Below are 72089 nucleotides of genomic sequence, written 5' to 3'. Positions count from 1 at the left end.
CTCAGTGCTTAAGAGCCCTGGCTGCTCTTCCTAGAGATCCTGAGTTTGATTCCCAGCAGTGCAAGGTGGCTCACAACCATCTAAAATAGTGGGATCTGATACCCTCTTCTGGAATAAAGGCATAGATGCAGATAGACAACTCGTTTACATAAAATAAACAAATAAAATATTTTTTTAAAAAAGCATAGTAAAATAAATCAAGGTGTGATTACGTACTACTAGGAAAGCATGTTTCTTTGCTTTTAATCTAGTTTTTATTATTTCCCTGCGACCTGCACATATATAGTGTCACTTCTTGGAAAAAGAAATTATTAGAACATTTTAAAAAAAGCTTTTTAGAAATAAATGGGTGGAGCAAAGAGAGAAGATGAAAGATTTCAACCCATTTCAGATGAGGTCAAGAATGACAACAGATACTGCTGGGTAAGAAGACAAGCTTAAAGCACCCAGCACCTGTGTGTACTGGTGGGTTTTCCTTTCCTGCTGGGTGCAGATGTCTACAATTAGAAACGCAGAAATTATCAGTAAACCAAGATTATATCTGAGAACAGAAGGTCAACGGGGTGACTAATAGGGCTACAGGGTCATGCTTAACAGAAATATAGATTGTATCAATCATTATTTTGAGACCTCACCATATGACAGGATGTCTGGCTGGGTGTCTGAAGTGAACACTCACAGCACCACCACCCCACACCCCCCAGCCCACTTTAGACTGAACCTTCTTGTTTCCCAGGGCCACTGCCTTGACTGTTTGTGGATGCATCCTTCCAAGGCTCTGCCTTTGGCTGAAAGGAGCTGCCCCCACCCAGAGCTGTGTTCTCACTGACTGGGGGATGCCAGGTCACCCCCTCAGCCTCTGGGATCAATTGGAACACCTCCGAAGGACCCATCCTGCCAGAGATCCAACACCTGCCGTGGGATTGGGCCTAACTTCTGCCGGGCCTCACCGTTCAGCCTCCCTACTAAAGTGACTTCCTTGTCCTGTTGCTGCTGTTGCCTGCAGGGCTCTTAGCAGTTAGCTGAATAAGCCCATAAGTCTCCCTGTCAGAACTGTTTCAGGGGAAGACACCTGGCTTCAGAAATGGCCCTACAGGTAATGTTTACTGGAATTCTACAGATAAGATTCTTTGCTGGCCGGTTGGCAATGAAGACCCCCCCCCCCAAAGAGGAGACGTGAGAAGTGAGGGCAGTATGTTCCAGGGGTCACGCGTCAAACTCCTCTAGCCGTGGGACAGTGTTGGGTTCAGGGGGGTCCCGCAAAGATGGGGACAGACCACCAACGTCTAATAAACCAGAAGCAAGCTTTATTCCAGAAACCAGAATCCAGAAAAAAACAAAAAAGTAAAATAAAAAATCTCCATGGGGCACAAAAATCTTATCGGCTAGCTGAGACCACAGCCAGAGATGGTTTCTGTAAGGCTGTGGCAGAGGCTGGTTTCTGAACCCATCTTTTTATAGTACGGGCACCAAGCATTAGGTCTGAACAAAGGAATTTTTACAATCTCAAGGTAAAACTCAGATACAAATTGCCTTATTTTAAAATCTCCATTAGCAGAGTTTTTTAGTTAAATTAGTGTTTGTACTTAATCTATTGTCATCCCTGGTACTTTTAGGGACTCTGTGGTCTCTCCTTCGATGCTGCCAGTTTCACATAGCAGGGATACGGCATAACCCAGAGGTCATATATCTGTGTGCTAAAAGTTGACTCAGCTCATATCTGTAGGCTAGCTCTCAGTTTGCAGAGAGATGCTTCGGCCGAGTAACCCACTGTTAATATTAATCCTCAAGCTGCTGAGAAAGCTGCGGACAGTCTGTTCTCATTCTCCGAGGCTTACGACTTTATATTTCTTTATTTCCACATTCCTATTTCTGGAATCTACATTTGTATTTTCTTATTCTTGGACTCTTCAATAGCAACAAAAAGGGCCATGCTGCTGGGGGCCAGTGTCATGGGCACAAGGGTCATAAGAACTATAGAATGCGGGAAACCTGGTTAACTCAAGGCTCTGACTTCACTGTAGAAGCAGAGTTCAAGCTGATACTTGCGTGCGCATGTGGCGGAGAGGAAGTGAGAGAGAGGTTACAAAAGAATTTTCCAGTCAGAGGAAGCTTCGCTTACCAAAGCCCTGAAGTAGAAAACTGCCTGACAGCAAGAGGAAGTGCGAACAGGCTAGCAAAATCTCCTGAGAGTAGAAGCAAAGTAAATGGCGCCTAATGATACTGTAAAAGCAGGCAGCATCCAAGTCGCAGCTGTGAGAGGATTGGGGGGAGGGGAGCAACCCTAAGAGCAACCATACACCACTGAAGCTTGCCAAGAAAAAAAAGCTCCGAAGAGTAACTTGTCTAAACAAAACTAACGCTATTTGGTTTTTTTGCGAGCAGCCTTCATCCCTCTACCTCAGGGCAATTGCAGGATTCAATTCAGAGGTGGGCCATTCTCCCGAAGCTGCCTGTGTAGACAGTGTGGCTAAGTCAGCCACTCTTTGGACAATGGGAAAGTCAAGCCACCTCCACACACTGACTGATAGCTACAAATCTGTGTCCTTTGGTTTGTGAGCTCAACTAGGAAGTACTTCAATTCCACAGTAACAGATACTGCGTGTACTGGGTTCTTGCTCAACCCTAGCCCTACCAGTGCCTGGAACTCAGAGAACAGCATCCAATAAATGCATGATTTCATGTTGAGTAATAGAGTAAGTACACTCTCAAGGAAGGGCCCCACAGGGAAGGTAGCGAGTTGCTTCAGGCTTATTCACGCCTTGACGTGAAGGATGAACTATGTGGACAGTAAATAAAGACTCCAAAGCCATTTGTGTTGTTATGGTAGGTAAGGTAGGAAGGGGGCAATCTCAGGCCGTGCCTGTAGGTGGAAACATTCCTGGAACTGGTGCTGAGGCCACATCCGGTTCAAGCTGTACCTTTCCTCTTAAAACGTTCTTCTCAAGGGAAAGCAGCTGTCCCAATATCACACTGGCCACTGACGCCCGTTTTGCACGTCCTGTTTTATTTTGGAATGAAAGGATTTTGGTGTTTATTTACGTGCAACCTGTGCCAGCTGTAAAACTAAAACAAGTTGCAATCCTTGGTTCTAGCCGGAAATCTGTAGGTGAACCCGCCTCCTCTTGACTGGCAGGTGTCCAGACAACCAGAACCCTCTGAGCACCACTTACGTGCTGAGCCTGAATGCCAAAGCCCCACTGGGGCTTACTCATCTCTTCTCAACTGAGAATACTGCTGAGAATCAAACTTCAGTTTAAGAAAAAAAAGGAAAGAAAAGGAGAAAAGTTTATGTAGGAAGTGCAAGCGCTCCGGGATTGAGGGGGACTGCACAGGTGAGCCTGCGCCCTCTGTCAGGGTTTCCTACGAGGACGTTCGATATTGCGGATTCATATGCAGAAACCTGGAAGGACAACTAGACTTGGGAGCATGAGAGAAGAGTGACATCCAGTGGCCAGTGGGTCACATTTCTGCTGTGCTAGACACTCAGATTCTGAGAATGATTGCTGTCTTTGACCTTCAAGTTCCGGAAAGAGATGTTCCAGGAAGATTATGATTTCAAAAGAGATTCGACCAATGACGCTCCCCTGCCCACATTCCTGAGCGGTCTGTTCGCTTCCAGCGTAAGCACTTTGTTCTCTCTAGAGTTATCAGGCTAAATCGCATCACACAGTGTAATAAATGGAGACTAGAGAAAGATGATTAAGAACACTCGCTGCTCTTGCAGGGAATCTGAGCACCCACATCCAAAGCTCCTTGCTGACTTCTTCAGGCACCAGGCACACATGCGGTTCACACATGTACATGCAACAATCTACATATAAATATTTTTTATGGGCTAGAGAGGTGGCTCAGTGGTAAAGAGTACTGCCTGATCTTCCTGAAGACCCACACTGCATAAAAAACGGTTCATAACTCCATTTCCAGGGCATCCAGCGCCCTCTTCTGGCCTTTACAGACAATGTACACACATGGTGACCAGACATAAATGCTGGCAAAATACCCATATACATAAAATGAAAACAAATGAGTATTCTAAAATAAATAAAAATAAACTTCTAAAAAAAGTAATGAAGGTTGATATTTAACGGTTAAGAAATATAAAGCCCCCAAATTACATTTTTTACAATTTTCAAAATAAGAACTGTTATTCAACAAATGTTTACTGAACGCCTACAAAAAGTGTAGGGACGGTTACGGCATTACAGGCTACATTCTTATGGAAAAGACAGGCTGCAGTGTACACAGGCAAGTACACATACATGCACGCATGCACTGACAAGCTGTGGCAAGTGCTAAGAAGAAAAATGAGGTCAGGTAAGGTCACAGAGTCTGAGCAGAAAACTGGCGCTGGTTTGAGTTCACATGGCCAGGCAAACTCTAAGGAAACTTCAACAGAAACCAGAATCAAGCAAGGGCCAGCGTAGGGGAAGCCTTCCCAAAGGCAATCGAAACAGATGACTACAGGGCAGAGGGGAGACCCTGGGGAAAACTGAAAGGCTGGCTGTCAGTGTTGACAATAATTCTGCTTTGAGTTAAAGGGGAAACCTGTGACAGGAATTATGATTGTCAGCGAGGGTCAGTCTTCGGATTAGGAGTCCAACTCAAGAGTCATAGAGTGTGGTCTAATAACCAAGAGCTTGCCACAAGACCAGAGACTCCTAACCAGAAGTGCGAAGCGGGCTTTACTCAGCATCCCACTCCCAGCACAGTTCACGGGATCGAGGCTGGCACCCAATCCTTTCTGCTTTGTCGGGTACACATTGTACACACACATGCTTATGCAAACAGGGACTCATGCACACACGTGTATATATGCATGCATGCACACATTTGTCATACATCAGTATTTGGTTACAGAAAAGGGTGAAGCATTCTTGCTTGCTTTCTTCTTGATTGATGCGCAGCTTACACACAGTAAATTCCACATACCTTAAGGGTACACTGTGTTCAGTTTTTGCAATACCAGCATCCACTATCACCCCAGATCAAAATGTCCCATCTTCACAGGAGCCTCTTTCAGACTCCCTCTCCCTTTCCCCCTAAGGTGACCACTATCCTGACCTCTGTCATTGTCAACATGTACTCTGAACTTCTTACACATTATCTCATGCCATATATATATACACATATATATACTTATGTCTGAGCTCTTTTTCTTTTTCTTTTTTTTTTTTTTTTTGGTTTTTCGAGACAGGGTTTCTCTGTGGTTTTGGAGCCTGTCCTGGAACTAGCTCTTGTAGACCAGGCTGGTCTCGAACTCACAGAGATCCGCCTGCCTCTGCCTCCCAAGTGCTGGGATTAAAGGCGTGCGCCACCACCGCCTAGCTGAGCTCTTTTGCTTAATATTCCATCTGTGAAATGTCTTAATGGTGCTATGTGTAGTAAGAATTTGCTTTTTTTTTTTGCTATTTGGGGCTTCACAATATGAATGTGCCACAGTTTATTCCATTCACAGGCTTTGTTTCTTGCTTTGGATTAAGAAAAATGTTACCAACATTTTTACAATGTCTTATGATAAAGATAAACACTTACTTTTATTGAGTATACACTCATGGTTAAAAGTACTGATTTAAAAGCTGAACCAGATACACAATTGTAAGGCTCAGCGCAAACTGAAAATCCAAAGGAACTTGATCAAAAACCTGTAAAAGTAATGCCAAAGCATGAGGATACATTGTTTTGTTTTTTTGGGGTTTTTTTTTTGCCTCTCTCTCTCTCTCTCTCTCTCTCTCTCTCTCTCTCTCTCTCTCTCTCTCTCTCTCTTTCTCTCTCTCTCTCCCTCTTCTTCTCCCTCTCCCTCTCCCTCTCTCTCCTCTCTCTCCCTCTCCCTCTCCCTCTCCCCCCCTCTCTCTCCCTTCCTCATGCTTGTGGATCAAGATGTGAGCTCTCAGCTCCTGTGCCCACGCCATGCCTGTCTGCTTGCTGCCATGCTCCTCACCATAATGATCATGGACTCCAACCCTCCGAGACTGTGAGCCCCGAATTAAATGCTTTCTTTCAGAAGTTGTCTTTGTCATGAGTTTTGTCACAGCAATAGAAAGTTACCAAGACTGCTGCTTCTCTTTTTCTGGATTATTTGTGGAACCATTGCATTCTCTACATGCATTTGCAAATACCTTCTCCTGACCTTAGCTTGTGTTGTCTGAGGTTTTCTGTTCTTCCCTGGTTTCCATAGTCATTAAGTCCCAAAGAAATCACACAGAGGTCTACATTAGTTATAAACTGATTGGCCCATTAGCTCAGGCTTCTTATTAACTCCTACAATTTATATTAGCCCATTATTCTTATCTGTGTTAGCCACATGGCTCAGTACCTTTTTCAGCGAGGCAGTCACATCTGGCTTCTTCTGTGGCAGGGTCAGAACTGAGTCCTCTTCCCAGAATTCTCCTGTTCTCATCGACCCACCTCTACTTCCTGTCTGGTTGTTTCACCTATACTTCCTGCCTGGCTACTGACCAATCAGCATTTATTTAAAATATAATTGACAGAATACAGATAATTGCCCCACACCATGCTTGACCCTCTACTCCTTTAGCAATCTTTTTCTAGAATTGTATCAGTTTTTAATTTTAATGAAATCGAATTCGCCAACCTATAGCTTGATAGTAAGCTGTGCTAGCCTGATGTTAGTCAACCAATTTTATTCTTCCTCAATGTTATTTTGGAGATTGTAGGCTTGTTTTGAAATCAAAAGTTCCAAAATTATTTATGAACCAACCAGCCATTTTTAAAACTCTCCTAATAGTAACTCCTTAAATTCCTTGGATGACGAAGTAGTGGTGCATCTGAGGGAAAGCCTAGCTATGCCTGGATTTGGACCAAAGTAGATAGTTTATGTTGTGCTCTGTTTTGCCAAAGTAGAACAGAAGAATCTTTAGGGGCCACCCCCACACACAGGCCCACCCCACCCCCACCCCCACAACCCACACACACACACACACTGGCTCATTGGTTAATTAGTATACCTGGCAAACACAAGCACCAGCTAAATTACGACCAACAATAGTTATACTGAAGGATTCTCTCTTTTTCCCTTTCTTCCTTCCTCCCTCCCTCTCTCCCTTCTTTCTCTCTCTCCTTCCCTTCTCCTTTCTTCCTTCTTTCTTCTCTCCCTCCTTCTTCCCTCATTCTTTCCTTCTTGCTACAACGCGATTGGTGTTGACTGAAGTACCTCCTGAAGCTATTTACAAACCCTTTCACAGCTGTTCTCAGAGCAGTTCTCAACCTCAGCATGGAAAGGAAATGACCAAAACAGCATCGAAAAACAGCCGTTTCAAAAAGAGCAAAATATGTGTTGAAAATATCTTTGTAGTTAAGTTATTAATAACCTTTTGCAAAGTCTAGGATATTAATAATCTTTTCATGTTCTTATTCCCCATTTATTTATCTTCCTTATGTGTAAACTGTCCTCAGACTTTACAATTTTTATTGATTTATCTTTTTATTATTGAACTCTAAGATATTAATATTAGTGCTATATTTTAGATACAAGTTTGCAAATATTTTCTTCTATTCTTAGTGTCTTTTCACTGTTTTGATGGGCTTTGAACCAAAAATAAATTTTAATTTGATAATATATAGTTTATTCATCCTTTCCTTTGTTGTTTGTGCTTTGATATCATATCAAGAAACCATTCTCAGATGGGCAGTAGTGGCACATACCTTTAATCCCTTGGGAGGCAGAGGTAGGCAGTGCTCTGTGAGTTCAAGGCCAGCCTGGTCTACAACAGCTACTTCCATGACAGGCTTGAAACCATTCTCAAATCCAAAGTTGTATGATCTACTATGTTTCCTTATCAAAGTTTCCTCTCACTGCTCAGAGTAAGTCTCCAATCCATTTGGTCTCTATGTGTGCTAAGGGGGAGTATAGCTCTATCCCTTGATTTCTAGGTTTACAGTGGTCCCACACCATTGTCGGGAACTCTTCCAACTCTGAATTGTCATCGATGATAAAAGCTATGGACCATTGATTGCTATTATTAGACTCTCATAAATACATCCGGTGTGCACACCATGCAAGCCATCACATCTTGACTACTGCCACTTTTCAGTAAATTTTGCAATCAGGAACTATATATGTTCTCTTTGTGTTGGGGCCAGGCGAGAGGAAGAGCAAGCTGCTTTGGAGCTCATAGAAAATGGTTCACAATTAGCATAATCACAGTGGGTGTGTCTCAGAGAGGCAGAGGCCCTGTGCCTACTTTTCCTGTTAACCCCATGCTGTTGCTGAGGATAGCTCTGCTTATTGCCTTTGAGGTCACCGTGTCCCTCTTAATCTACGGGTTATATGAAAACTCTAAGGAAGTTTCTAGTCCCTCACCGGGCATTGTTTCTGATACTTACAATGATGCTGACTGACTTTCTCCAAGCACTGTTCCTGGAGCAGATTAATAATTCAATCACCACCCTTAGAATTTAGAGATGTAGATTATTAGTGAAGTTAGGTTAAGATACTTTTGCTAAATGGAGGGGAGCAGAGAAAAAATATATAACTCAATAAAAACAATAAAAAAATTTATGCTAAGAAAAGGTATTTTTGCTACTGGCTTTGATGTGGAAAACCTTTGGGAACAATTTGAAATTTAGAAAGACACACGTTTAATAGTTGAGCAAGAGAATCATTGAGGTCAGGGAACAAGAACAAAGGCAGCCCGTTTATCACTAGCTGATGGATCTTTCTTGTTAAAGATGGGTTGGCGACCCAAGGTGATGATGAATTTCTTGCACCCATTTTTGCCCTCAGCTTCTTCCTGGTTGATGGGTAGATGTGCACTCTGGGGACTAAAAATAGAAATGACTGGTTTCTTTTTATAGATAAAAGTTTGGATTTGTTATTCTTTTAAGTGTTTTTCTCTAAGGTTACCTTTGAGATACATAATAAAATGATTGATCTTTTCCTTGTAACTGCAAAATGTAACCTGCCAGTTAAAGAGAGAGAGAGAGAGAGAGAGAGAGAGAGAGAGAGAGAGAGAGAGGGAGAGAGAATCCCACTGAGAAGAATACCTTGAATACCTTGCTTGCTTACATTTTGTTAATCTGTAATGAGTTGCTTAGACTTGAATGTATGTGAGTCCTTAGGAATACTTGGTTTTTCACCTGTATTACATAAAATGTTTAAACACAAAAGGGTAGTAGAGAACCTGCTGTTTTTTACTTGTATTCATTGTAATCATTCACTTGAAGAGAAGGAGAATGTAACCACATTGTAATTTCCATATTGCTTCAAAGATTTTGCTGGGGTATATAAATGATGGAGAAAAAATAAAGCAAGACAGACCCTGACATGTTGAAGGTGTGTGTGTGTGTGTGTGTGTGTGTGTGTGTGTGTGTGTGTGTGATGTTTAAAATGTCCTTACCTGTCAAAGGGAGAAGGATCAGAGGGAGGCACTGAGCTGTGTCTGCACCACTGTAGTAAACTGCTCTAAATAGCAGCACTTGGTTATTATCCCACCCTGTTTCACTCTGAGTCTGAACTCCTCATCCAAAGACTGACCGTCACTCACTTTCCTGCCTCCTGCCACAACTTTTTTCCGTTGACTAAAACTCGAGTTGAAATTGTAAAGGAGCCAAGAAACATTGTACTGCCTTCCCAACTTTTCTGTACACAAGGTACAAACCTCAAACCAACCACAGCAGAAGGCCAGATGTACACCTCAGTAGCAGTGTCCCTGAGTTTGACCCCAGCACCATAGACAAGGAAAAGGTTTCTTTAAAACAAAAGTGGTATTGGTGCAAAAATATGAAAATAGACCAGAAAGGAGAATATAAACCCAGAACTTTAAGTTTTCATGTATCATTAGTAGGTATGTATAATATGTATCAGTTTGCTTGTATCTTTAGTAGGTAAGTATCATATGTATCAGTTTGCATATATTATTAGTAGCTATGTATCATATGTATCAGTTTGCTTCTATCATTAGTAGATAAGTATCATGTGTATCAGTTTGCATATATCATCCATACACGATGAAGCCATAAATGATGAGCAAACTCGAAGAGAATTCTGGTAGCTACATGCTGTTTGCTATTACTCTCCTGAGAGAGGGAGGGAACCTTGTTTAATGTGAACGAATTTTCTAGAATCTCAATTAATTCTGCCAGGAAGGAGAAGCGGAAAGTGCCTCAATGCACTCAATGGATGAAGCAATTAAAAGTGGAAAAGTCTTTTTTAAGCAATGGAACAGAAACAATAAGACATAGGTCCAAAAATCTAAACTCTTTCTTCACATATACTCAGAAGAACTCGCCAAATATTATAGATCAGATTTGTAAAAACTAAAAATAATGCATGACAAAATGCTCTTTAATCTCGAGAAATTCACAAATTCCTCATATGGGATACCAAAACACAAGGATAGAGTAACAAAAATTGAACATTTTTAAAATTAAAAACTTTTGTTCTTGCAGATGTTGGTGTAAAAATGGAAATGAACCATAAACTGGTAAAACCACTGTAACATACACCTGGCAAAGGATCTGAATGTGGGATATACAAAGACCGATAATGAGAAGGAATCCCAGTGCTGTTTGGCAGGAAATGGACACAGTTGAGCATCCAGAAACAGTGTCAGGGAATCAATGCTCCATGTTTTCATGACCCTGGACAGTCTGTCTTTCTGAATCAAGGAAATCTGTCTGCTACAGATTATCTGCTTAGCAGCAGACTCCTTTCCTTCTCATGTCTTAAGGGTGATAGACTTGGCACCAACTGTTTTCACGATGAGGGTAATAAAAATCATCTCCTCCACAGCCAACTGTTATATTCCAGGGGGACACTCTGGCCTTTGACTTCTAGGGGGAAATAATTGAATTTCTAAAGAATTTATCCCCATTGAATGGGGGTGGGGGGTTCTTTCTTTCCCTGAGAAGTAAAGAGTAGCAGCTCAGCAGTGTGTGAATCCTCCACCCACCCCCAAGCTTGCTCAACAGTTGTGGTTTCTTCTCCCATGCTCTGTGCATGTAATTCCCACAGCTCATCTCATTATCTCAGAGGAGGAAGAACTGGGTGGATCTGAGAATGAATGCCGTCATTGCTGTTAAGAATAACATTGAATCTTATACAGAAAACTCACATTTGCCTTTAAGCTAAAAGAAGAATAAATATAGATATCACATTTTATAGACTGCTGGGCACGGTTGCATACACTTGTAATCCCAGCACTTGGAAGACTGAGGTAGAGCATCCAGAGTTTAAGACAAGCATAGAACACTGCAAGTTCAAGGCTAGCCTGGTTATACAGTGAGACCCTGACTCAGAGAAGAAAAGAAAATTGTGGAAGCTGACAAGGGAGACCCATGTCTGTAATCCAAATACGTAAGAAGCTGAGACAGGAGGACCATACATCAGAGACTAGTCTTGAAAATAGCAAGACACACTCTATTATAAAAAGAAAAAAAAAGCTTATGAAACACACTCACAATAAAAAGACGATAAAAGTGTGAATGAATCACAAAGACATTCTAATTAATGGATAGGTTAGTTTATGGGCAATATTCTGTCCCATTAATCTATTTGTCTACTATTATGTTAATATGCAATATACTAATAAATATAATACTTTGTCTTTTTGCCAACAGAACAATTGCTTCCACCTTATTCTCATTTAAGTACTTTAGTGATTTTTTTACTCTTTTCTTTTTCATTTAAATTTTAGGATCCTTTTTCAGTTCTTAAAAAACAACCAGCTAAAATTAGTTTTTTATTTTAAATTAAGATATAAGATAGGTAATAATTATATTATCTATCTGAAAGTATACTAATTTCAATATTATAAATATTGTATGTATATATATACATATACATACATACATATATATATATGTATACAAACATGTTGCCAATCTTAGATCAAAGTGCAGGCTGTTCCCAGATTCCAGAAAGTTCCTCATAATTCATGTATAGCCCCATCACACCAGAAGTCACTATTTCAACTTTTATTACCACTTGATCTGTTTCAGCTGTTCTGGACTTTCCTATGAACAGGATCATATGGTGGTCAGTGTTCTTTCATGTCTGCCTTTTCCATTCAATAGAATCTTTGCACATCTGTGTACACTCCCCCGCCCCCACATCCACTTATACAATAAATAAATAGAAATACAATAAGACGATCTAACTGAAAAAAAGAAGCCAAGCGAATCTCTCATGAAAAACCATTTCCAACATTATCATTGCTTTTTTGCATTCTTGTGGCAAAATGCCCGACAAAAGCGACAAAGGAATCTGTTTTGGCTCACGGGTTGAGGGCACAGATCACCACGGCAGGGACTTAAGGTCATACCGTGTCTGCTGGCACACAGCTTACCGTCTCTATTTTTATTCAGTCAGGGACCCTACCATACAGGATGATATCACCCACTTTTAGGGTAAGTCTTCCCTCTCCAGTTAAATCTCTCTGCAAATCCCCTCACTGGTATGTCCTTAGAGGTCAGTGTCCTGGGGATCTGCTTGAGATGGAAAGCAACACTCAGCATCACAATCCAGACAGCTAACACACATGTATTGTATACAGGTATGCTAGTGTCAAAAGTAAAAACTTTAAAACATTCTCAGTGATGTTAATCATCAGAAAAGTGCAAATGAGCCCACAGTGGATACCATTACCCACCTTCTAAATTACCCACAGTTATGAAGGAGACAGGATATTCTGGCAAAATTGTGGACAAACTGTCTCCCATAGCTGTAAGAATACAAACTGGTACGATTTCTTTGGAAACCTAGTTTGACACAAACCATTTAAGTTAGAAATGCATCTAGCCTAGAACCCTAAAATCGTGTCACTAACTGTATAGATGACAGAAATACACATACATATATATGTCAGTGGAATTTGCAATAATGCTCAAAAGAATACAATGGCCAAAAAAGACCCAAACTAGAAAAAAAAACTTAATGAATTTGTAACTTGATGGAAAGTCATAAAATGGATAATTCTAAAGCTATAAACAAATTTTTAAGATTTATTTATTTTTATTTTGCACATATGAATGCTTGCCTGCCTGTATGTGTGTGCACCACACGCATGCCTGGTGCCCATAGAGGCCAGAAGAGGGTGCCAGATGTCTAGGAGCTGAGAGCTGCCATGCTGGGAACTAAACGTGAGTCCTCTGAAAGAGCAGAAAGTGCTTAACCAGTGAGCCATCTTTCCAACTCCAGCATGGATAACATTTGTAAGCATAGTGCTAAGTGAAAAGCCAGAGGTGAGAAGCTACACTGAAAGGGGCTAGCTGAGCATCTGGGGCAGGAACATCATTCTGCTCCCGAGGCTTCTGTGATGTTTGCCAGCACATTCACTTTGTGATGATTCGGAGAGTTACAACATCTGTTCTGTTCGTTTGCCCCTTTGTATACTATGCTCCAGGTTACAACTGTTTCCAGGGCTGGGTGTTGAACCCAAGGCCTTATAAAAACTAATCAAGAGCTCTGCTGCCAAGCATATCCAAGAATTACTCTTTTTAAAGCATAATCTATTTCTTTAAAAAGTGATTAAATAAAATGGTTTTGTGGAAGTGTTGGTAGAATGGGGTTGCATAGGATTTTAGATATTAGATAAAACTAGTATTTAAGTTGATGGTGTAATGTGAAAAAAAAACTGCCAGGACTCTAGATACCCACGTAGGATGACAGGATCACTAGGAGTATCTTAGGAATCACATAAGGCCCAGGTCTTTACTGCGCCCCCCCTTCCCAGGGCTTTCTTTTCTGCTTGTGCCTCCCACTCTCAACCTGTTACAAAGAATGACATCTCACCCAATTTCTCCTGTTACTGCCACCCATTCAAGTGTGCTTTAAAAACAGCCGTGTTTGTACAGACCTGCCTCTGACTCTACTTGATTTTCAGGAGCAAGCATCTTTTCTCCTATTCACAAGGTAGTTAATGACCTAGAAACCAAAAGTTAACAAGCATGCATTTTAATTGTCCTCTTAATCTACAGTTCACACCTCAAAGTTTGTTGCTTTTTTTTCTTAAAGTAAGAGGCAGACAAGGAAAATATTAAAGGCATGTGAGAGCGACCAGAACTCCAGCTCCACTTCTCTTTCACTAAAAGAACGACCTGCCCAAGCCTGTCTCCTTTCTTTGATACTCGGGTAATATGATTAATTCACAGGATTGTTGGCATTAAAAGAAACAGCACATGTCAAAAATCTTAGCGTAGCCTCTATAGTGTCTGTATGAAGAACCCACTAACTTCGTAGTATCAACACTATATATCACACCGTTGCTCTAGTTTCGTTTCAGCTTCTGAGACCAAGTACCCTGGCAAAAGCAGCTGGGCGGCATTATTTCAGCTTATGATTCAAGCCTCAGGTTCATCATTGTGGGAAAACAAAGGCGGAAACTTCCACTGGCTAGTTACACCACATCCACAACCAAGAGATGTCCCCTTGCTTGTACCAGCTCAACTTCTACACTCTACACAGGGCAGAACCTCCTGCCTTGGGAAGAGTGTTGCCCATAATGGCTCCAGTCATTCATATCAACTAACATAAGGCAATCCCTGACAGACAGGCCCACAGGTCAACCCAAATGTAGACAATTCCCAATCTTGACTCTCTTCCCAGTTTGTGTGATGCTAGTTTGTGTCAAGTCAACAAAGCTAAGCATCATGCCTAGAAAATATTTAGGCCTTAAAGTGGACTAGGAAAATGTGCAATTTGGGGTGTGTGTGTGTGTGTGTATGTGTGTGTTGTTATTGTTGTTGTTGTTAGTGCTTAAAGGCGAGAGTAGTGAGGTGCTATACTGGTTTATTTTTTATTTGTTTAACTAGAAAATCCAAAAACTCCTAGTCCAATAGGCTCCATAAGCTAAGATTTCAACATGATTAATGGTGGCAATGGTGCAGTAATATAGATAAGTAATAGAAAATACCTATGTTATTACGTTACTTCACAGACTTTTGGAGGATACACTGAAGTTTACTTAGCCTGGGAAGGACAAGGACTGCCCTACCTTGAATTAACAGCTATGGTGGGAGGTTAGAATATAAGGTCCAACACCACAAGAATACATAGAGATGCCAAGGAAGTGTCCAAGGGGGGTTCTGGGTGACAAGCAAAAACAAGATATTAAACTCTACTTCAGTGTGAGGGAAACATCACCGAGTCCGAACCTAGTAAGTCCTAGGGCTTCCTCTGCCTTCCTGGGGATGCGCTGAGTCTTTCCTTGCTATGGAAAGGTCATTTCTTACAAGTGACCCTTGCATTGGCCACCTACAAGAACCTCTAAAGAGGACCACCAGAAAGGTCAGGATCTGGCTGTCTCCCAGCCTCTACCCTAAGAAGACAGGGTGCAGACTACCGCCCAAGAAATACTAGTGTTCATGTTAAGAAAGGGCCAGGTATATGTCCGTTTGAGATAGCCCCTTTTAGGCTATGGATGAGTCATATTTAAACAAAAATTCGTACAAGTTCTAACACTGATATAAAAACCATGTATTTAGAGTTTTCAGAAATTGCATATGAATTAGTAAGTGCTCGGTTTTTGGAGGAAGGGGGAGAAACACAATGATTATCTTAACAGGCAGATGTCAGAGAACTAACAGCTGGAAAGGAACGCTAAGATGGAAAGTGAGTAGCAGCTGATTGCATTGCAACTTTCACTCTTAGGGCTGTAGAAACAAAGGGAGGACCTAAGGACTCTGTACGCCGTAAAGGGACATCACAAAAAGAAGATTCGGACCCATGAGAACTGGGTCTGGACAATGAGGCAGATTCTTCGAGTACACAAAGACGTTGGAAACTAGGACCAAAGCCTGCTGAAACTAAATTGCTCTTGCTAGGGTAAAGACCAGGAGGGGAATTACTAAGAAAACGACAAAGGAACAGCAAACAAGTCCCGTTCTTCCTCCTCTAGTGCCCCCTACCGGTGGGACCTAGACGCACAGCTGACACACTGAACCGACTTTAACCTGCAGAAGCCATCTAATCAGACAACCCAACACGGACTCTGTCTCTTTGAGACTGAAGAAAGCAGGACTTTAAGACGCTCCGAAAACTGTTGCATTTCTAGCTATCTTCGCCACCAAAAAGGGGTTTGTTTGGTTTGGTTTGTTTCAATTGTTGAGCCTCCTTTCTTCCTAAAGGTAGCTGATGCGATCTTAAAGTCATTTCTCTTTATTTGTGGATTTGCGACAAGAAACTAAGGAGGAGAGAGAGAACGTGCCTGAAGCACAGGGTTTATTTGTTGGTTTTCATGTCGTGCTAAATATTTAAAACTACCTAGAAAGGACCGCTGGTGAGATTTGCTTTGTAGAGTTTTCTCACCGTTTCAAGCTTTGCCCTTTCTTTCTCTGTTAGTTGGGGGACCACCTCTCACAGGCTTGGGAGACTTTCAGGCCAGTTGTTGGATTTTGTAAGGTTACCTCTTCTCTCGGTAAAGTGCAAAGACTCCTGATTTCTGGTGGCGGGGGTGGAAGGAAATCCCGAACAAGGCGATACGTTGAGAAATATCTATTGCACTCTTCCAGCATCTTCTTCCGGGATGAAATCTGACGTTTCAAGTGAGAGATAAGACTATGGTGTACCGGGGTGAGCCTTTACCTGTACCGATCTCTATCAGTCCTTGAAGCCTGTGGACTCGGAACTGAAACCCAGAAAGAGGTCCCTGCGCGCGGGAACACCTTGTGGGGAAAGCAACGTGTGAGCCCGGATTCTGGGCTCCATCGCCCTTGGTCCCGCATGTAGAGAGGAGCCCTGGAGAGGTCACGCTGCGCTCCCCGAGATGTGACCCGAGCTGATTGTCCATGCGCGCTCCCGGGACCCCGGCACCGGGTCGCCCGGCTCTGCCGCGGCTGCTGCTTTCGCTGTTGCTGCTGCTGCTGCTGGCCGCTTCGGGACAGGCAGGTAGGACGGTGGCGCCGCAGGGGCGGGGGCGAAGACCACGTGGCGGGAGCTGGAGGGACCCTCGCAGGGAGATTAACTCAGCCTCCCGTGCTCTCGGACTGGGCTCTGACTTGCTGGATCCGAGCTGGAGGTAGAGAAGTATAGAAGGGTCCCTTGAAGCCTTGACCATGACTCCGAGAGGCGGCTCGCACTCACGACATGCTAGGTCCAAGACTCCCAGACCGAGCTGCCCCTGGAAGGTCAGGTCAGAGCTTGGAAAAACCAAAGATCAGCTCCAAAGGGAAAGCCACATCCCGCTCTTCTGGGAACAGTCTTCCCTCCGCAATCGCGACATGTACAGATATGTTCTCTGAGTTTTCAGAAGTGGCAAAAGAAAACACTTTTTCAGAAGTGTTGTTTAAAAGTTTAAACCGTAACCGCTGTGATTGAGAACGATAACATGATTTGCTAAAGAAAGTTTTTTTCTTTTTTGTATTTCTTCCATATAAAAGCATACTTTTAAAAAAGCAAGATATCTCACACGCCCCCCCCTTAAGTTTTTAATTAAAGAAACAGCCACAAGGTTTCCCAAAGTGTAGATTGCAGTTCACATAAAATTGACTGGGGCAACTGTGCCGATTAGCCTGGTACTTACTGAACAGCAAGTGGGGATGACAGTTGTCCATGAGACTGCAGTCTGGGAAAACAGGAAGCGCAGCATTGCTTCCAGGGACAAGAAACTTGCACGCTGGCCTCAGAGCGACCGCTGGATGGTCTATTCTAGACAAGAAGTTTCTTTGCTGATTTCTAAATTTATGAAAATATATGATTGCATTTTAATAATTCCAGATAAGCAAATGTAAAGAGACTTAGTTCAAACATTGCTGATATAAATCTGTTTTTGGTTTTTAGAGCACAGTTGAAGTTTATTACAAAAGGTTTTAAGTAGAGGCAACAAGGGGAATGAGAGACTCTGTGTGTGAGTGTGTGTGTGTGCATGCACATGCTTGCATGCATGCATAACATATATATATGAATGTACATATGTATATCTCTGTGCGTATATATATGAATGTATGTATGTATATTGTGTAAATGATTAAGGGAAGATCTCCACATATAGTGCATGCAATAGAGCCAGCCTACTGAATTTGTTTGCTTTTAATCAGAGAAATAAAATTTGGTTAAAGAGATAAAATTTGGTTAAAGAGAAGGACATTAGAAAGCAGTGATATTCCTAGCTTCAAAGCAAAATTTGCAAGCAAATACACACTTTTTAAAACTTTTTCTTTTGCACAAAAGTTCATAGTTACACAGCAGGATAAGGGTATATAATGCCAGAACACTCAAGAGAACTGAACAGCATCTCGTGCAGGGCCGACATTTTCTACAGATCTTGATGTTTTGTTTAAGGTGAACTATTACAGGAGTTCTGAGTGTCTTTGCTGTTCCCTAACCTGGTTATTTACTCTCCGGGCTCTCTGGACAGAGGTTTTACCAGACAGTTTATCCCTATGGCCTATCAAACTGGGTCCTGTAGATAATCCTATGTCTTTATTGCTGTGTACCATTTCTGTATCTCAATGAGAATGAGGAGCTCCAGAATGATGTTTGACATAAAACAGAGTTTATATATAATGGCCAGCATTATATAAACATACCTTAAGCCTATAAGAGACTGAAAAAACAGTAATTTCTGAGGACATGTCTCTATTCACAATTCCTCAAAGGCTTTTGGAATTTTCTGAATCCCACAGTGTTCTGTGTGACCTGCTCCCTCCTCTTTCTCCAGCCTCTTCCGGTCTTTTCCCAGTTCCCAGAGCAAGTCAATTGTCCAGGATCCATACTTGCAGGCCCCTCTCCTTGAATGCCCCTCCCCCATCCGTGTTGGCTAAACCTGCCCAGTCTGCCTGTCACCTCAATGTGACTCTCATGAGAAGGTCACCCCTTAATCTCCTATGTGCAGACAGACTCCACAGGACTTACTGGTCATCCTACCCAACCTGCTACTTCTTTGAATTAACCGTTGCATCATGGGTCCAGGGTAATTGCTTACCTGTCTTCTACTTGAGCACCTCTCACCACGGGAAACTCGCTACCTGCACCCAGATAGTCAAAATGCCCCGCCAGCTACTAAAAGGTCCTTCCATAAACCACACCACACTTGCTTCTTGCTGTATTCAACCATTGTGTGCATTTATTTTGAGCTGAAAAGGTTCACAGGATAAGGAAATTGAGTTCGGATCGGGATGTATCTGCGGCGAGTCAGCTTCTTCTTTATTCTCTGCTCACAGCCTCCTACATTGTATTTGTGCCCTGCCCCCTCTCTGTGCTATTTTCATGATGTCTTCCAGCACACTGGTGACTTCTTGGGCTGGCTTCCTCCTGAGCTTGATGAATTGGCTCCCTTACTAAACATGGAAGCAAGATTGTCCTTGCATTATCCGTCATTTCTAAGGCCTTCAAGGGCCCTCTTCTCATCTCTTTTGTCTTCTCTGAGACAAACTGTGACCAGATTCAGAATTTTTTACTAGTACAATTTCACTTGTCTGGCCGAAGCAGCTTCCTGCTTCCTCTTGGGGTATAGAGAAAGAAAGTATGGTTTAATGTCTTCTCTAGAATTACCAATCTTTACCAGGATGGGCCGTTAGTACAACCAAGGCGCTCTCCAGGAGAGGAAATTTTAATTGATTTTTAAACACTATCTGTACAGCATTCTCCCTGCTCTCTGAGGGTGGTGATCACACCCACCAAGGTGGCGACTTTCCTCACTCTGCCCACTACCTAATCTGATGCCCGGTCTGCTTGAACCAGAGAGTATGAAAATGAACACTCCATCTTGTCCACACTTGTCCCAGACACGCTTCATTTCCTCGCGGGCACATTCCAGCTTTCTCTTGGATGGGAGTCAGAGTCTCCCTCCACGCAGCTTAAGAGCAAACATGTTTTGTTGACAATGGAGATTTTCGGCATTTGTTCACGCTTCCACCACTTAAACCTCCGCCTTCCATATGCAACCGTCGTTCCTACATCAGGCCCTGCCTTCTTACTTGCAGGTGGCCCAGCAGTTCTTGCAGAATTCTCTTAAGTAAGTTGGGTATTCCTTCTGAGGAAGAAGATAGCTGCGTTAATGTTTATAGGGCTGTCATAACAAAGTACCACAAACTAAGTGGATTCAAATCACGTAACTTTATTGCTCACAGTTATGGAGACCGGAAGTACAGTGCTAGGGGCTGACACCTTCCTAAGCAGGGGCGGGGAATGGGCTCTGTTGCACGGCTTGCCCTCTGCTTTCAGCTGCTAACAGTATCTGGTATTGCTACCCCTGTAGGCAGGCTGCTCCATCACTGCCCTGTCTGATCTCACCTCTCTCTGTCCCTTTGCATGGCCTTCTTGAAGACTATGTGTGTCTGCCTCTTTGTTCAAGTTTTCCCTTTTTTTAAAGGATTTTAACCCAGCCTGTTGACTGTAAAGGCCATGTTTTCAAATATAGGCAGATTGTGAGGTACTGGTGTTGGGGGCAGGAGTGGGGCATTACAATTTCAGTTATTTCTCTTGGGCAGTACAATCCAACTCACAACACCTACCACACACTCGGAGATGACAAGATGTGCGGGCTTGGCACGGCTTCCCCAGGGAGGTTTTTCCAGACACACACACGCAGTCCTTCCTGTTCAGCACCGCTAGTGGTCTGTGTCCACTACTGACGGGAAGTTTCTGGAAGTGTCAGACCTGGAAGGCTGCACTGAGAGAGCTGAGGGTAGATACGAGGTTTTCTCTTATGTTTTCCATATTGTAAACATGGAGGACAGCCGCTGCAGGCTCTTAACAAAGACTGGTAGTATTTAACCTCCTGCATGAGGGAAGCTCTCTCCTCAGACCTCTGCCTCCCATCTCTGCAGTTAACTGCTCCAAATATGTGGGAGGCAAAACAACCCGTCTTATTCCAACCCAGCTCTCCCTCCATTTTATATTAATGTGTGTGTGTGTGTGTGTGTGTGTGTGTGTGTGTGTGTGTGTGTGTGTGTATGTTGCAAAGTGTCGGCTAAATTACTTTCTAAGTGTTCCTAAACATGGTATTATTTAAAAACAATAGTTCTTTAAGTGCACAATAAAATTGCACGTGCAGGAAAATGAGAAATTGGAGTTGGTCAGATTGCACAAAAGGAGATCAGTGCAATGTCCTACGTATCCACTTTGAGTTCCCCCAGGTTTAAATATATCCTTCCTCAATGTGATTTTTTAAATAATCCCATTACCCACCCATTCACTCATTTAGTGTCAATCATTTATACACGTAGGAACTCTTCCAGGCTCCTCACTGAACAAGAACTACTTCTTCATGTAGTCTCTGGAGAAAGAGAGGAAACTTAGGGAGCCAATGCCAGAACTGAAGGGAAGAGTTTCCTTAGACATGCAGAACAAGACAGTTTGTCTAGTCCAAGGGCAGCATTGGCCCCCTGTGGGAAAAGCCTTAATATAATGTGGGGATGGGGCAGTTTGAATCTGAAATGTCTCACACGTGTCTGGAATGTTCCTCCCAGGTTGTAGGCCTGCTCTAAGGGTCTTAGAGCCTTCACGATGTGGGCTCTGCTAGCAGAAGTTGATCACTAGAGGTGGGCCGCATGACTGTCCCTGGTTCTGGCCTGCAGTTTCCGCTTCCGGGTTCATGCCAGGCGGGCAGCTGTTGCCTCATGTTTCTGCCTCCACAGCAGAGCTGCCCCCAGCTCCCTCCAGCCTTCCAAATTAGAGGTTTCTAATCGGACAGTCTCCGAATTCTTGATCTAAATGATGCCTTTCTCTCCTACCCTCTTCTGTCAGGCGTTCCTGTCTCTGTGGTGCAAATGTAACTGAGAAAATGCACCACATCACGTTCCTGCATCAGTAGGAAAGAGGCAACAGAAGACAAATGTATTTTAATAGAAAAAGAGCCATTAAATGCTTTTGGGAAAATGCATTAAAATTCAGCATATAACCAAAACTGTTTCCTATATATTGCATCAAATATTAACAATTCAATATACATCTAATCTTTTTTTTATTGAAAAGAAAAAAAAATTCTGCCTACTCCCAGCCTCCCATTTCCCTCCCCCTCCTCCCGCCCCTCTCCCCCTTCCCCCACTTTTCTCCTCATCCCTCTCCAGTCCGAAGAGCAGTCAGAGTTCCCTGCCCCGTGGAAAATCCAAGGTCCTCCCCCCTCCATCCAGGTCTAGGAAGGTGAACATCCAAACTGGCTAGGCTCCCACAAAGCCAGAACATGAAGTAGGATCAAAACCCCGTGCCATTGTCCTTGGCTTCTCATCAGCCCTCATTGTCCGCCATGGTCACAGAGTCCGGTTTTATCCCATGCTTTTTCAGTCACAGATCAGCTGGCCTTGGTAAGCTCCCAATAGATCAGCCCCACTGTCTCAGTGGGTGGGTGCACCCCTCGTGGTCCTGACTTCCTTGCTCATGTTCTCCCTCCTTCTGCTCCTCATTGGGACCTTGGGAGCTCAGTCCAGTGCTCCAGTGTGGGTCTCTGTCTCTATTTCCATAAATCGCCAGATGAAGGTTCTATGGTGATATGCAAGATATTCATCAGTATGGCTATAGGATAGGGTCATTTCAGGTTCCCTATCCTCAGCTGCCTAAGGAACTAACTGGGGACATCGCCCGGGGCACCTGGGAGCCACTCTAGGTTCGAGACTCTTGCCAACCCTAAGGTGGCTCCCTTAACTAAGATATGTGCTTCCCTGCTCCCCTATCCAACCTTCCTTTATCCCAATCATCCTTTTTCCCCAAGTTCCCCCCATCCTCCTCTTCTCACTTTTCTCTCCCCCTCTCCACTTACCCCATCCCGCCCCACCCCCAAGATCCCAGTTTTTTGCCTGACAATCTTGTCTACTTCCCATAGCGAGGAGGATAACTATATGTTTCTCTTTGGGTTCACCTTCTTATTTAGCTTCTTTAGGATCACAAATTACAGACTCAGTGACATTTATTTATGGCTAGAAACCAATTATGAGTGAGTACATCCCATGTTCATCTTTTTGGGTCTGGGTTACCTCACTCAGGTTAGTGTTTTCTATTTCCATCCATTTGCATGCAAAATTCGAGAAGTCATTGTTTTTTACTGCAGAGTAGTACTTTAATGTGTATATATTCCACACTTTCTTTATCCATTCTTCCATTGAAGGACATCTAGGTTGTTTCCAGGTTCTGGCTATTACAAATAATGCTGCTATGAACATAGTTGAACAAATGCTTTTGACATATGATAGGGCATCTCTTGGGTATATTCCCAAGAGTGGTATTGCTGGGTCCAGGGGTAGGTTGATCCCGAATTTCCTGAGAAACCGCCACACTGATTTCCAAAGTGGTTGCATGATGTGGGAGGACAGAAAATTAGGTAGGCGGAGTAGACAGAACAGAATGCTGGGAGAAAGAATCTGAGTCAGGAGTCGCCATGATTCTTCCACCAGACACAGAGGTAGGCTAGAATCTTCCTGGTAAGTGCACCTTGGGGTGCTACACACATTATTAGAAATGGGCTAGTCCAGGTGCGAAAGTTAGCCGAGAAGAGGCTAGATATAATGGGCCAAACAGTGTTTAAAAGAATACAGTTTCCGTGTAATTATTTTTGGACATAAGCTAGCCATGCGGGCGGCCGGGTGCCTGGAACATAGCCCGCTGCTCCGATTACAACAGAGTGGCACCCAGACTATTACAACAGTTGCACAAGTTTGCATTCCCACCAGCAATGGATGAGGGTACCCCTTCCTCCACAACCTCTCCAGCAAAGGTTATCATTGGTGTTTTTGATTTTAGCCATTCTGACAGGTGTAAGATGATATCTCAAAGTTGTTTTGATTTGCATTTCCCTGATCACTAAGGAGGTTGAGCATGACCTTAAGTATCTTTTGGCCATTTGAACTTCTTCTGTTGAGAATTCTCTGTTCAGTTTAGTGCCCCATTTTTTACTTGGGTTATTTAGCATTTTAAAGTCTAGTTTCCTGAGTTCTCTATATATTTTGGAGATCAGACCTTTGTCTGTTGCAGGGTTGGTGAAGATCTTCTCCCAGTCAGTAGGTTGCCTTTTTGTCTTAGTGACAGTGTCCTTTGCGTTACAGAAGCTTCTCAGTTTTAGGAGGTCCCATTTATTCAATGTTGCCCTTAATGTCTGTGCCGCTGGGGCTATACATAGGAAGCGATCTCCTGTGCCCATATGTTGTCGGGTACTTCCCACTTTCTCTTCTATCAGGTTCAGTGTGTTCAGAATGATATTGAGGTCTTTGATCCATTTGGACTTGAGTTTTGTGCATGGTGATAGATATGGTTCTATTTTCATTCTTCTACAGGTTGACATCCAGTTGTGCCAGCACCATTTGTTGAAGATGCTCTCTTTCTTCCATTGTATACTTTTAGCTCCTTTATAGAAAATGAGGTGTTCATAGGTTTGTGGGTTAAAATCCAGGTCTTCTATATGATTCCATTGATTGACTTCTCTGTTTTTATGCCAGTACCACACTGTTTTCATTACTGTAGCTCTGTAATAGAGTTTGAAGTCAGGGATGGTAATGCCTCCAGAATTTTCTTTATTGTATAGGATTGTTTTGGCTATCCTGGGTTTTTTGTTTTTCCATATCAAGTTGATTATTGTTCTCTCAAGATCTGTGAAGAATTTTGATGGGACCTTGATGGGGATTGCATTGTATCTATAAATTGCATTTGGTAGAATTGCCATTTTTACTATGTTGATCCTCCCAATCCAAGAGCAAGGGAGATCCTTCCATTTTCTGGTATCCTCTTCAATGCCTTAAAGTTCTTGTCAAATAGATCTTTCACTTCCTTGGTTAGAGTTACCCCAAGATATTTTATGCTGTTTGTGGCTATCGTGAAAGGTGATGCTTCTCTGATTTCCCTCTCTGCTTCCATATCCTTTGTGTATAGGAGGGCGACTGATTTTTTGGAGTTGATCTTGTATCCTGCCACATTACTAAAGGTGTTTATCAGCTGTAGGAGTTCTTTGGTAGAGTTTTGGGGGTCGCTTATGTACACTATCATATCATCTGCAAATAACGAAAGTTTAACTTCTTCCTTTCCAATTCGGATTCCCTTGATCCCCTTATGTTGTCTTATTGCTATTGCTAAAACTTCAAGCACTATATTGAAGAGGTATGGAGAGAGTGGACAACCTTGTCGTGTTCCTGATTTTAGTGGGATGGCTTTGAGTTTCTCTCCGTTTAATTTGATGGTAGCTGTCGGCTTGCTGTAAATAGCTTTTATTATATTTAGGAATGACCCTTATATCCCTAATCTCTCCAAGACTTTTATCATAAAGGGACATTGAATTTTGTGGAATGCTTTTTCAGCATCTAATGAAATGATCATATGGGTTTTTTCTTTCAGTTTATTTATATGATGGATTACATTGATAGATTTTCGTATGTTGAACGAGCCTTGCATCTCTGGGATGAAGCCTACTTGATCATAATGGATAATTTTTCTAATGTGTTCTTGGATTTGGTTTGCCAGTATTTTGTTGAGGATTTTTGCTTCGATGTTCATGAGTGGGATTGGCCTGTAATTCTCTTTCTTGGTGGAGTCTTTGTATGGTCTTGGTATCAGACTAACTGTAGCTTCATAAAAGGAATTTGGTAATGACTCTTCTGTTTCTATATTGTGAAAAATATTAAGGAGTATAGGTATTAGGTCTTCTTGGAAGATCTGGTAGAATTCTGCATTGAAACCATCTGGTCCTGGGCTTTTTTTGGTAAGGAGGTTTTTGATAACAGTTTCTAATTCTTTGCGACTAACAGGTCTATTTAGATTGTTCACCTGGTCCTGGTTTAACTTTGGTAAATGGTATTTATCTTAAAAAGTGTCCATTTCTTTTACATTTTCCAGGTTGGGGCATACAGGCTTTTGTAGTAAGATCTAATGATTCTCTGAATTTCTTCTGTGTCTGTGGTTATGTCCCACTTTTCATTTCTGATCTTATTAATTTGCATATTCTCTCTCTGCCGTTTGATTAGTTTGGATAGGGGTTTATCAATCTTGTTGATTTTCTCCAGGAACCAGCTTTTTGTTTCATTGATTCTTTGGATTGTTTTCTGTGTTTCTATTTTGTTGATTTCAGCCCTCAGTTTGATTATTTCCAGTCTTCTACTCCTCCTAGGTGAGTCTGCTTCTTTTTTTTTCTAGAGCTTTCAGGAGGGCTGTTAAGTCTCCAATATGTGCTTTCTCCGTTTTCTTTAAGTGGGCACTTAGTGCTATGAACTTTCCTCTTAGGACTGCTTTCATAGTGTCCCATAAGTTTGAGTATGTTGTTTCTTTATTTTCATTGAATTCCAGGAAAACTTTAATTTCTTTATTTCTTCCTTAATCCAGGTATGGTTCAGTAGTTGACTGTTCAGTTTCCATGAGTTTGTAGGATTTCTGGGGGTAGCATTGTTGTTGAATTCTAACTTTAACCCATGGTGATCTGATAAGACACAGGTGTTTACTAATATTTTTTTTGTAACTGTGGAAGTTTGCTTTGTTACAGAGTATGTGGTCAATTTTCGAGAAGGTTCCATGAGCTGCAGAGAAGAATGTATATTCTTTCCTATTTGGGTGGAATGTTCTACAGATGTCTGTTAAGTCCATTTGATTCATTACCTCCCTTAATTCTCTTATTTCTCTGTTAGGTTTCTGTCTGATTGACCTGTCCATTGGTGAGAGAGGAGTGTTGAAGTCTCCTACTATTAGTGTGTGCGGTTTGATGGCTGCCTTGAGTTTTAGTAATGTTTCTTTTACGTATGTGGTTGCTTTTATATTAGGGGCATAGATATTCAGGATTGAGACTTCATCCTGATGAATTGTTCCTGTTATGAGTATAAAATGTCCCTCTCCATCTCTTCTGATTGATTTAAGTTTGAAGTCAACTTGTTAGAAATTAGTATGGCCACACCTGCTTGTTTCTTAGGTCCATTTGCTTGATAAACCTTTTCCCATCCCTTTACTCTGAGTAGGTGCTTGTCTTTGTGGTTGAGGTGTGTTTCTTGTAAACAGCAGAATGTTGGGTCCTGTTTTCTTATCCAATCTCTTAGCCTGTGCCTTTTTATAGGTGAGTTGAGTCCATTGACATTAAGTGATATTAATGACCAGTGGTTGTTAACTCCCGTCACTTTTTTAGTAGTAGAGTTTGTGTGTTTCCCTTCTTTGAGTTGTGCTGGTGAAGGATCTCTAGATGTTTGAGTTATTGTGGTCATTGTTGGACTCCTTGGTTTGTGATTTTCCTTCTATTACTTTCTGTAAGGCTGGATTTGTGGCTACGTATTGTTTAAATTTGTTTTTATCCTGGAAAATTTTGTTTTCTCCATTTATAGTGAATGAAAGCTTGGTTGGGTATAGTAGTCTGGGCTTGCATCCATGGTCTCTTAGTTTCTGCAGTACATCTATCCAGGACCTTCTGGCTTTCATGGTTTCCAAAGAGAAGTCAGGTGTAAGTCTGATAGGTTTATCTTTATAAGTAATTTGGCCTTTTTCCTTTGCAGCTCTTAATATTCTTTCTTTATTCTGTATACTTTGTGTTTTGATTATTATATGGCGAGAGGATGTTTTTTTTTTGATCCAGCCTATTCGGTGTTCTGTATGCTTCTTGAATCTTCATAGGTATATTTTTCTTTAGGTTGGAAAAGTTTTCTTCTATAATTTTATTAAATATATTTTCTGGACAGTTGAGCTGCACTTCTTCTCCTTCTTCTACTCCTATAATTCTTAGGGTGGTCTTTTTATTGTGTCCCATATTTCCTGAATGTTTTGTGATGAGAGTTTGTTGGACTTGCTGTTTTCTTTGATCAGTGTGTTTATTTTCTCTATGGTATCTTCAGAATCTGAGATTCTTTCTTCTATCTCTTGTATTCTGTTGGCTATGCTTGTTTCTGTAGTCTCTATTCGTTTACCTAGATTTTCCATGTCCAGCCGGCCCTCCGTTTGTGTTTTCTTCTTTGCTTCCATTTCAGCTTTCAAGTCTTGAACTATTTCCATTATCTGTTTGATTGTATTTCCTTGGTTTCCAAGGGTGTCATTCACTGATTTATTCAATTCTTCAAACTTTCTGTTATACTTCTCATCCATTTCTTTAAGGTCATTATTTACATGCTGTTTAAGGGCATCAATCACTTTCATAAAGTCAATTTTTTCTACTTCATCTTGATTAAGGTGTTCATGTCTACATGTTGTGAGGTCGCTGGGTTCTGATGGTTTCATGTTGTTTTTGAGATTGTTGGGTGAATTCCTACATTGGTGCCTGCCCATCTCTTCCTCTGAATGCTCCCCTATGGATCTTCTTTTACAGGATCAGGTCTCCTTTCCTACTGATGTATCTTCCCAGTGATGGCAGTCCCCAGTGATGGCTCTCCTGGTGCTCCTTTGATGTCTTTCCTGGTGCCAAGATCAGATCTCCTTGCTCCTTGGGTAGCTCTCAATGATGGCTCTCCTGGTGCCGAGATCAGATCTCTGTGCTGGTTGGGTAGCTCGTAAACAAAGCACCTACCTTCCTTGCTTCAGGCAGGCTATTGAAACAAAGGACCTCCCGCCTGCCCGGTGGTTGCCCAAAGGATTCGGTCCCAGCTCCCAGATAGGCTGAGCTGGGAGAAGTTATGTGCCCAAAGGGGGAAGAGGGGCAGAAGAGGGGAGGGTTCTGGATGCAAGCTGGGTGGGATAGGAAGAGAGAGGCAGTATGGGGGGGGGGGTATAGGCCCTGCAGGAAGGCCAGGAAGTATAGGGGGGATGAGGAACGTCTGAGTTCCGGGGCCCCGGGCTACTGCCATAGGTCAGAAACTCACCCCACTGATGGCTCTCCTGGTGCCCAGATCAGATCCTACATCTAATCTTTTTTCATTTAAATATTAGCAAAAGGGATTGGGCGGGGGTAAGTCCCACACTAAGTGAATCCTTTCTCTAAATCACCAGATACTGATATTCTTTTTCCCATACATTTCCTACTTACAAAATACATCTGAGCAAAACACGGCAACATCGTAGAAAGGATGCTCTTTCTGAAACTGGTGGTTGTGGAGTGGGTAGGAGGGAGGACCTCTGTGGGTAGAGACTGACCTCAAGGTCATTGGTAGACTCCACAAGCCACTGTGGTCTGCAGCCCTCTGCAGCACTGAATCAAACCACAAACAGTTATGAGAAGGCACACGTGTTAAGATGCGGTTTTTTAATAAAGGTGCTGTTTCCCACTTCCTGTTTCAACACAGTTCCTGAAAGGCCGTGCTAATTTTAATGAATAAGTATGAAGTGGGCGGCTTATTGATCCAGTTCCCACCCTGTTCCTGGAAAAGTTCTAACTCTGTCAATGCAGCGGCGGATTTGCTGATACTAATATCTATACTGGTATATTATTTATGTTTTAATAAATAAAGCTTTCCTGGAGATTAGAGGACAAAGCAGTCACACTAGTCAGCCACACAGGCCAGGGAGTGGTGGTCCAGACCTTTAATCACAAGACTCTGGAGACAGGCAGATGGATCTCTGTGAGTTCAAGGCCACCCTGGGCTACACAAAATCGATCCAGAAACAGAACGAGGTGATGGTGGATCACATCTTTAATCCCAGTGTTTGGGAGTCACACACCTTTAATCCAAGCTCTAGGGAGGTAGAGTCAGGAGTGATATGGCTGGGCTGAGAGAGGAATATAAAAGGGAAGAGACAGGAACTCACTGGAGTGTGGAGTCTGAGGATTCATGGAGACAGGATCTCACCCATTCAATCTGAAGATTTGGTGGAGATAGAAGTTCTCTCTAGTGATTCGTTGCTCTGTTTTCTGATCTTTAGCTTGAAGATGAGGTATCTGTCTCTGAGTTTTTATAATTCGTGCAACAAATATCTGAAAACTCAGGTCATCAACAAACCCACAATATGACATTTGGAAATGGTATCTTCCTAGATACTACTTGAAGATCTCATGACCCAGCCACTTTGGAATTAGGCTGGATTGAGGCACTTACAGGAAGACAAGAGAACTCTGCAAGGTCCCATGGAAGCAGAGATGTGCAAAGCTTGAATTACAGCCACTAAAAGCCCAGAAGCCCCTCATTGGCTTTCTGCTGTCCCTAGAAGCTACCGTCCATAACATGCAAAACAGAGCGATCATGTAATTCTGGCTTCCACAGTGCTGTTCTTCCGAGCATTTTCTGAAGGCCGTGGGTGAGTGTCCTAGCAAAGAGAGCCCTGCCAAGGACACTGGGGCTTATGCATCTGCCAAGTAACTGAATTACTCTGAGTAACTGCTCCACCCTCCCTGGGCTACCGTCAACCGGCTATAAAATGAGCAGAGTTACTATGTAGCATGATGCCAAGCTAACAATTATTTTACCCAGCTCTCTTTGTACCATGCTTTGCCATCATTGGGACAAGCCTAGGAGGTGGGTTGACTGTTCTACTGTTGCGAGTGAAGAAATGGAGATAGAAAGTTAAGTAACTCACTTAGATGTGTGACTAATAAGTGGTAATCTAGGCGTAGGCACCAGTGTGTGTCCAAAACCTCTCTGACCCGCTCATGAAAACTCTTATTAGAGACCAATGAGATATAGCAAGGGGCAGTGTCTTATAGAGTGGACAGTTCAGAGAAACTGAGGCACGCACGAGTACAACAAAGAGTACTCAGAGAAATAGCAGCAGGGATGGTGGCTAGAAGAAAATCAAGTTCAAAGGAATGGATATTAGCACCAAAGCGTGCAGCTAGGCAACTAGGAAGTGCATGTCCTTCTTCCCAGGTGAGTACTGAGTCATAAAGCGCTGTTTGGAGGACTTACCTTTCAAGGTACTTCTTATGCAATTAGGTGGGAAAGGAAGAGAAAGCAGCTAATATAGTTAAGAGAAATGGTTTACAGTTTGAGACGGAAAGCATCTTTGTTTCCGGCGTGCTGAAAGTCAGGCCAGTGCTAAAGATAACCCACTTGAAAGCGGTTGCGCCTGTTCTGTTCTTTGGCCATTAGGATGCAGTCATTAGGACTTTGGCTTCCTGAAACGGGCCAGTCTTCCTCTCTGCTTGTTCTCCTCAAGCTCCTTTTAACCTTGTTTTCTGCAGAAGCAAACTCACTCAGGGCCGAGGGGTGTGTTTTGTGTCGTGTTGCGTCTTCCCTATTAAGGTATTTCTTCATTGAGTAATGAGTTTACAACATGGACCTGCCACTTATCATAGGCTCTTCTTCCTTCATTAAATATATATGTGTGTGTGTGTGTGTGTGTGTGTGTGTGTGTGTGTGTGTGTGTGTGAAAACAGCTGCTGAGCGTCTGTAGGTCACGCTGCTCCTGAGTGCCGTGTATGCGCACCCAGGTGATTTCAAGCTATAAATCAACCTATAATGGTTTGATGGCTCAAGCTGTTTCACCACAACTGAGATGCCCAAGTGAGTCTGGGGTCTGCCCCTCGCCATGATCCTGTCAGCCTGGCAGGTCCCTGCTCGGTTTGGTTCCCAACAAGGCACGCATTTGTCATATGACACATTCAAAGTCCTCAAGATATGGTGTCCCCTTCTGTCAATTAAAAGAGCCCTGTGATTCTTGACTGCTCCTGTTTAGAAGAATAGAGTGGGCTTGGGCATCTGGGAAACTTTGGGGGGTGGCAAGGCTGGGCAGGATGCCCTCAGTGTCAAGATGTTTCTAGTTAGTCACAGACCTGAGCAACGTGCTTTCCCATAAGTCCCCAGAAGTGGCTGCTTTCGGCCCCTCCCAGTCTCCATTTGTTTCGTATGGCTTATTGAACACAAAATCCTTGCTGGGGAAGTCAGAATGCCTCAACTTCAAAAGAGGGAACTGGGAGGAATCCCAGAGGCTGCTTGGCCTGGCTCTTCATGCATTGTCCTGGAGAAAGGCACTCTTTGTGAGTGTCCAGTGGCACTATCAATGTTTTATGCAGCATAGCAACACATTTACAAGTATAAAATTAAAACCACAACATTTAAGGATATTTACTTCATTATGTATTACACACACACCTGCATAGTGTGCAGGTGCCCCAGAACCCAGATGAGAGCATCAGATGCCCTAGAGATGGAATTATAGGTAGTTCTGAGCTGTCCCCATGTAGGTGGTAGGAACTGAACATGGGTCCTCTGCAAGACCCCCAAATAATCTTACCCGCTGAGCCATCTTTCCAGACCCTAAACTGCAACATTATTAAATACCGTTTGGTATTATTAGCTTGGAAGGCGATAGGAAAATACCACATACCATCCTGCTATACCTAGAGAACTGCATCCCAGATGTCTCTTAGAAACAGTGTAGCAACCATATTTTATAAGACGCACTTAACAAAACCAGGCACAGCTGTGAATGCCTGTAGCCCCACCTACTCTGAAGGCTGAAGCAGCAGAACCGCAAGTTTGAGATCAGCTCAGACAGCTTAACAAGACTGTTTCAAAATTTTAAAAAATATTTTAAAGGGTTGAAATTGTATCTCAGTCAGTGGTAAGACACTTGCCTAACTGTAAAACCTGGGCTCAACCCCCCATTACTATATCATTCAGTCAATCAACTTCCATTAATGAAATTGTCTTAGATTCATGGGTTGTAAGTCTCAGTTTCCCAATCTCTTTTTGGAAGGACCCAAGTGCAGACACAGGACTTCTTATTGCAGAGGTGTTTCTCAGATGAAGCAGAGCTTGGTGTTTTTTTTTGAAAAGACAACTGTCCTCATCAGTCCAGACTGCTAGAACACACTAAAGATGGGGGAGGGGTTCTAAACAACAGAAATTAATTTTTCACAGCTCTTGAGACTGGGGTGAGAAAGTCCAAGATCAAGACACTAGTAGCTCTGGTGACAGGTGACAGCTCACTCCCTAATGCACAGTCTGCCAGCTTAGCATCTTCCTCGGGTAAAGGGCAAGATGGATCTCTTTGGGATCTTTAAAAGGGAGGCAGGGACATCAACAGTGTCCATGAGACTTAGCCTGTATAATTTAACCACTTCCCCAAAGCCCCACTTTCAAATATAACATTGAGCCCTCGGGTTTAGCATACCAACGGGGCCATATTTGGCACCAAAGTATAAGAGTTAGTTCACAAGTATAGACAATCGATTTTTACTTTAAAGTTCATGCAGTTGACAGAAACTTCCCCGCCAATCCCTCACAGCTTTGCTGAGGTCCTTTCAATTTCGAATAGTCAAAGGGATCTAGTCTCCACAGGAGTCAAGAGAGTAGCGAGTCCAACACATTCCACCCAGCTGTCTGGAGTCATGAACATTCAGTGGCATGGAGACCACACTGATGATATATGTCACCATGCCATAATAATATTGCTAAAAATAGCACAAGATGACACTCAGCAAACGATGCACAGATAGAGTATTGAGAGTGTTTTAGTTCTGAAAGACTCGGCAGGCATAGAACACTAATGTCTAAGGACCTGAAAGAGCAGACTGAGCTGTGGTGTGGAGGGGGATTAGAAATGGCTGGTGAACTTGGTGCCTTAGGAAAACAGCAAAGAGACAGAGACCAGGACTGGTCATGAAGAATCTGTGTACCGACCTTGGCAGTGACGGTTTATTAGAAAATCAGTTATGCTTTCAAGTCATAATCTATGGAAATGGTGTTGGTTTTCTTACCCTTAAACTGGCAAGTGGCTCCTATAAACAATGTGGGTGTGGCCTATTTTTTTACTTTAATATTAATTAGGTTGTCTTAGCAGTAGTTGGTTAGAGAAATAACTCATTCCAACAAGACTGTTTATGCAGGAGGATCTTTCTAGTTTTCTAACTTGAAATTTTGCCTAAAATTTTGTAGCTCTTTCCTTTAACCACCAAAGAATCATTAATTATCAGATTGCTTTTCATTTTGGGGGATGCAGGTAGGAGTAGGTGAGTGTGTGGGTGTGCATGTTCTCCTTGGAGGGGTGTGTGTACACATGCGTATGCATACACATGGAGGCCACGTATTGTGCGACCGGACCTGTCCATCTTGTTTATGGAGACAGGGATCTCTCACGGGGAGCTGGACACACCGGTTGAGTCACGCTGGCTAGTCAGCAAGCCCAGACATAAAGAACCTCACGCTTGGCTCTCACATAGCTGCTGGGGATCAAACTCTGATCCTCATGCTTGCATGCCAAGCACTATACTGAGTGAGCTATCTCCCTAATGCATGTTTTTCCTTTTTAAATTATATTTTGTTGTCTTGTTTTAAAAAAGTATTAACCCTGTTTTTTTTTTAATTCTTCCTTTGTATTATTGAAACAACAAAGGGATACGAGTTCATTGATACGTCTTCACCTGATTCCACAGGGCTTTTCCTGGATAACTGGCCCAACTTTGCTTGAGGTCCATTGCCAACCCCAAGCATGCATCCTGGTGGAGGCCCTGTCTGTTCCCTGGGATGATGCTGGGATAGTCTCACCAGTCTCCACCTCCTTCTATCCATCCCCTTCAACGCATTTTCAACACCCTCCAGAGTGAGGCCTCCACTTGGATATAAATAGGCTTATGATATCTCCTGCTTGATGAGGCTGGACCACTTTCTCATTGTGCTTCAAATGTGAAGACAGCGGCAAGAGCCCTGTCTTCTCAGATGACTTTTCCCATGCCAGAGTCTCTGTTGGGAATGCTGCTCTCCCAAGCCTAGGTATCTCCCTAAATCCCTGTCCAACCAATGCTCTGTGACTCACAGGGGTGACAGACACCCTTTGCGAGTCTGATCATCACTGTGGAAGAATTTATCTGCTTAATTCAATGATTAGGTTTTTTTCCTTCTTTTCAGTGGCCAGAGGCTCTATAAAGACAGAAATTCATCTCTTAGTCATGATTAGATATACTCAGAGTAGTCCCGGGCTTTAGCTCCACAGTATGGAGGGCTTGAAAAGACAGAATTTATTCCTTCATGGTTTGGAAGCTATGAGTTAAAAATCAAGGTGCTGGCCAGCTTGAGCTCCTGCTGGAAGCCTTCAGAATATGTTATGTCTATCCTTCCCCTAACTCCTGGAAATCCCAAGGAGTTTTGGACGTGCATGCCGATGCATTCTCCAAGCCGTGGCTGCCATCATCGCATGATTCCCTCTCTCTTTGTGTCTTTTCACACGGTTGTGTTTTTGCAAAGACACCAGTCATGCTGCGTTAAGAGCTAATGCTGCTCCACTGTGGCCCCAGCTTAATGGAGTTTCTGCCCCAAACCTGTTTCCAAATGAGCTCACATCCAGAGCCATTGAGAATTAGGACTTCTGCCTATCTAGAGAGAAGGGAAGGACACAATTCAACTTGTAGTACAAAAAGTAATAAATGAAGTGAATAACTAAAATGATGAACCGGTATTCCATATTCATACAGGGGGAACTGACTTTAGTGGTCAATGTGAAAGGCAATAATCTAACATTCAAGGTTAAGGTGAAACGTTTAGAAATATACAGTTTTATTGTGATCCCAAATGAGTAGAGATCATATACTCATCAACTTAAAAGAACTTAGACTAAACTCAGACACAACAGTCTAGGAACCCTTGCCTTTGCCATCACCACGCTGTTGGGGAATGTGTTTAATACTGCACACTAGTAGACAGCTCCTACTTGCATGCTTCTGGGTCAGATGTGGAAGGAAATGGAAGACAGTATTCTGAGAGGAAAAGGGAAAGACCTTCTATTATAAGATGTGGTGGGTGTTTTTTAGTGTGTTGATCAGGTCTGTATCAAATCATTGTAATACTTAAATTATTTTATATATCGATGTCATAGAATATACATGCTTTCCCATAAGCTCTGACTTCTCTTGGTATAACTGCTTTGCAATGGTGGTGAGTGAGTGGTCTTTAAAGGGGACTGTGTACGCGCAAGTACATTTCTCTTCACATTAACTACATGAACTTATGCCATTAACTTCTCTGTGCGTCAGCTGCTTTATTTGTAGAGTTAGGATGATAGCAGTGCCTACCATAAGACTTCTGTGGAGCCTGGCTGAGTTGGTTGTGCAAAACACACTACACATCACAACAATGATTCTAAACCTAAGCAACTATTTCTATTACACACTTGCCTGTCATCAAGATATGAAGATTTTTCCAACTTGTATGTTTTGTGCAGTCTCGTGTAAGTTGAGGTTTATGTACAGACTATATTCACTGTCAAAACAGTCGCTTAGCTTACCATCTTTAGTTGTCCCTAAAAGACCCATCATCTACTGAAATGAGACCTGGACCAAAAGGGCAAGCAGCTGGGAGAATACTCCTAACCCTTAAATTCCCTGTAGTTAGAGCCCTTTGTTGTCACTGGCCAAAGACAAATCGTGAAAATTCCATAGTTAGCAAAAGGTATCGCAGGTACATATAGACAAAGTAACTACTAACCCACAGCCACTGCTTAGCATCCATTTCTGGAAATAAGCAGTCTGTGAGCAGAGGAACAAAATGTACTATGCTTGAGTGAAGATGATTAGCATGGCTTACTGTGCTCTGATAAAAACACTTTGGGAAACAGCAAGCCTTGCCACAACAAAGAATATGTTTTGCATCCTGGAGAGATGGTGAGATAAGGTGTGACCTACTTTGCTCAAATGGGGCCACCCCCTGGATAATACTTGGATTCGTTGACAAGGAGATGATCCAAAACTGCTATACTTTCTGCCTAAGCCATAAAACAAATAACGTTGGCCCCAGTGGTGAGTCTGCGGGGCTAGAGAAATAGTAAGTACGACAGAAACATCTACTTTAAATGTGTTTCTACAAAAGCTGTGTACACTCAGAAACAGATCATCACCAGAGTTTGATGCCCTCTTGATAATTAGCCCAGCATTTGTGAAAGTCCATTTGGACAATGGCAAAATACAAATCAAGATCTCTGTTGAGGGGCTGGGGATATGGCTCAGTAAATAAAGTGTTTGCTTCAAAGCATGAGTACCCAAGTTCAGATCCCCAGCATGTATAAAAATGCAGAAATCCAAGCATGGTAGCACACACCTGTAATCGCAACATGAAGAAGGGACAAGAAGAGAGAGGTGGGTCCCAGGACTCACTAGACAGCCAGTCTAGACAATGAGTTCCAAGTTAGAGTAGGACCAGAGAGAAACAGAGAGACAGAGAGAAACAGAGACAGAGAGACAGAGACAGAGAGACAGAGAGAGAGCCCTCATATGTCAACTCATTCAGGAGCACTTACACCCATGAACACACAAATGAATATACCATATGCACAAGGAAGAGAGAGATGTCTATTGATGAGTGAACATAATGATTGAAAGTGTATTCCAGAGTGTAATTCATTTCAGAAGAATAAAACTGCTTTATTGCCTTGTAACAACCACCAAATTTAATTTAAATGAACAATCCATTCTTTTTAATCCTAATGTTTCCTAAATCTTTTGGGGGCACGTTTTAGGCATCTTTAGTTTGTGGGTTGCTTACTTATTTTAAAGTCAAATAGAGACTAGTTGTTACCGAAGATGATGCTTATGCATATAAACTTTGAGGCAATGTGCCTGCGCTGTAAGATCTAAGATTACTTGAAATCTGTATCTCCAGATCATGTTGCTACACATCAGAATATCCCACTCCTTTTCGATTGCATCTCTAAAGCCTTGCTTTGGCAATTTCTTTCATCAGTGTCATCAGAATGCGGTTTTATTTCAGTTTCATTTCTCCTGGGATACCTCCCACTCCACATGTGCCAGGGCCATGTAAAACTGTGGCTCCACGGGAAATTAGACCTACAAGGATCTTAGAGGCTTCTTTTTGTTAAAGCGGCTCCTCTGTCCTGAACGACCGGGACTTATTTAGGTCAGAGATACTGCCTATCTGCATTCCTTGTTCCCTGTTCAAAAATCTGATTAATCCACAGGCCTCCTAATCCATGGCACGAAATTAAATCACTGCTAACTGCACACTGTACATTATCTATATCCTACAGAACCTGCGAGCATCAGTTTTCACAAAGTGTTCCCAAGGGGAAGTTTGAAGAGCTAAAGTGTGAGGTCAAGCTAGCCCTTCAGAGACATCACCTCTCTAGCCCTGTGTGCGGAGATTGGTTAAGCTGACGGCGCTTCTTTTTTAGTGTTTAACTTTCTTAGTTTTTTATTTTAAAAAGTGATCAAGGTGCAAAGTGGGAGGCAGGACAAACACTGCGCATGCACACACAGCTATGCGCCCTCAGTCCCCCAGATGTTGAAGAGCTTATCTTGCTTAGAATCAGGATAATATTGCAAAGTTTAATTCTAGGACAAATAATTATTTTCTTTTTCTTATTTGCCTTGTGGTATTATAATTTATCATATAGAGGTAATCGGAGCCAAAGATTGCCCAAAGCATTAAGCTAATTCCTTTCCTTGATATTAGTTCCAGCTAATTCATGCAAGTATCAAGGGACCCCATGTCAGTGACTGGGCTAAATTTGATTTCCTAAGCTTCATTTGCAAATATCGAATCTTACGTTTTCCAGGTTTATAGACTAGAATATGTATATTTACAAAAGGATAAGTTCCTCACCAAATCTGGCGGACTGTTTATTACATGGCATGTTGCAATCTCTCTGGTGTTAATGCTTTGATTCCTACATGCTAATACTAAATTCTTTCATTTATTTTCATTCATGGATCATCACTGGTCTTGGCGATAGCTCAGGCATGCAGAACATGCTTCGCATATTCAAAGCCCAGGATCCTATCCGCATCCCTGCCACACACTCAATAAAAGAATCAGTCTATTTTATTTTTTATTACATTTTATTTATTTCAGCGGACCTGCGAGGGCACACAAGTCCAGGGGACAACCTTTAAGAGTTGGTTCTCTCCCTCCACCATGTGGGTCCCAGGAATTGAACCCAGGTCCGCAGGCTTGGCCGTAAGAGCTTTTCCCCAGTGAGCCATCTCATGGCACAGAACCTATTTCAGAAAAATGCATTCTTCCCATTGTTTGTGGTAGCTTCCCAATCCTTCGTTATGTCTTTCAGAGGATTTCCATAAATAGATCCTCTAAGACAGAGTTTGGCTTACAGAACAATTATGTGAGCTTTCCAGTGTTTCAAAATAAAAACTGGGAGCTGGAGAGGTAGCTAGGTGGCTAAGGGTACTTACTGCTCTCACAGAGAACCAGAGTTTAGTTCCCAGAACCCAATGGTGTGGCTCACATCTGTCTGTAACTAAAATTCCAGAGGATCCAGTGCCTTCTCTGCTCTCCTTGGCTCTGAGCTCCTGCACACATGTACACACACACACATGTACACACACAGGCATGCATGCACACACACTCACATATAAACACGCATGCACACACACACATGCACACATGCATGCATACACACTCACATGTTCACACACAGGCACACACTAACACACAACACTCACTCACATGTACACACATGCATGCATACACTCTCCTATATGCACACGCATGCACACACATGCACACATTCATGCATACATACTCATGTGCACATACAGGCACACACTAACACACATGTACACAGTGCATGCATGCACACACTCTCCTATATGCACACGCATGCACACACATGCACACATGCATGCATACACACTCACATGTTCACACATAGGCACACACTAACACACAACACTCACTCACATGTACACACATGCATGCATACACTCTCCTATATGCACACGCATGCACACACATGCACACATTCATGCATACATACTCATGTGCACATACAGGCACACACTAACACACATGTACACAGTGCATGCATGCACACACTCTCCTATATGCACACGCATGCACACACATGCACACATGCATGCATACACACTCACATGTTCACACATAGGCACACACTAACACACAACACTCACTCACATGTACACACATGCATGCATACACTCTCCTATATGCACACGCATGCACACACATGCACACATTCATGCATACATACTCATGTGCACATACAGGCACACACTAACACACATGTACACAGTGCATGCATGCACACACTCTCCTATATGCACACGCATGCACACACATGCACACATGCATGCATACACACTCACATGTTCACACACAGGCACACACTAACACACAACACTCACTCACATGTACACACAGGCATGCACACACTCTCATATATGCACACGCATGCATGCATACACACTCACATGCACACACATGCATACACACTCACATGTGCACACACATGCATGCATACATACTCATGTGCACACACAGGCACACACTAACACACATGTACACACACATGCATGCATGCACACACACTCACATATTCACACACAGGCACACACTATAACATACATGTATACACACTCACTCACAAGTACACACATACACACATGCACACACATACTAAATGAGTAACTTAACCTTGTACTGACTGTTTTTCTGTCTGTTGTCTTATTATATATGCTGGTGAATCCAGTCAAAACTCCAACCTCCACTAATGCCAGTCTTTCAATAATATGGATCAGAAATTTTATTTCTCGTCTTTAATACCATAATGGTGTATTTTAAAATGATCCGTGCTTAAATAAAACTTTGGTTGTATAGCCATAAAGCACATTTTCCCAGGCTTCTCAATTAACTTTCAGATCTGAATAATACCAGCATGATAATCCTAAAATTGTAAAGCTAGTTTCTGTTTAAATCTTTAATACAGGCATGCAGTCTGCACAGGGGGTCAGCAGTTGTCACCCCACTGTAGAGAAGATAGCAGCTTAGCAGGGTAGGGACAGACTCTGTGCTTTAATACGCACAGGGCTTTAGCAGAGCGCACGCTGGGTCGTGGTGGGAAATGGGGAGTGGCTGGCTGTGTAGTGAGCATGGCCTCCAGTGCAGACTCGTGGGTTTTTTATCTAACTCTAAAAGCTAGACTGTTCGTTTTCCTGCTGGCGCATAGCAAACTGCCCTCAAACCAACTGCTTGCGATCTGTGTGCTCATACTGCTCTCGGTTCTCAGGGTCTCCTGGGGCTCCGCTGCGTGGTTTGGCATGGAGTTTCAGTCTATGGCGGGGGAGCTGGAGTGGGCACAACTACTTCAGGCCGGAGCTCAGCTGGGACTGGGTCTCCTTCAAATGACCTCTGGGCGTGGTCTCTCCATCACTATGGCTGTCATTTTGCATGCCACTCAGGAGGTTAAAAGCACAAAAAGCAGAAACTTCAAGATGACCTTAAACCTTAATTCCTGAGTCACATTAGCTACTTGCTCTTGGATGAACCGACCCGCAGCATCCTCTCAGGTTGAGTCTGAAGAGAAAAGCAGGGTCCAAGGCATTGGGGCCATCTTTAAAGGTCAGCCACTTACTATAAGGATTAAGTTTTTCTTCCTTCCATTAAAACGCCACTTCCTCTCCACTCCTTTTCTAGTTCCTTGTGTCCCTGGCGATTTGCCTAAACCTACAAATATCACCTTCTTGTCTATCAACATGAAGAATGTCCTGCATTGGAATCCACCCGACGGTCAACACGGAGCTGAAGTCACATACACTGTGCAGTATTTCATGTAAGTTGCTGCTTTTCCTTACACGTAGTTTATAAATATGAGATTCAGACCCTGTTAATCATGCAATGGTAAACTTTCTATGGCATTAAGTTCTTTTAAAGAAAAGTTTGGACATTTCCTTTTTCTTTGCTATTATAATAAATTATAAAGTGCTTTTGTTGAGGAGCCAGAAGCACCGAATATTCAGGCCAGAGCATTAGGAGATACCTTACAAAAATTGAGAAAAGAGACCAGCAAAATAGTTTGACAGGTTAACATACTTACCACCAAGCCTCAGGACCTGAATTCCGTTCTTGGGACCCACATGTTGGAAGGAGAGAACTGCCTCCAGCCAGGTGTCCTCTCTCACCCACAGGCGCACTGTGGTACATGCGTGCGCGTGTGTGCACACATTGGCGCACATGCATACACACACACAGACGAAGTTACAATGGATGAAATGAGTGGAGAAAGGAAGTCGGTTAGAGAGGTAGTTTGTGTATGCAAATGAAGCAGGCCACCAACTCTGAGACCTCTAAGATTATGGGAATTAGGGTTCTTAGCTCAAATAAAGCAGAATTCTAAGTGAATCCTACTAAACATAGCAGCAAATGGATACTTTTCACCTGCCCTCCAGGACCCTTTACCAACCAATCATGGAAGAAGCCAAAATACTCAAGACAGTATTCATCTCCAGAGACTAAAGAACCCCCAACCGTGAAGCAAGCAAACCAAATACTGTAGAACCCCGAGTGAAACAACCACAGACGCCAAAAGCAAAACAGCTCCAAGCCCCCCATTTTTGTTTTTTTGAGACAGGGTTTTTCTGTAACTTTGGAGTCTGTCCTGGAACTAGCTCTTGTAAACCAACCTGGCCTCTAACTCACAGAGATCCACCTGCCTCTGCCTACCGAGAGCTGGGATTAAAGGCATGCGCCACCACCGTCTGGCCGGCACTTTTTTTTAAAGAACTGCTTTTTATTTATTTTAAGATTTGATTTTCTTGATGTGTATGTGCTTTTGCATGTGTAAGTGTCTGTGTGAGTGTATATCAAACATGTGTGGGTGCCCGTGAAGACCAGAGAGGGTCCAGATCTCTTGGAACCTGAGTTCCCCAGTCCCTGGTGTGGGTGCTGTAAAGTTCTTAACCACTGCACAATCTCTCCAGCCCCACATGGCTACCACTCGAGCTCTACAAGTAAAAATAATTCCTCAGTAATAAGTGCCAAAGTGCTCAAAAGGCTGGCCCAACACTCTGAGAAGGGGTACAGCTAGAAACCAGTGAGACAGCCCTAAGGAGCCACAGTTAGGTGCCGCAGAGTCTCATGGGAAGGGGAGCTGAAGTGACAGCTCATCATGGGGGCCCGGTCGCAGTGCAGCGACAACCCTAGAGTCAAGAGAGGCAGGAAGAAAGGAGGTGCAGAGGATGGTTGGCAGCCCACGCTGACCATGACCTCACCGCAGTGCCATAAGCCACACCAGCCCCCAGGAGGCCAGGAGCTGAAGGCAGGCAGGGGCTCCCGCAGAGGGAATAATACATTTGATAAAGAAGTATTTGACAGAAGTAGAAGTTTAAAATTCTGCACAGAAAAGCTCATTATCCCACGCCTACACCTCAGACTTTTAAATACTATTTTAGTCTTTCCACAGTTCTCAGGGTCTCGTGGGCTGGGAGGGTTCGTTCTTTTGTTGGTTTCATTTGGGATCTTTTCTACAGCTTTCTGTCTATGACAGATGAGGCTTGCCTGATTAGCCAACAGGTAGCCAGGCACATTCAAAGCACTAGTGAGAGATTAGGATAACACCTAATTTGAGCATGAAGGGGAAAGTGAGTTTGAATAAAAAGTTCCTCCAAGACCTTTCCCATGGGAGTAAGCGAAGAATTCAGAGTAACGGTCTGTGCTGTTTTATTAAAGTACACGAACAGCATAACCTTTTCTGTTTGCTCGTCCTTGTTCTTGTTTTTGAGATGCCCCCCCAATTCTTCTATCTAGCTCTCAAGACCCAGGATTAAAGACATGTACTGAGAAATAGGGCTGTTTATAGAATTTTTCTAGACTGATTTGTGACAGGAAGTAGAACTTCATCTTTTCTTGGCATCCAGGAGAAACTGGTTCCAAACCCTCCACAGTTGTACCAGACCTTTCTAGAAGACAACATGGCATCTGCCTATAATCTGCACATACCCTCCCATAGTCTTTAAGCCCCCCGGGGTAGTGTGTACCAGTGTACACAAGCTACCAGTGTAAATGCTATTAAATACTGCCATACGGCAAATGTTCAGTAAAGATGCAATCCCTTCTCCAATGCTTTTAATCCTCGGTTGGTTGAACCTACAGAGTTGGTACCTATGGGTACCAAGGATCGACAGCACATCATCGTTTCATTAGCTAACCTTTCAGTGGTTTTCAAAACCATTTTCCTTACTTCAAAGGTCATGAGAAACTAATATTTCTCACAGTGACAGAACACTTGAACTTCAGCAATTCTGTTCATTTTACCTCATTCCTTTTGATTAAGATTCAAATCAAGTAAAGCCATTGCTTTATTAGAAACCCGCTTCAGGTATGACCTGATTTCTGTCCACGTAGCTGTCTAATCTTCCTTCTATAAGTAGGATAAAACGCCCAGCATCACTTACACCAAATGTTTCTGGTTAATGAGTTAGAGTGATTTGCTTCTCCCTTGGTTATACTTCCTGACTTGTATGATGGTTTGAACTTTAAAACACATGCATGTGCCACATTTGCCAGTGACAATGACCATTTTTGTCCTTGAGAAATGAGTTCTGATCATGGAAACTTCAGGAAATACTCCTTGGCCGTTGTCTTGAAACCCGTTCTCACCTCCAAGGATGCTGTCAGGAGCTGGTGTTTAAAGGAAGACCTCAGCATCACAGAAAGTGATAGCTCACCAGCTTCTCCTCACTCTTCCTCCCACCGGGTGGGGCAAAGAGCTTGCTCTGTCCTGTAGACTTCCCAGGGCTTCTGAAAGTACTTTAAATAATAGTCAGGGTTATCATTGCCGTATGAGAACAAATAAGTTAAATTATTCAACTTTTTAAAAGGAGTACTTAAAAAGACACTTGCTTCATGAGTGTTCGGACGCACTTGGGTATGTACCAGTGGACAGGAACATGGGTGTAGTGCTGGAGTCAAGACAGTCCTGGGTTTGTGGCCAGGTTGTGAGCTTGCCCAAGCAACCTTGAGCGTGGTACACACTTTTATAGTGTTTAGTGAGGTTTGTTTCCAGAGCAAAAATGTTTAAAGTTTCAGTTTTACTCACAAAATAATTTAGTGTAGAAAACAGCAGAGCACCCAAAACACCAGCTTTGGTGCTGGGGAAAGTGATTCCAATTCCAGATAAACCTTTTGCTACTTCTGCAAACTTGACTGGATCCCTTCATTGTACTGAGTTTCAATTTTCTGCTCTGTAATAATGGGACAAGAACAAGGAAGCCCACTTCCTGCGTCCTTCTTCAACTTCCTGGGCATGCTACAATAGGGGGAAATGTGTAAGCCTGGAGTACCAGCCTCAGCTCATCACAGGCATTCATAGACACTGGAGCTTACTAGAAATAGATGGAGACCAGCAAGGCCCCCACAGGATTGGGGTTGGACTATTTGTCAGGTCTCCCAAGCAGGTATCTGTGACCGGCATTTTCTTCTCGGTCAGCATCTACATGGTAAAAAGGTGCCCTGCCTTTGGTGGAGTGAGGCAGTTTACAGAAGGGAATACAAAGGAAGTAATGATAGCATTTCCCCCACTTCAAGTCAAGACCTGTTGACAGGTTAAGAAGGCAACATGAGCCCATATTCCTAATCCTAACATCTGGAAGGTCGAAGCAAAAGAATCAGGAGTTCAAGGTCATTGTCAGCTTCATTGTGCATTCAAGACTAGCCTGGACCGCATGAGCCTCCCATCTCAAAAGACCAAAAACAACAATAAGAAGAAATTGACCAGTAGATCAGTTTTGAGTAACATAAATGGTATCTTGTATGGAAAGAATTGGAATGGTATGGACTGGTAAACAGCCAAATGCACAGTTAACAAAGAAGTTTGGGTATAATCTGGTAAAACCTGTTTCTGTGCCTTAGTGTGCTCTGTGAACTGAATCAAAATGTAACTATCTATGTAAATACAGATTCATTTTTCCTTTATCATTAATCAGAAAGTCCCCAGGCACGGTTGGTAACCTGCAAGGAAAAGATGATTAAGATCTGACTGCATTGCTAACATCTTTTTGCAAATGTGGCATTTATGGAATAAAAGAGATTTGCTTCAGAACTCTGTTGCCACATTTTTGATGACTTTGGCAATACTCAGGAAGGTTGCCAAACCCTCCTTATCAAGACAAACTCTTCCCAAGACTTTTGTTATGAATGCTTCTCCACTCGCCCCTCTTGCTGCTATTCCCAAGTCTGTTTTGTGGCCCCCCTTAATGCTCCTAAACCTTTTTTTTGTACAGCTTTAATTACCTTTGTCCTTCTTAAATTTCTCTACTTTTGCCCATAAAGTAATCACAAAAGCAACACTGCTATAAAACATTGTTTCCACTTTATGAGACTTTATTTCCTTAATCTTTTTTATTGATTTTATTGAGTTCTACATTTTTCTCTGCTCCCCTCCCTGTCTCTCTCCTCCCCTTCAACCCTCTCCCATGGTCCCCATGCTCCCAATTTACTCAGGAGATCTTGTCTTTTTCTACTTCACATGTAGATTAGATCCATGTATGTCTCTCTTAGGGTCCTCATTGTTGTCTAGGTTCTCTGGGATTGTGATTTGTAGGCTAGTTTTCTTTGCTTTATGTTTAAAAACCACTTAGGAATGGGTACTTGTGATAATTGTTTTTCTAGGTCTGGTTTAACCTCACTCAAAATGATGTTTTCTAGCTCTAACCATTTGCCTGCAAATTTCAAGATGTCATTATTTTTTTCTGCTGTATAGCACACCATTGTGTAAATGTATATATTCAAAGGATGCTCAATCGTGCTCCTGAAGTTTGAATGCAGACTTTGCTCTGGGTATTCCTGCCTAAGCCATCCACGAGCAATTTGAGCATTGACTCCAAAATCACTACCTCCCACTCATACCTGTCTCTTGAACCCAGAGTGCCTGCATTTGGAAGACTCTTAACACACCTCAAACTCAGCCTGGCACTGCTGAATTTATTAGATTTTCCTCCTCCTATCCTTCCCCTCCCCAATTTCCCAAACTCACTCTTCTTTGGTGATCTTTATCAGATAAATTATAATCTCTGCTCTTGCCCTAACTGGGAAGATGTATTTCATCATCTTCGGTGTGTGATCTCTTGCATGCACTCAGTCACCTGGTCTTGGCTCCTACAAGTTCTTGTTCATCTCACTACCACTTCCGACTCCTCCAGACTGCCCTCTAGAGGCGACCACCACACACTACATTCTCTGGAGATGACTGGTTGGCCTTCTAAACCGTGCCTTTTGGCTTGTTCCCCAAAGCCCTGCTTTAATCCCTTCAGTAGCCTCCGGGGCGACCCTGTCTCTCCGACTGACATATCACTCGACTGAACGTTTTATGCCGCAGTCTCTCTAATCTGAGAAGTACTGAAAATATTTCCCCTCCCCATTTTCTTTGGATGTTGGTATTTTAACGGCAACAACCACAAGAAATTATAAACAACCTTCTCAATTCAGTAGCAATATGGTGATGGTACACTCTCACGTGCTGCATCCTAGTAAAATTTCCCCCAGGCTCTTAATACTTAGTAAAGTTTAAATTTTATGAGAATGTCAAAGTAATATCTCTTCCAATAAAAAAGACTAACTTTCCTTAATGCATCCATCACTCTAACCTCATATATGTGATATATAGTAGACTAAAAACTTAATTACTAGATACTGATCGCACAGTATTTAAAAATGTTACTGTCGCTGAAGTCTGAAACTCCAATATGCTTTCAGGCTGCACTATCCACATTATAATTCACAGAAAAGCAACGTGTTTATAGAAACTCTGTCTCATGCTCCTGACAGCTAATAAAAATATCGACAACAGCCAAAGGGGATTCCGGTCGACCAGAAAGACAGGCATCTGTGTTTTGCTGAAGAGACAGTCTCCCATCCACTTTTCTTAATGATGTTTTTAAATTGTAAAACCTGCAAGGGGCCTCATTTACTAAATCATCGTTTCTTTCTTGGCAGATACGGGCAGAAGGAATGGCTGAGTGTGTCCGAATGCAGAAGCATCAGCAGGACCTACTGCGATCTTTCTGCTGAGACCTCAGACTATGAGCACCAGTACTATGCCAAGGTGCAGGCCACTTGGGAAACCAAGTGTTCCGAATGGGCTGAGACGGGACGGTTCTATCCTTTCTTAGAAAGTGAGTAACACCGCTGTCCACTGAGCATGTTCTAATCTGGATTCCTAGCACGGTACTCTGGCCTCATGGGCAACTTTGCCCAGGGAAAAGGGTCTGCTTGACTCTGGTCTGTGGAGCAGGTTGAGAACCAGCCCTGCATTTCATGTGGGTGAACCCCAGAGTCAAACCTGTAGATTGATAGGTTTGGCCAAGGTATCGTTAAGGTCTCTCTCAGATTCCGAGTTAAAAACAGCTGCCTCTAATACCAAACTTTGATTTTGTCTTATCATTTTTTTATCATAGAACAGGCTATGCATTCAAAAATATATTGTGGGTGAGTAAGTCATGGATATGTGCTCTGATTGCACTGCAAAATCTCATTTTTATTAAACGTGGTATTGTGCTGTTTTTTTCTAGGTGTAACTCAGAATTAACGCAATATTCTTGCTATTTGCTTTTTAGTTTTTTGCTATTTTTTCTTTTTTCTTTATTTTCCCTTCCTTTTTTCTTTTTTTTTTTTTTGCCATTCTTTTTCCTTCCCCTTATATGTGACTGACCCAACCATGAGGGATGCAGGCAAGGCCACCATAATGAAACATCCAAGGCCACCGAGGCCCCAGGGGGTGGTCCCTTTTCTAGGGGTCTGTCAGGTCTGTCAGAGGTTGATGTCCCATGTCCTCAGGTCAGATCCGGCTCCTCTGTTTTTCAACAGGGCATAAGCAAAGAATGCTACTTATATTTTTAAAATAGCTTCTAAAAAACAATATTTTTGACACATGAAAATAACATGAAGTTTACATTTCAATGTCAGGGGCTGGAGCAATGGTTCAGCAGTAAAGAGCACATGTTCTTTGCAGAGGACTCGGGTTTAGTTGCCAGCACCTACGTGGCTCACAACCACGTCTAATTCAGTTCCACAGGATCCGACACCCTCTTCTGGCCTCCACTGGCAATGAGTGTGCTGTGGTATGCAGGCAAAACACCCATACACATAAAATAAAAATAATTTTAAAAATAATCTAGAAAAGATTTTTGCAGACTTCAGTGTCTATATATAAAGTTTTCCAGAACTCCAATCCTGCTCACTTATTTACACTGAGGCCAATGACGGCTTTTGAGCCACAAACTGAGTAGAGTCCTTGCAGCAGAGATGCTGGGCCTGCCGAGAGCTTCTGGGCTTTTATGGTGAAAGGATCTCCCATAAAAGGGTGGTTTTAGGTCTTTGATCCAAGAAGGGTTGTGCTGTAACTTTATCTCAGGGTTGTTTCATGCCTGAAGATGCTAACACCGTCTTCTCCTCTAAGCACAAGTTGGCCCGCCAGAGGTTGTCCTGAAAACGGGCGAGAAGTCCATCTCTATTGTCCTGACAGCACCAGAGAAGTGGAAGATAAATCCCAAAGATGACCCTGTCTCTATGCAACAGATATACTCCAATCTGAAGTACAACGTGTCTGTGTATAACAGTAAATCGAGAATGGTGAGCCCTGCCGGGGATGGGGTCTGTCCTTTGGGCTCCCTTTCTGTGCTGCCACAAGCACGGGCAATTCTGCTGCTTCAGTTCTCTTCCGAGAAGGTGGTAGCTGATGCTATTCAGAAGAGATATTGTACAAGATAAAATGAGAGCTGAGGAGAGTTCCAGCCTTTCCCTGCTGACGCGCACTGCTAACAGTGCATGATGTCACAGTCGGAGTGTAGGGTACTCGGGCATCTCACCTGGGGACGCTTCTTTACTGCCACATCATCTCTCAGACACTTTCCAGGGATTATAGATATATGAATATATAACATGCTATATAATGTACACATACATATATGTATACACACACACACACATATATATATATATGTGAGCAAGAAGGCAGGACAAAGTTAAGCAAGAACTCTACCTTAAGAATGGGCCCACTTCTAACTATGTTCTGCTCAGCTAAATGAAAATACATTTTTAAAAATACACTGAGAAAAGTAAAAGCTTATAATTTATGACAGGAAGGATCTGGTGGCATCTTGGCCCTTCCCTTCTTCCTCGAGCTGACCTGGGGTGGTCCTGGGATCTTTGGCTCTAATCTCGGTTTGCACTTCCCTGCTCCAGTGGTCCCAGTACATCACCAACAGCACACTGGAGATCACCTGGCTGGAACCAAGCATTCAATACTGCATCCATGTGGAGTCTTTTGTCCCAGGGCCCCCTCGCCTCCCTCTGCCTTCTCAAAAGCAGTGCTTCAGTACTTTGAAAGGTAAGCTGTGAGAGATTTTAGCTAGCTTCAGGAAAGAAAGCTGATAAAACAAAAAGTACGACAGTTTAGATAGAGTCTATGAATATCAGGTTTGAAACAGTAGTACAATGTCTACTTCTCTAAATGCATTGAACTATCTGCCATTGAGCTTGGTCACTATTAGGGAGGGTTGTCACAACATCTGAAAACTGTCGGCAAGGCCCAGGACTCCAGTGGCAACCATCCTCCCCAATTAACAGAGCTTTCTACCTTGAGAAACAGAATTAAGAACTTTCATGCGAAATGGGTGGTGGAAGCCCATGTCTTTAATCCCAGCACTTGGGAGGCAGAGGCAGGTAAAACTCTAAGTTTGAGGTCAGCCTGGTCTATAGATCAAGTTCCAGACAGTCATGGCTACACAGAGAAACCCTGTCTAGAAATTTAGAAAAAAAGAGCCTCCAGGCCCAGGCCCAGGCCCAGTACTGCCCGTGCCCCACCTCCACCCTGTTGCTCTCCTCTTCCCTTCTATTGTACCTGGGACTCTCACTTCACCATGCCATCTCTTTGGCAAGAAAGGATGCTCTACCCGAATATACAAGTAGAACTCAAATGCCAAGCAAGCAGGAAAAAGACCCAAAGCAGGCTGGAGGTATCAGTTTTGTGTCTGGAATAAGTGCTGTGTTTCCTAACAGTTTGATCAGTGCCAATAACAGGTCATTTACCTACCATCCAATGGAGCTTGCTTACTCAACGGGCAGAGCTAAGACAACTAAATACAGCTCACCCAACATCTTCTCTGTAAGAACATGGAACCCAATTTCCTCACCAGTGCAGTAAAAGGAACAGATACAGGCATACCATATCTAGTACTGAAGTTTCCCATAATACCCCACCCAGTCAATGACTGAGCATACCTTCCAAGACACTGCTTCCTTTATTTAAAAATAATCAATTTTATCTCTTTAGGGACTATGCCTTGAAAAATATCTCTGCTCCAGAAGTTTCTCAACTAAACCCCCCAAGTGAAAACAAAATGTATCAGGTTTATTGTAGCAAATGTGTTATGTCACACTAAATGCCAGAAATTGTGGTGATCTTCTTAGGCCAGGATCAGCCTGGTCTCACAGTGAGATCAGGGGCTGTGCTGAGGGCTGAGCTGCCATCTAAAGCAGAACAGGTCCCAGCTGAAGTAGGACAAGTATCCAACAACCACAGCATTTGCACCACAGCCTTGGCACATTTCTGTGTAAGCCAACGAGCACTCTCTCTGCGGACCCTGGAGTCAGTAAAAGAGGCTTCAAGGGATGCCCCTAATGGATTTTCCCACTGGTGTGGTCGCTCTCTCCCCATCACTCTCATCATACACACATCCGTTTCCCATTTACATCTGTAAATGGCAGTTAGTGAGATAGATGCTACACTGTATTCTTTCCATCAGACAGCATCCAACATCCACATGGATGAGAACACTCCTGTGACACACTGGCTGATCTTATTAGTATATAAAGGATGTCAAGGGTTTTGTGGTTTGTACTAAATTTGCATGGTCTGTGTGTGTGTGTGCATGCGTGTGCAAGCGTGTGCCCAGTGTGTATTTCTGCAGCACTTTAGAATTCTACAGAGAAACAGAACCAATAGAATATATATAGACACAAGAGAGATATTAAGGAGTTCACTCTCGTCATTGTGTAAGCTGGAAAGTACAAAATCTTTAGAGCAGGCATCAATCTGAGGACCCTAGGGACAACTGGCATTGTAGTTCATTCCCAAATGCCACATGGGAGTAGAATTTCCTCCTCTTCAGGCTCATTGGTCTCTTTTTCTTAAGAGCATCTAATTGAGTATATGAGACTTTTCTACATTATAGAGAACAATTTTCTTTGCTCTAAATCTACTCTTTAAAATGCTAAATCTCATCTACAAACGTCTAAAGAATCATCTGGAATAGTGTTTAGCAAGTATCCATGGCCTACACACGTTGACATATAAAGTTAACCGGCACAACTTCCAAGCAGTCCCCATGAGCTTCACAAAGGTGCCTGACTAACTCAAAGGGAGGTTTCCCATGCCTGGCACTAGGGATTTCACTAAAGAGGGCGTTGCTGCTTGGTTTGAAGAGCTGTGAATTCCTAGGCTGACAGACCCATGGGTTTTCACATACATGAGCCAGGACCAATGTCAGAGCATTAGAAAAGATTTTGGAATGCCTAATGTCTTATATTGGGAATGCAGACTTACTATAAAGACATGGGTGAGTTTTGACAGTGCCTTGAGACCTTCATGGTCAGAGAGATGGCAAATTATGAGACCCCTTACTTACTTAGCTTCTCGGCGTCTAGCTGAGAAACACAACTGTTCAGTCCTGACCTGTGATTTTTCTTTAACAGCTCGAATGTCAGCATTGAAGTTTAAAGTCATCTTCTGGTATGTTTTGCCCACGTCCGTCATCGTCTTTCTTCTTTCTCTGATTGGCTACTCAGTTTACCGTTACATCCACGTTGGCAAAGAAAAGCACCCGTCGAATTTGGTGAGTGCTTGGCATGGGGCAAGACTGTTCTGACAACAAAAAGAGAGAAGAGCAGGATCAGAAGAGATATGGTTTCACATCAGAGCCAAGTGGCTTAGATGGATTCTAAAACACATTCTGAGCTGAGAGCAGCTGAGTAGGAGAATCCTTCCATAGTGTGTATGCCATCCTGGGTGATACCCCCTGTACCCCAAAACCCAACAAAAAGCAGCTTTTGTACTGAATCCACTCACAGATATACCAACACTAAACCCTCCTCGGGTTTGGAACACTTTTATAATTAATAAGTGCTTGAGATAAGGTTGTGGAATAAACAGATAATTTAAGTCATGATCTCTCTGTCATTCTCCAAGTTCAAGCCTCTTAGAGACAACACATGAAGGTTAAACAAAAGAAAACAAGCTTTTGAGGACTTATGGGGTAGAAGGAAGCCCTGAAATCTTTAGTATGGAGGATCCGTTTTCATATTCAAGGGCATGAAAGTAAGAGCTGGGACACTTACTATGGGCAGAGAAATTAGCAGAGCAAAGGGAGGCATATAGCATGCTGGGAAAGTTTGTCATATGACCAGCCTATTGTGTCCTCCGTGAGCAGCCACACTGGAGAGCCGACACTGGGCTGTGTCGCGGGAGTATTTGGTGCTGTTCTCGGGACTGAGCTTTCTTTGGTCTTCAGAGAATTTTCAGTAAGGTTCTGAGCTGCAATGCTATGACCACCATTTTGTTTTAGATCTTCTTGTAGAAAATAAAAGCAACTTGTTCTAGTAAAGCAAATACAGCTAAGACGCTATCCAGGGGAGAAAAGATGACAGTCTCAAAGAGGAGAATGGGGTATGGGGATAGGGATTTGGACTCTGGAATCTAAACACACTTAGGAGGCACATGGTCAGGACTTGAGCATACACTGCAAGAGGAAGCAAGATGAAGAAGCAAATGAGATGTTCTGGGACCATCTGGTGAAAAGGACCCCATGGGCTCAGCAGTTAAATGAAAGCATGTCACGGGGTGACAGGAAGATTGTACCTTGTCACTAATGCTTCCTTCAATAACAGGCACCTTCCATGTACCCCAAAGCAGAACAAAAATTATGTCTGTGTTGCTCAGGGTGGAGCTAGGGCCCTGCACATGCAGACAGTTCCGCCTTTTAGCTCCATCTCCAAACAATTCTTTATCTTTTCTTTTGAGACAAGGTCTGACTAAATCGCTTCAGATGGTCTTTCCTCTCTTAGCCTCCAGAGTGTCTGGGGTTATTGGGGCCTTATTGATTTTCCTTATTCTTGTATATTCTTGACATGATTTAGAATTTTTAAAAAAATCTCCCATAAACTAGCAGATGAATTGCTTATTTTTTTCTTTTCCTAGCACAATTTGAACATTATATTCCTGTGCCCAGTCCTTTCTGGTGTTGTAATAGAGTGCTTTGACTAAATCGATTTCTGAGAAAAGGAGTTTCAGCCCATAGTTCCAAATTACAATGTAGACAAAGGCTGCTTGTTTGTTCTCAGCCACCCAGACCCAAAGTAATCACACAAAACTAATTGCAACACTGCTTATATTAGCTCAGCCTTTTTACTAGCTGACTCTTACATCTTGAATTAACCCATTTCTATTAATTTATGTATCACCATGAGGCTCATGGTTTACTGGTAAGGTAAAGTTCTCCAGCATCTGTCTCCTTCTGCAGCTACACGGCGTCTCTCTGATTCGGCCTTCTTTCTACCCTATCTCCTCTTGGAATTCCCACCTTACCCCATTCTGTGCTGCCATGGGCCCAAAGCAGATTCTTTATAAACCACTGGCAATAAAACATATTTATAGAATACAGATGGGAATCCCACATCATTACAGCCCATCATGGGGAATGGGGGAAGATGGTGGGAGCTTGAAGCAGAATATCACAGAGAACAATGGTTTAATGCCTCCAAAGCCCAGCCTACGGAAAGATGCTGACCACGTCCAGGGTGTGTCCTTCCACCTCAGCTTAACTAAGGAAATCTTTCACAGGCTTGCCCACAGACCAACCTAATCCAAGCATAGAAAGTTCCTCATTGGGGCTGGAGAGATGGCTCAGAGGTTAAGAGCATTGCCTGCTCTTCCAAAGGTCCTGAGTTCAATTCCCAGCAACCACATGGTGGCTCACAACCATCTGTAATGGGGTCTGGTGCCCTCTTCTGGCCTGCAAGCATATGCACAGACAGAATATTGTATACATAATAAATAAATAAATATAAAAAAAAAGTAAGTTCCTCATTGAGTTCCTTCCCAGGTGATTCTGTACTGTCAAGGAGACAATAAAAACATCATACTCCCTTTCTGAATCCTATGTTTATGCCTGCGTACATTTCATATCCATGGCCTATCCAGGAAAGGGCTAGTGGTCTGGGCAGCCCCAGCTTACTAATGGCAAACAGAACACGCTTTCACCTGCCTTACTCATCAACAGTCCTCATCTAGCAGAGTTTTCAATCTTAAAGAATCGAGAAGATTCTAGAACTTGATTGACTCACCAGCAGCCCCCTTTTCAGTCACCCCACCCCCACCCCGCGAACCTCACATCAGATGCTCACCAGTGATGCAGTTCACTTCTGGTTGTGTTTTGTGGATGGAGTGAAGTTTTCTCTATAGGCCGAGCCTAATTCTCTTTGCTGAGTTGGTAAGAGAGGGTCTCACACTATCCAGCAACACCGGAAGTTCTAGCTGGCTCTGTTTGTAATCTCTCTCCGAAGTGAAAAGATGAAGTTCCTTCTCTTCTCTCTGCAGGTTTTGATTTACGGAAATGAAACTGAAAGGTTCTTTGAACCTACTGAAACAATTACGTTCAATTTTATCACCCTCGATATGTTGGATGATTCTAAATGTTCTCAAAAGGATATGAGCTTACTGGGAAAAAGCAGTGATAGTTCCAGCCTGAATGACCCCGAGCTCCATGGGAGCCAGGAACCCCATCTGGAGGAGGTGGAGGGACAACACTTAGGATACTCTTCGCATTTGATGGACAATGTCTGTGGTGCTGAGCGAAGCGACAGAAATGCTTGCCTAGGCCAGCGTGAATGGCTTAGCGGCACCATGCCCACACCGGAGGCAGACACCGAGCCCGAGTACAGTGTCCCAACTGATTTCTACAGGGAGGCCGAAGACCACCAGCTCTGTGGACAGGAAGAGGCATCCAGCACAGGGAGATTATCTGAGCCACAGGCAGCTTCAGCAAACTTTGGTCCGCCTCTTGAAGACCTACGTCCCCTGGGACAGAAGCATCCTGGCTCAGGAGAGGGGCCAGAGGAAGAGTCATCTACAACACTGGTGGATTGGGACCCCCACACTGGCAGGCTGTGCATCCCTTCTTTACCTAGCTTTGGCCAGGAGTCTGTGGAATACCGACGTTATGAGAGAGACCGGCTGGCAGAGGGTGGCCTTTTGTCTAGACTCTATAAGAGCCAGGCACCTGACAAGCCAGAGGACGAACATGAGAACTATTTCCTGCAATTTATGGAGGAATGGGGGTTGAGTGTACGAATGGAAAGCTAACCCCATACGTTTTGTTGGCTGACTTCTTAAGTGACGGGGCATGTGCCTGTCAGCAAATGAATGAACCATTCCAGGGGGTGAACCACGGAAATAAGTAGGTCAACCCGTGTTCAGATTCCCCAGCATTAGACATGACTGTCTTGTTTCTGTTCACACACTTGGTTGACCCTGCCACCTCCAGATGGTTGACTTCTACAGGACCATCTTCCCAATCCACAGCAAATCCTGGAGTACAAGGAACTTTCTGGAATACAGAGCCCTGGGCTTTGTTGTAGACAGAGTAAGCATTTCCAGTTTGGATGGGGAGTATGTACCATGGTCAAGGTTTCCTATTTTCTAACAAGTACGCCTGTGCAGTTACGTTCTGGATTTTTACCATATGCATGTAACACTATCCAAATGATTTCATAAAAGTCACGTATTTTATAAACACCCCTTTTCTATAATTTGTTGATTGTGTGAATGTTAGGATGCTCCAAGATGTACCCATGCCACGAAGTGGATAGAGAGTGGTTAGCATATAAAGGACATAACTCACTGTGCAGTCGTGATGACCCAGGCTCAGAACGAGCAATCAGGCCAGCCTTCATGCTTCTGTCTTCCGTAAGAGGCAGGGTTTATCAGTTTTGGGGCAGTTTTGGAGTGTGAGCTACATGGCGGTTCTTTCGTAGTCAGGATAACACCCTCTCAGTAATTTAGTGGGGCCCTGTGTTGCCTAAAAGATCTGCCACTGTTTCATTTATTTATTTATTTATTTATTTATTGCCACCGTTTCTTAATAGAATGCCACACTTGTTTGGGGGGGGAGATGTATTGTTTAAAATACATTTAAGTAACTGTAAAATGTCCCACTCTAGGGAATGTCCCAGAGATGGAAATGCTGAATCACTAACCATTCTACCGGGACAGTCAATAATGTCCAGTCTCTTAGGGAGATGCATGAATGAATATCACCTCACTACATGATAGTAAAATCCGTAGTAAGTAAACACAGGGCATAGGAAAGCAAGTTAAATGACTATGTGAGGAAGGGTTTATTAAAGTTTGACATGGTTCACTCTGGGAGCTGAAGTACATCATAAAACACCTTCCTGGTAATTCCAGTAACTACTCCCATCGTCTCCCCCATTTAATTAAATTCTACATCACACTACATTAAACACGACAGAATCTATAAAGCCGAACCACGTAAAACAATTGAGGTTTCCATGTTTTAGACCTACAGGAATATCAACGCCTTATGTTTTTGTTTAATTATGAACTCAGGCCACTGTGCGTCTTTCAGGAAGACAGATATCATCCTATTTCCTTAGTCATATGTTTGGCAGAAGCAGACAGCTCTGGTAGGAGAGATGGATTCTGGGGTCATGGTCTTTTGCAATTATCCACAAATCCAAACAGTTTCTGATTTAATGGTTTAATTTAGAGCATAATCATATTAATCAGAGTGTTCTGTTCTTCTTGGTCTTTGTAGAAATGATTCTGGTGGCTCGGAAGAACAGATTTATGCTACAAACTGGAAATGAAGTTCAGGAATAGAAAAGACTAGGTTGTTTTGAAAAGCAAAAAGGAAAATAATTGATGATAGTTTGGCTTATTAATTTCATTCACAAAATATTTATTTGTTTATGAAGTGCCTACTAAATCCATCAATGTCCTCATCTGTGAAGTACAAATAAAAACTTCCTTATCATTGGTTTGAGGGGGGAAAGAGCTAGGCTGCAGGGGACACTTAGAGCAGGGCAGCGTGTGGAATGGCGGCTATGGCCTCATCTTTATTCTCTGCCGAGTCGTGTGCTCAGCATCAGAGCCAGCAGCCATCCTGACACGAGAATGATGCAAATGTCTGCCTTGCCTAACTTGGTTTTTCTCACCTGAAAGCACAGTGGTGATTTGCTTCCTTCTCTGCGCCGCCGCGGAAATCGTCTCGTGTTGAACCACATTTTCTGCCTTTAAAAGAGGAATCTAGTTCTGGGTTGTCTTTCTGTCTCTTGCCATTCTAAGCGTATCAGAAGTGTTCAGGGTTTCAGTATCTTGGAACATGTGAACATACACACAGAGGAAGACAGAGATAGGAAGAATCCCTGGCTTAGGATTCGACTTAGATGTTTCAACTTGCTCGTTGGATCAAAGGTATACGCATTCTGTAGAAAATGCACACCTTCGATTCGGAGAGTTGGTTGCTCTTTTAACTAGTGATATACCACCGTTTCTGTTAATGCTGGGGAGTCACAGCTCCCAGTCAGTCCTGTGGTCACAAAGGGGAAAAGGCTCTGTGGTAGACTGAGTTGCCATGGTAGTTGGATTAGCAATGCTAAAATTTGAGTATCTCTTCAGGTCCATATGTTGAAAGGTTGGTCCCCAAGGCTGTGCTGTTAAAAACTATGGGCTTCAAGTAGGTGGGGCTTAGTATAGGGATTTAGGACACTGGGGATATACCCTTGAAGGGGAATTGTGAGACCTAGATCTCCCGGTCTTTGCTTCCTGGTTTGTGCTCCGAACACTGGTTTCCTTGTGCACACTTGACCTAGTATGTGACCCTCAAAGAGTCCACATCTAAGAAGCTGTCCATTTTTTAGCTCAAACCACTGGAATTGTGAGCCAAAGATCAGCATTTCTTTACTTAATGAATAGCCTGTGCCAGGTCTATTATTGTGACTACATGAAACTAATACAGCATATTAAATTCATTTTTCGAGTTATATTTTCAGCCTATGATGAATTAATTAGTGAAATCATAGCAATACATTCAAATAAGACCCTGGTGTATTTCTTGTAGGAAGAGGGTCACTATGTCTCAGATGTGGGGGGCAGCTGTCATGTATCCTTTCTTCTATGGTCAGGCCCCAGCACCTCCTCTGCTTCTTCGTGTGAGTCTATCTCTGTGGAGGAAGTATGGCTGTGAAGAGGCGGGGTTCTTGACCAATGCCATTCAGCTTATCACCGATGATCACTCAGTCCAGGGGTTTATATACGGCTTCTACAATAGATTTCTCTTACTCATGAAGACATTTGTCACTGAATCTGTACCCATAGCCCCTCATTCCTAAATGCCACCACTGGAGCCAGAGAGATGGCTCAATGATCAGGGTACTGTATGTTCTTCCCTGGGCCCCTCGTTCAATTCCCAGCACCCCCATGGCTGCTCACAACCATCTGCAGCTCCAGTTTCAGGGTGTCAGACACCCTCTCAGTCCACAAGCACCGGGCATGCATGTGGCACACAACATATAGGCAGACATATCACCCAGACACATAAGAAATTAACTAATACTGTTAACAAAAGAAAGGCGATTCCACCACTGAGAAGCAAGTGACGCCAAATGTCGTATCTTGCCCGTGGAATGAGAGTGTGTAAAGGGAACTTGTCTCCCGGGAACAGGAGAAAGAGCTGATGCTCTGGGCTGTGCTTACCTCAAGAAATCAGTACAGCAAGGCAAAGCTCTTTGTACAGCCCAGAGAGCAAGGCTACCCAGTGTGATAAACGTAACGAGGGCATCAAACAGGGAGCTGATGAGCTTGGCTGGGGGCGTTGGGTCATAAATCCTGTTCTCTCTGGCCCACACATTACCACCCCCGCATCTTCCAGATGAATCCAAGCTAAATTATCTTGGGATTGTTTTTCTCTTTTTCCCTCTTTGGTTCCTCACATTATATCAGCCACAATCTACAGTTGCTTTTCAAAGCTTTTTTTAAAAAGTGCCTGTAATTATAATAATAGTATGGCTGTGGGTATTTTAACAGTTTTTATTTTTATTGTAGAAAATTCATTAAGATACATGCAGATAAATGAGAGATAGATAGATAGATAGATAGATAGATAGATAGATAGATAGATAGATAGATAGATAGATAGATGATAGATGATAGATAGATAGATAGATGATAGATAGATAGATAGATAGATAGATAGATAGATAGATAGATAGATAGATAGATAGATGATAGATAGATGATAGATAGATAGATAGATAGATAGATAGATAGATAGATAGATAGATCATAGACCAGCTAGAAATGGAAATAGTTTTAGTTACTTGTAATTAAATCCCGCACAGATTTTAACCACTGTAAGTATATTAGGTCAGAGAAACTGTTCTCAGTTGGGGACCATTGGCAATGTCTGGAGACTTTGATTTTGGTTTTGATTTCTGAGTCTCACGATGCAGCCCAAGTTTACCTGAGACCAAAGAAAAACATATATAGATCTTCTGAAAATTGGAAGCAAACAAGATGTCTGGGCAAAAGTTGTGAGCATGGGGGTGGGGACAGGGGTGGGGGTGAGGTTGGGGGAAGGGGAGAGGGGGAGAGGGAAGGGAGAAGGGAAGGACTAGCAAGAGCTTGGGGGAGTGGGAGGGTGGAGATAGAAGAAAGGCGGATATAGGAGCAGGGAAGAAGATACCTACATTAAGAGATCCATTTTAGGGTTGGCAAGAGACTTGGCTCTAGAGGGGATCCCAGGTGTCCACAGGGGTGTCCCCAGCTAGGTCCTTGGACAGCAGAGGAGAGAGTGCCTGAACTGGCCTTGCCCCACCATCACACTGATATCTCGAATATCACCATAGAGCCTTCGTCCGGTGATGGACGGAGATAGAGACGGAGACCCTCATCAGAACAAAGGACTTAGCTCCCAAGGTCTTGTTGAAGGGCAGAAGGAGGGAGAAGATGAGCAAGAAAGTCAGGACCGTAAGGGATTGGTCCTCCAATGGAGGCAGTGTGCCTGTTCTAATGGGAGCTCACCAAATCCAGCTGGACCGGGTCTGAATGAGCATGTGATCAAACCAGACTCTCTGATTGTGGCTGACAATGGGGGCTGACTGAGAAGCCATTGATAAAGGCACTGGGACTTGTTTTTACGGCATGTTCTGGCTTTTGGGACCCTAGTCTATATGGATGCACAGCTCCCTCGGCCTGGATGTAGGGGGGAGGGCCTTGGACTTCCCACAGGGCAGGGTTCCCAGCCCTCTCTCAAGCAGGGAGGGGGAGGGAGGAGAGGAAGTGAGGGAGCAGGAAGGGATTGGGAGGAGGGAAGGAAGTGTAAATATTTGAATAGAAAAATAAAAAAAATTTAAAAAGGGAAAAAAAAGACAGGAAGCAACTTAACCCAAGAAGAATGTATCTTAGCCTACAGGTTTATGACGGAGGAGACAAGGCACTGGGGCCCTAACCACAGCGATAAGGACTGTGGGTGTGGTCTGTTACAGCCCCACTGATCAGGAAACCAAGCAGATAGTTCTTTAGCCCACTCCTACAATCCCATGTCTGCCTACCAGGGCTCCTGTCCAAAAGTTTCACAACATGCAGGAACACACATGAGCCTTTTGGAGACATTTCACATTCAAATCAGAACAAGTCCTATGTGCAATTTAGTGATGAGACCCTGGTGCAACTGACACCTCATACACCTCATGTCCTTGGTGCTAGCTTAAGCTAAACCAGGTACATCCCAGACTGGGTGACGTCACCTTTGTCTCCACCCCTTGATAAGCCCCTTAGTTCTCATCCAAACACCAGGATCCACTGTTCTTGCTGCTACCCAGGACCACGCTTCTGTCAGTAAGTCCCTAGTGGCTTACAACATCTACACTGTTCTGCCTGCCTCATTCCTCAAGCTTTCAGTACCTCAGATCCTTTCTCATACACTGGGACCTGGCTGTTTTAAAACATAGATAGTGTGTGCTTTCAATATGACCGAGTCTCTAAATAGCATTGTTTTTTGATGGTCTGTCATGTGACCTGATGACCGTCAGGTGCATCTTCGCCTGTGGGTACTGACTTTGGTCCTCTACCACTCTTCTCCAGGACTGCCGACCCTCGTCAGGGGTCTGTACAGACATACCATTGCCTCCATGCCTGGGCAGCTATAGGATCCTGACACCAATTTTCTCATTTTCATATTTAGCAAACTTGCCCATTGTTTTCCATTCTGATTTTAATTCAAGGAAAATCCAGCTGAAGCTTCTTCCCGCATGGTTTTCCACCTAATAGCTTCAGTGTCGTGTCACATGACAGCTTCAGGTTAATATTCGAGTCATTGAGGTGAGGCTCCTTCCAGCAAAAAATACATCTGCCTTTTGCTGTCTAAAGAAACAGAGGAGTCGTGTTCTGTTTATGCTGCTCAATAGATGGCTTTTTGTTTCTGGATCTGTCATCCTGGGGAAGGCGGTACTCATCAGGGGTAGCCATCTGGCTCATGGTCATGTTTCCATGCACAGACCACCAAGACAGATGAACACTGATGGGGAGATGTATGGCCAGCCATTGGCATCTCTGCAACTGGTTTCCACGGGAAATAAGAACTAGACTCAACTCCGAAGGGCCTTATGTAATTGTGATAGATTACATATTATGCCTTCTCCTCATATATTCCCCAGTCTTTGGATGGGGATTGATGGATGTATTTAAGTCTACTTATGCTGATTTAATATGTAGACATTTCAGGATATTTGATGTGAGAGGGGAAACATGAAGTTCATTTCAATCCAAACCTCACAAAATAAGAGGTGTGAGGTTGACTCTCTAATCCGCTGATTTGCTTCTTAAAGAATATAGTGGCAAAACTATAAAGAAAGGTGGATCAATGAGTACTACAATGTACATAGTCATAGTTTCCCCCCTTTGGAATCAAAGGATAGAGTGGGGACAGGAGTGGTCATTAGAATTGTAAGAGTCTCCTATGGACAGTGTGTTCCTTTTATTATTTTTTCTTCAAATTTAGTATGCTATACGAACCCTTATATGTATATTTAGTTTAGCAAAAATAGAACCCCAAAGTCTCTGGTATACTTTAATGGCATTCTGAGATGCTCCATTGCTAGTTACTGCCTTCATAATGTTGGTCAAGGCCTTTGGAATGACAAGGCCATAATTTTCACGTGTGGACCAGAAACAGGTATGTTTATGATCATGCCGTATTTACCAAGTCTTTGACTAAAGTTCTACACAAGGAAGAGTTGTGGATGCTTTGGTTAGTAGCGTTTCTGCTCTGAAGAACTCGAGCTGAGCATCTAGGCTCTCCTAGAAAACTGAAAAGAACAGCTGAGCCCTGCAGGAAATGAAGAAGACTATGATTCAAACAAACTTGAAATTCAGGCCACTCTTCAATGCTCACAGGTACTGAAGGGTCTAACCTTGGTGTCTGTTAACAGATTTTAGTGTGTGGAGAAGAAAGATGTCAAAATGTTTGGCCTTCACACTTGAAGGAACTGTCCTTTCCTGTGCTGTGGCGGCCTTGGTTACAAACGCTTAGTGATCATTTTTTAATAGAATGACTTTGCCTATTCCATGTTTCACATTTCCTGGTAGCTTATTGTCACTGACTTCCAAAATGAAAGACTGCCTAATTGCAGATTCAAACAACACTGTCAAGCAGGCACATCTTTGATCCACGTATAATAAAGAAATCTAGAAATTTTACCTTTGCAGAAAGAAAAAGAGAGAATGAAAACAAAAACAGAGTATACTTAAGGCATTTGTGTAATTGGAAGTGCAATTAAATAAGTAAGACTTTTATTGGCATTCAACTATGTCCTAGTCTAAAAAACTAGCAGTACTGTGTTCCTTCTGAGCCTTACACCTTAGCAAGGTTGCTAATCAACTAGAAAGCGATTTAAAGGGATCTGGAGTCTCAGATGTGCAGAGGAGGAATGGAATCCAGGATTTAGTGATGTTCTGAAGGGGCCACAGGCAAAGACTCTCCAGTGAAGGGGACGTTAGACAATCTGGTAGGACACATAGCTAGGGTTGCTAAAAAAAACAGAATTCGTCTCAAGTCAGGAGGCACTTAAATAATCAAATGGCAATTCTTGACCACATGAGACTGAGTTTTCCATCACTGGATGAAGCATAGACTGATTTATCCTGAAGCTTTTGAGGACAGAATCCCCCATAAGGTAAGGTGAAAATAGGTGGTCTCCAAAATGCCTCCCACCTCTAAATATCTAATATAAAATAGAAAAATAAAATTCCTGGAATGATTAAAATGATCTCTTTTTTTTCCCTTCTTTTTCTTCCAAGCAATTCAGTAGCTTGAAAGTGTGTTTCCCACAAACTACCAGGAACTTGTCCTTGGCCACAGCCTACAAAGAGCCAAGTCGTGCCTCTCCTTGCATGTGACTCATGACAGTTCAGAAGTTTCCGCTCAGGAGTCGGAACCGGACAGGCAGGCCTGAGCTCAGTCTTCCAAGAACTTACTTTGACTCTTATCCTCATCTTTTCCTCCCTGTCCATCATTTCTCCTGCTTCCCCATGTTCCTTTTTTTTCCTCCCTTAAAAGAAAATTTCAAGTTATTGAAAAAGGAAGAACTATGTAAATAGGCAAAGAAGTCATCATGGGCCCGTCTCCAAACTCTATACCAAGTCTAGACATTACATGGACAATGCCACAATTCAAGGGTACGCATAAGTCATAGACATAGAGCTGCCAGAATCTGCCTGTGTTCCCCCTCCATCTGAATAACACTTTCTATTCTTGGCTCATTGTTCAGAATACCCCAAAGCCAGCTATTATGGTTTGGATATGAAATGTTTCCCAAAACTGTTTATGTGTTGAAAGATTGGGTCCCCAGATAATGACAATACTGGAAGGCAATTGGATCATGAGGGTACTAGCTAATGCACTGAGTTCACACCAAATGAGCTGCTGGGGCGGAGGAGGAAGAAGAGGAGGAGGAGCCCGGATGGAAGACATAGGTCACTGGAGGCAAGCCTTTCAAGAGCGTGTATGCTCCTGACCGCTTGTCTCTCTGTCCCTGCTTTTCCACTTGGCATGAGGCGAGCAGGTTTTCCTCACAATGTTTCTGCCTCTTGTCAGACCCCAGCAATGCAGCCAGCCAATCACAAACGAACACCTCTGAAAGCACAAGCTAAAAAGAAATCATTCCTTCTTTAGAGTCTTTCTCTCAGGCGCTTGTCACAGGGACATTGTACGTAACTAGAATGAAGGTTTCTTTGCTGGAATGTGGCTGCATTGTTAAATATAGCTTGACGCTTAGCTCCGTTTCCTACGGTACTCTGTGTCTCAAGTCTGATAATCATACTACTGGGATTTCTCGACAGGTTAAAAAAAAAACATGAAATCAGAGTGAACAGCAATGGGAGGGGTGGAGGGGATGTCCAGATCACCTGTACCTTACACAGTGCACAACAGCCAGCCCAAGTCTGTGATGGACAAGCAGGTACACTGGACGTGCATACGATGTTCCGCTGGGTAACACTTATAAATAACTCCAAAACTATTCCAATATGTAATATGCCACATGACTTCTGCAATGTCAACTTTTTCAAGACAAGGGCTTTTTTATTTCTTTGTGGTTCTTGGGACAATGTTGTCTTTTTGATATAAAAATGATGAGGATTTTAATCATTTCCCCACTATTATATTTCCAATACCTAAAATAATACCTATGACATTGTAGCTACTCAGTCAAATAGCTGCAGGGGGAATGTATAAATACATAAATCTTGAAATTATATGAACTGATGTCAGGAAATAAAGCCACACAAATGTACTCAATTGAGCTTTGATGGACACCAGTTATTCAATAGAAAAGGACCGTGTGCATGCATTGGGTAGTATGAACCAACTGGGCTTCTGCTGCCAAGAAAACTAAGAATTTAAACAAAAGCCTTTCATGTTTTCATTTAATTTAATTTTACGTGGGAAGACTTCTCAAAAGAAAACTGCAGAAGAAAAGCCTAACTTACCTTGGGTCTCAAGATGGTTTTGAAATACAATACACAGAGCAGAATGCAGACAGGGGTTCATGGACAAGGGAAGGGTCAGGGGACATGTTCGGGTCCTGGCTTCTATGTGTGTGTTGGAGAGGATGTGAGAGAGATGCAGTTGGCCATAGTGAAGCAAGAGCAGCCAGCTGAGATATGAAGCAGGGGACAGAGAGAGGGACTGTGTCAGTACCCAGGGCCGTACCCTCATACCTGTAGGAAGTCACTGGGGAGCTTTATCCAGAGACTGACATAATGGGATAAGGCTGATAAGGTAAATTTGACCTCAGACGTGGATAAGCAAGCACCTTCAACTTTAAAAAGATAACACGGGTCAGTCAGAAGGCCAGAGAGGCCACCTGAGTGCCAGCCAAGACTACCTGGGTAGAAGGCAAGAACTAACTTCTGTTTGTTACCCTCTGACCTACACATGTGCACTGTGCATACATACATGTCTCAAACATGTGCACGTACACATGCACCTACAATAAATAACAAGATACAATAAAATACTCAGAAAGATGATACAAAAAGAGTAAAATAAGTCAGATGTTTTCCTTGGGACATGTTTTTTTTTTATTTTTTTTCTGTATTTGTTTTATTTTTCTGGAATTTGGGAACAAAGCATGGTTTGCATCTGGGAAATATAAGCTTTGAGATGTGTAAAGGGAGGACAAAGCCGGGCGGTGCTGAGAGATGACAGGGATCACAAGATTATAGAGGTAAGCTTGGCCCACTCCAGACAGCCTCTAGCCCAGAAAACCCAAAGTGAGAAACAACAAGAGACCCAACAGCCAGAATCAAGAGTCCACACCAGAGGAACTGATATGGAGAATCCAATAAAGGTAATTTCACCATCTGCACCAACAAAGCCAGAGCACATTGAAGCCGACAACGTTGAGGCCATGAGTGGAGCTGTGGTCAGAACAAAACTGAGTCCAGCGAAGTTACATTATAAAACAGGGCAAATGCACAGAAATAAAAACTCTAAGATACCATGCAGCTATCTCCAGTAGCAGACCTAAAGGGAATTTGCATCTCCAATAGAAAAGATCAATTAAATCAATTCCGTTTCACCACAAAATTAGCCCAGCATTTGAATTAAGAAAAATAATCGCAATATGTTATGTAGGAAAATGTTTCAAAGCAATGGGGCATATAATATTTTATTTTATAAGTATATATGTATTTTTAAAACAATACTTATTTCTAAAAGTAAACATGAAAGTACATGATTTTTTTTTCAGTTTCCTGTTTTTATTTTTGACCATGGGTATGCATCACTTGTGACATTTGAACATTGTGTGTGTGTGTGTGTGTGTTTGTGTATGTGTTTGTGTATGTGTGTATGTGCCCCTGCAGGCATATTCATGGAGGTCAGAGGAGGATGCTGGTGCCCAGTTCTGCCAATCTCCACCTTATTCTCTTGAGATAGAGACTCTCACTTCGACTTGGAGCTGGCAACCAACAAGCCCAATGGTCCCCTTATCTCTGTCCTCCTTCCCATAGTGGCAATGTTACAGACACACAAGATCACACCTAGATCTTCACATGGATACTGGAGATTGTGAACTCAAGTCTTCATACATGTGCATCAAGCATTTATATGCACTAGGGTGGTTTGAAAGAAACTGGCCCCCAACAGGAGTGGCATTGTTAGGAGGTGTGGCCTTGTTGGAGAAAGTATGTCACTGTGGAGGCAGGCTTTGAGGTCTTTTTCCCAAGCTTCCCTCAGTGTGACAGTGGACTTCCTGTTACTTCTGAGTCAAGATGTCGGACTCTCAGCTCCAGCACCACATCTGCCTGCATGCCACTCCCCCCATCCTGCTGATAAGGGACTGCATCTCTGAAACTGTAAATGAACCACCGCAATTGAATGTTTTTATTCACAAGAGTTACCATGATCATGGTGTCTCTTCACAGCAACAATAACCTAAGCAAGGCACCCACCAAACTACCTCCCCACCCCTAAAATTGCTTGAAAGGGAAACAGTGGAAATTCTATTACAAACACATTTATTCTGGGATTGGTACCACCCTTGGGAACAGAGAAGCCTTGGGGCTAGTGCCTCTTTAAGGACTAAGGGCTCTTGCAGAAGTTATGAAGATGGAAGAGTGAGAATTAAATGAGCAGCATCCTTCTGGCCGTGTTAAATAGGCATAGGAGCTCAGATAGGAACATTCAAAATGCATTAGAAATGAGGAAACGGCCCGGGATGACGACACCACACAGGAGCCGCCCTGAATAAACAGCAGCCTTCTGCTGTCACTAAGAACAAGGTAGTCGTTCAGGTCTGCCACAGAAAGCGTGTTGTCAATCCAGGGATGCTTCAGCTGTAACTGTCTAAAATGGCAGCTCTCAATCTGTGGTCGAGACCACAGGGGTCACAGATCAGATACCCTGCGTACCTGATATTTATATTACAATTGATCACAGTACAGAATTACATTTATAAAGTAGTAATGAAATAATTTAATGGCTGGGGGTCAGCACACCATGCGGAACTGTATTAAAAGGGCACAGCGTTAGGAAGACCTGGAAGGTCAGGGATGCGCTTCTGTGACGGGGCTTGCCTAACATATGTGAGCCAGGGACTGGGTCTCCATCATTGCAAATAAATGAGTCAATGAACCCGAGTGAACTGTGCAGTGGGGAGAACTTCCTTCTGTTTTAATGTTAGGTATGAAACAAGGTTCACTTAGAGAAAGTGTGCTGGGTTTGGCTAGAGCCTGGTACACCAATGTGTAATTGTATAAGCAAATGTCTTAATCCATTGGATAACCTCCGAGGCCACACATTGTATATGCCAGAAAGCAAAATTGCTAAGAATTCAAAGTTTGCAAGGGTTTTAGTCGGGGAGTGAGTAAATATGACCATTTCCGGTTTGGATTTGCTTTCCCAGCTTGAGTACAGAAGGCGGAGTTTGAAATTAAAATTTTGGAAACAGGGGTGGGAGGGTGTTCTTTGCAGCCCCATGGAGAGGCAAGTATCAATCTCCAGCACCAAAAGCACTTAATGTTTGAGAACAACAGCAGCACACACACCAACTTGCCGTTTGTTGTAATACGCCTCTCTTCCGTCAGCCCAGAAGGTTCGCTTTGGTCCTGGGAAGCTGTTGCACTAGTCAAAGGTGCTTTTCTCTGACTGCTTGGGTACCCTCTTCTCTCCCGTGCAGAATCCCAGCAAGTCTGCCATTTGAGATGGTGCTGAGTGTGGGACAGAATCGTGGCTGCCTGCCACGTCTCTGCCGAGCCTGCAGATGTGCTCCGGGAAGGTGGGCGGTGGAGTGCGGGAGAGGAGCACAGGGAGGCAGCACACAGCAATTAAGTCTTCCTTGAACTGCGCAGGAGAGCCACAGGCATTTGCATCCAAAAATGACTCCGATCTGATCTCACAGTCTTCTCGGAAAGCTCTGTCGCGTCCTGATCACCCTGCAACCTTTCCTAATAGGGAAATGACAATGTCTGTGACCTTGCACCCCCCCCCCCCCCCGCGCCAGTTCAGAAATGGAATAGAATCTATTAGCTGGCCCACCCACCTAGGCGCTGCCCACCCTCCCGCTTGGTTTTCTACTTATCTTCCGGATACTATGTCGGTTTTGGTCTTGACCAAATCCTTCTCTCCTCACCATGGCCCCTCACTGGGGACAGTAGATGATAAGAGCCAGAGCTGCCCAAGTATCCTGGTCTGGCTCCTGCTTCACCCTCTCTCTGCTCCGGGCAACCTTAGAGGCCTCCCTTTCTCCTGCTAAATTGTTTTCAGAATAAACTCCCTGCAAGATGTGGCTAATGGAAAAACAGCCCACCTCGGGTTTATAGACAATTGCTACAGAAAGACTGGAAGGAAAGCAGATAAGGCAAGAATGGTTCCTCTGTCCAAGAGACACAATAAGCCCACGGCTGTGTTTCCATTGTAGTTTAATGGTTTACACAGGATGGTGCCAAGCAGAGATTTGGGAGTGCAAAATCTGCCATCAGCCTCACCGATTTGATCTGATTCTGATATAATAGAGTATATTTCTCATGCAAGAGTGAACGTGATTGGGGGAGGGGGTGGATCTTGTTTTCTTGTGAGGTTTTTATTTTGTTTAGGCTCCTGCTTCCCAGTCAACTGAGATTTTAAATGGCTTACTCCCCCCCCCAGAGAGATCAACCATGATTCAGAATTATTTAATAAAGGATAAATGCTTCCATTTCTCAGACTTGAAAATTAAACATCCAAATGGGGGGGGGGGAGTTTTAAAATAATTCCACAGTAGATGTCAGTACCTAAAATCATAAAAGCATTCTTTTTCAAGAAGCTCCATAGACATCGAGTCTAAACTGTGTCCAGACCTGACTCAATTCCTGTCTTTTCCTTTGAGTACATCTTGATTTGTTTGCAGGTAAAGATGAGCTCCCCCCTCACCCTGGGAACATAATGGGGAGCGGGAATGTTTCAGGGAATAATTTGCTCCACAGATTTGGAAAAGGAAAGCTTCCTTTGCTGAGGGAGTGGCAACCCTTGCCTGGATATGTAAGCGGACAGCGTGCCAATGGCACATGAACTCACAGCTTGGAAGAGCTCCCTCTGCTCCCTGCTCCTGCTGAGCCAGGCAGATGATCAGCATCAGCAGTTAAAAAGAAAGAAAGAAAAGAAAAGAAAATCACACAATCAGCTAGAGCCTGAAGAGATGGATAGGGTGATACCACAAGCTCTTGACTCATCAGACAATTAGGGCCTTTCAATACCAAGCTGAGAAACAAATTGAAAGATAAATATGGCCAGTGTTAGGTACATTTCTTAAGAGGAGCCTCTCCGCCGATGCAAATAATCCGAATTAGATCAAATTAGAGCAAATAAAAGATGCCCATGTTTAATTAATGCGGCGCTCCCGGGTGGTACCCAGAAAGCATGGTAAAGGGAAGAGAGCAGGGAAGACCAGGCAAAACCCAGAGACCACGTGTTGTTTTCTGGGCAGCAGCCTAAACAGCCTGTGGGAGTGGTCCTGACCCTCCCTGGGGAGGGTTCACTGCTTGGCAGGCTTTCCCAGAGGTGGAGTCCAGACCAAGGTGACTCACAGGGGAGAGGCCTTGAAATGGAGCTTCCTGCTCCATCCCTGCTCCATTGGTGCTCCAAGGATGGAGGCCAGGGGCTGGGGTGACGCTTCCAATCCAAACAGCCAGGTGTGGTGGTATATGGCTTGACTCAAGATGTGGAAAAAAGATGAAGAATTCAAGGCCAGCCTTAGCTACATAGCAAGTTAGAAGCCAGTCTGAGCTCCTGAGGTCCTCCTCAGTATGCGGGCACCACTAATTAGTTAAGAGACAAAAGACATCTACATGTTTCTTTGTCTTATTTTACTTGCCTCTGGGGGATGATGAAAAAAGGTCAAGGTGACTTGGATTGGTTTCTAGAAATCAAGTAAATGCATTATTACTATTAAGTATCTACCATATTTGGGCACTGGGGATGTAGGATAATCAATGTATGCTCTGCCCTGAAGGAACTTACAAAGCTCTCTGTGCACCAGCCATTTAAAATGAGATGTTTCTTCCGCTGGCAGGAAGTCACTACTAAGCAGATTTTGTGCTCCTCTGACCTTTTATATGTATATATGATTTCCAAGTCTTTATTTCAAACGTCAGCTGGATAAAAATGATCTTGAGAGAGTTAGGTGCCCCAAACATTTTCACACCAGCCAAACTCTTGAGCTCTGCCCTTTCTCCTCCCTAGTACCTAATCTCACTGTTATGGTTTTGGTCCCTTTAAGAGACAAGCCACACCCATTCCCCTCCCCATCCGCTGAGGCAGGCTGATCTTCAGCTTCTGGCCTGAGCTCTCTCTCTTTTCCATCTTCCTCTCAGAGAGGCAGCTTCGCTTCTGCCTCTCTTCCCACTTCTCTGCTTCCCCCCTTCTCTGTCTCTTTCTCCTCTTCTCTCTCTCTCTCCCTCCCTCTCTGTCCCCCTCTTCACCCTTCCTCTTCCATAACTCCCTGAATAAACATTCAACCTCACCCTGCATGTCGTGTCTATCCATGTTTCTGTCTTCTGCCCGCCTGCTGCCTGCCCACCCGCCCTGTGTCTCCCTGCCTAGGACCAGCCATTGCTCAGGGACCAGCAGCCGTCTCTGCCTGGGGTCCACTGCCTGCTGCCACATGGCCCGCCACCACTGCTCTGGGACCAGCAGCTGTCTCTGCCTGGGACTGGCTGCTCCCAGGGCCCACTGTCTGCCGCCACATGGCCCGCCACCACCATTTGGGACCTACAGCATTTCTGCTGCTTACTGCCGCGGGGATCTTGGAGCATTTTTAAAAAAGAATAACATTTTGGTGCCACGTGACTCGGATGATTCACCCTCCCCAGACTTCCACCTGGGGCCGGAGTTCCGGCTGTAGGCACCGTCTGGGACTCTGAGCTCCCTCCTGGGGCAGAATCAGGACTCGAGGACCTTCTCTACAACGACCCACGTGTTCCATCTGCCTGGACGCAGCTCCTCCAAACAACAAATCAACTAATCGTGAGTGTCCCCATCTCGGCCAGCTTAACCATCTCTTTTAACCCAAGG

The 72089-nt window shown here is 43.3% G+C and overlaps 1 protein-coding gene across 1 annotated transcript; it reads left to right on the top strand.

The window, feature by feature from the left end:
- Positions 1-16481: 16481 nt before the first annotated feature.
- On the top strand, positions 16482-56246 carry Il20ra (interleukin 20 receptor subunit alpha). The gene is made up of 7 exons (XM_075959282.1): positions 16482-16846; positions 41104-41239; positions 47398-47576; positions 48860-49032; positions 49645-49789; positions 52156-52295; positions 55055-56246. Exons 1-7 carry the CDS (start codon positions 16747-16749, stop codon positions 55817-55819), a joined length of 1638 nt encoding a protein of 545 aa, XP_075815397.1. The 5' UTR covers positions 16482-16746; the 3' UTR covers positions 55820-56246.
- Positions 56247-72089: the final 15843 nt, after the last annotated feature.

The sequence above is a fragment of the Microtus pennsylvanicus genome, chromosome 1 (genome assembly GCF_037038515.1).
Source record: "Microtus pennsylvanicus isolate mMicPen1 chromosome 1, mMicPen1.hap1, whole genome shotgun sequence".
In the NCBI taxonomy this organism is placed as follows: Eukaryota; Metazoa; Chordata; class Mammalia; order Rodentia; family Cricetidae; genus Microtus; species Microtus pennsylvanicus.
The sequence above is the reverse complement of the archived record's forward strand: the minus strand, read 5'-3'. Positions and strand labels throughout refer to the sequence as shown.

Bases quoted from the DNA above. Each gene is read 5' to 3' on its own strand.
- Il20ra (XM_075959282.1), top strand. From the start codon at position 16,747: ATGCGCGCTCCCGGGACCCCGGCACCGGGTCGCCCGGCTCTGCCGCGG. The intron at 41,240-47,397 runs GTAAGTTGCTGC...CTTTCTTGGCAG, and splicing joins TACACTGTGCAGTATTTCAT to ATACGGGCAGAAGGAATGGC. The intron at 49,033-49,644 runs GTGAGCCCTGCC...TCCCTGCTCCAG, and splicing joins ATAACAGTAAATCGAGAATG to TGGTCCCAGTACATCACCAA.